This window comes from Macrosteles quadrilineatus, unplaced genomic scaffold, assembly GCF_028750875.1.
Source record: "Macrosteles quadrilineatus isolate MER2022 unplaced genomic scaffold, UCM_ALF_1.0 Scaffold_8__2_contigs__length_117827958, whole genome shotgun sequence".
NCBI lineage: Eukaryota > Metazoa > Arthropoda > Insecta > Hemiptera > Cicadellidae > Macrosteles > Macrosteles quadrilineatus.
Window position 1 is genome coordinate 6,848,384 of NW_026542601.1, and position 60,948 is coordinate 6,909,331.

Consider the following 60,948-nt stretch of genomic DNA (forward strand, 5'->3'; position numbering starts at 1 on the left):
TCAATGGATTTGTTTTTTCACATTACGTAATCTGATTGGCTATGTTATTTGTGGAAACCTTTTTATCTGTCGACAAATAATTTAATCATTGTTGTTGTTATTTGATCTAATTATGTGTTTGATTGCGAGATAAAACAATTAAAGCAAGCCAAACCGCTTTAAATCCTAAAAGTTGGATAAATTATCAATAGTGATCATTAGTATTATACAATTTTTTTTACAACAGTACAAGCTAGTTCATTATTAAAAAACTTGCATCACGCGCATTTTGCTCTAAATAAGTCACAAAAATGGTTTTAATCTCATGACATCTTTTTAGAGGGTTTTTGGTTTAGCAGGTCCTACTAAGTACGGTAACAAAGATTTCATCAGTGGCACAAACCGCTTTAAAAGGTAGTATTGTCCCAAAACGGACTCTTCCCTCTCCATGAAAGCTTGTTATCCCAAAACTTCCCTCCTCGTTTCTATATGTTACATCATTGCTCACTAATATATTATGTGATATATTATATTAGCAATGTTAACTTTATCAACATTTTTTAAAGCACATAATGAAGGTGAAGTCAACTTTTTCATTGTGGCATTTGTTTAGACATAAGCATTTTATAATGCATTTAATGATGGTTAATCTATTTGCTACTTGATTGAAAAGATTTCACATGATCGTGTTTTCAAAAGGTAAAAAAAAAAAAAAAAAAAACAGGAAAAAACAAGTTCTTTGATTGTCTCATATTTATTTATTTGCCTGTTGGGCATTAAGCTTTAAACTAATTGTGAGTAGAGAGAAATGAGTGCCTTTAAGTTGCCAAGGAGATGTAAACAAAAAAAAATACTGAATGGGTATAAAGTATTAATGGCTTAACACCTTAGCTCTACATTATTTTTAAACAATAAGTTATTGTTAGTTCTGAAACAAAGGACCTTGTTATGCTTGATTATTATAATAATCTTTCTTACATTAATATTTGAATGAACGTTAAAAATTGCGGCCTTAAAAAAGCGTAGAGTCATTTATTATTCGGGTTTTGTTTCTTAAACTGAAACTCCGCCGGGTAGCTGATGAAATGCTCGGACCTCACCCCGTACTTAGGGATGTGGTCCCGAACGTCGCGCCTACACTGCTCAAAGTTAGTTAAAACAGGTGTTAAATCTTAACTTTATTTTAGACTATACAAAATTCCACTCTAGTTACATGATTTTGAAAGTGATTTTTTAAATTTTTATTTATCGGTCTAAAATGTAGTGTTAAATCAGTGTCATTAGTTCAAATGATCTATAGTGCTTGGATATATAGTTGAATTATTTCATTTAGAAGTAACCCTAACTCTAGTGGATTTCATATGAAATACTAAAAATCTTATAAATGTGTGTGCAGAATTCAATTTGCTATCAATTTGTGGTTTATTTGATAGAATCTTTGCTAAAAATAATATTCCTTGGTTAAAAAAACCTTATTTATGGCGTAACTAAAAATTTTATGTCTAATTTTGTCCATTTCCACTTACACAAACTCAAATTTTAAATCTTGTAATGTGTGATTTAAAAAAATTCCCAAATATGATACAAAAACATGTCCGTACAAAACAAAAAGTTTGACCTCATTCAATGTGACAATTTTGCAGTACTTGTGTTTCAAATATTTATGACTCTGTCACACTCAAAGAACATACAGTTCTACGACTGTTAAACTAAAATGTAAACACATTGCAATACACTGAATTTATCCCTTCACAATCTTCGAGCACAAATACAAGTATAGCATTTTAGACAAGTAAGGCAAATTATCGTAGGGAAAAACATTTTAAACTATTTAAAAAAGTAATTGTTAATAATTTATCTATACTAATGCTAAAGAAAGCACAAAATGTTTTCATAATTGTTCTAAACCAGCTGTTTTTCATGTGAAGTGCAACCTGAGGCGAAAAGTTTCTAATGGCTATTGTGATTATTGTTAATTTTATTTATATGTTATTAAATATTTTGATGTTAGTAGATGTCAATAGTGTAAGATTTATTTAGACATGTTTTATAACTATCTCTTGAACACGACTTAAACATATCATTAGAAACTAATTGACACTTTTCTGATAGACACCTTATACCTGCTTCTTAGAAGATTCTTATCAGTATCACTGAAATGCAGCAGCTGTTTTGGTCTTTTTAATGTACAGTAGACTCCCTCTTATTTGGACTCCTCGAGACCGAGGCCAGTTCGGATGACAGGTTTTCCGGTTAAATCGAAGTCCCCAAAAACTTGTTAAAACGGACCGTTTAAATGAATACTGTCACAGTATTTGACTTAAATTTAGGAGAGCTATGTATTTAGACATGTGATCACTGGTCTCAAATCACAGTCGTTTCAGTACCGCCCACTTCCTGCCGATCTAGTCTGGTTAAACCGATGTGCTGATAAAAATTGTTCGGTTAAAGAGATGTTTCTCCAAGTTTAGTCCGGTGAAACCAATGTCCGGGATCCTTGGTTGGATGATTTAATAACAAGAGATTGATTATAGTTGTTCTGTTTGATAGATAGAGTATAAACCCCTGGTGAACCAAAACGGTTCCACAAATTAATGCAGGGCTAAAATATCAGTAAATAAAACGTAATGTAAAATGCTCTAGCAACTTCAGTTGTTTAGATTAAAGTATTTTACCTCATTGTAACTATTAACTGTAACTATAACTATTGTAACTGTAGTTGAAATAAAATATTTAGCATTTGGTGGGTTAACCAAAAAATTGGTTATCCGAAACGGCTCTCCCCCCTTTATTTTGGTTAACCGGGGTTATACTGTAATTCAAGTCATGATGAATATAAAGACAATAGCAATGGTATAAGAGTTTGTTTTCCTATATACTGTGAAACCACTGGCCTTTACTTCTGTAAAATAATGTGAATTTTAAAATTATTTCATGTATGAAATGCCTGTATTGGTTTTGAGAATATACATTTTATATCCACTACTCTAAGATAAACTGAGTGATGTAACTGAATGCAATATTTAATAATTCCATCTCTATTTACTTCTGCTTCAATGTAGTCTTTACACTGTCTTTTTTCAGTAACTTGAAATGCTGTGGCAAATTATCAGCACCATTGCATTTATTAGTTATTCTATCAATTTTAATGCTACTTTGTATAAAAGATTTTATCTACTATTGAAGTTCCAAAATATAATAATAAGCAATTTCATTCCAGTAGTTCCTTTTCTGTTTTCTTCAAGACCACTTTTTATTTCTGAACAACAAAAAACTGTTCTGCTATAACTATTTCTGCCCTAGGGGCTAAACATGCTTTTTACTCCCTAAAGAGTAAATATGCTATTTTAGACCCACAATGCATGCATTAAAACGGCATTTTTTGCTTCAGCATTATGAAAAAAGTAAATATTACCTTGGCATACTCTTAGCTAGTCTCAAGTTATTTACAAAATTTAATGACAAATTCCTGTGATTTTGATTAAAACGCCCACAATTCCACTTCTGTATAAGTGTACCTTATATTTTTGAATACAAACAAGCTGTGTTAAGCTTTCTGTCAACTTTGTTCTCAAAACATTTTGTTCTTTAGTTTAAAATGTTTTTGTTCTTTATGAGGACATAAGTAAGTATTAAATTAGTTACTCATTAAATTGTATTTTAACTAACATCTTTAAGTGGAACTAGTCTTCTTGTTGTGTGGTTATGTAAACTGCATTTAGTTAGTCTAAGTCCGGAGCCCAACTCCTTAAACTAAACCAATATTGTTATGGTTAAGCTAATGTTTTTAAGTTCTTTTAACCATATCGATTTTTTATGTTACGTTTAAATTTTTAAGTACACCTTTTCTCCAATTTGAAAACCAATGCATTTTCCAACACTTCCTACTTTAAAAATAGATGGCTTCTGTTAAATAATTAGGCTACTTTTATATCAGATTAAGTTGTTGCACAATATGCTTTAAGCTGATATTTTTATAAATATTTTTCTAACCAAACGAACTCCGCTTTCAGTATGGAAGATTAATCAACTCTAAGAAATTTAGCTGCCATATTGTTTTTCTCTTTCTCAGTTTTACTATTGATAGAACAAATTTCGAGAACTGGTGGTATTGCAGAAGCAAAGTCTTCCAAACTTTTGCAACTTCTGACTCGTTGGGATTTTTATTTTCTATTCTAGTTATAAACATAATTCAGTCTATAGTTATTTCTTGTTTAAAATATCAACAAATCAAATATTTGACTACATTGGCGTAACCATTATTAATTTATTAAGTTAACTATCTACATATACTGTGATTTATTAAATGAAGTATTTTTGATGTAGCATAGATATGTACAGACTGTTCACAAATAAAATTATTATTCTTTAACCACTGTTTCCTTTTTCCTTTACTTATTGAAACAATACCATACACTCTACACTATTTCTGCAGTATTTGCGATCAGCCTACCTAGAAAAAGCCTACCAAATTGAAATTAAATTGCAAACATTTTGCTGATATCGTTAAAAAGCGACTTCTTTGTAAACCCAACTAACAGCTTAGAGAGAAATCTTGTTCAGCAAATTCTCTATGATCACACAATCTGGTGTCATTGTTCTTCCTTTTGGGGATTAAGAAGATTCTGTTATTATATAGAGATATACCGATTTACCACATAATTATGGGGTATCTACTAGCAGAAATTAGAGTTTAGAAACAGGACTGATTTTGGCTGTTTTAATTCAAGGGATACTTATTCATGTTTGGCAGGTGTTTTTTTTGTACAGGTATCTAAAAAAATTATTGGTGTTGGATTAACTCAATAGTCTAGTAATGTGACTCAGTATTATTGCCTTCCCTACATGCCATTCTCTAATTGACACTATACTTGCTTACTTGGAAGATTCATGGACAATACTTTTTTTTCTTCTTTCATTTCAAGTTTTAGTACAAGTTTAATGTTATCCAATTATAAAACTAAAGACCCTCTTACTCATTAAAAACAACCTTAACACGTTCGCTACCACAATTATATGGAATTTACGTTCGCATAGACCAGCGACGCAATTGTGCGTCGACTCGTTTCTCACAGTAGACCACCGACGCATATTTGCGTCAGCTGGTCACATTCAAATAGACTAACGACGCACATTTGCGTCGGTGTTCTAATGTTATTAAACAGCGTATTTCTTAGCAACGGTCTATTTTAAAGCCCGGATTTTATCGTATCGGTCTAGAGGGATATCTGCTGCAAATGTGCGTCGCTTGGTCTGTGGATATGACGATTGGTTACGTCACACAACAGTTGGCAACATTGTTGTTTACGTTGTGTATTCCGCGACATCACAGAACAGATGTAAACGTTATAACCTTTGCAGTTTTGGCTAGTGTTTAGTGGAGTTTCTTTATTTGTTTGTGTAAAAGCTTGAAACAACCAAATTCACAACGACGCTTACGTGCGTCGCCTGGTCTATTGAAACGAAAATGTAATCTTTTTAACTGGATTTCATTAAATAGACTGACCGACGCATATATGCGGCGTTTTAAAATTTGCTCATAACGAAGAATAAAAACAATATTTATTGCTTACTAATTCACTTAAGGTTATTATGAAGTCAATTAGTCCATTTAAACGATATTTCTCTTTTGGTCTGTCGGCAATGTTATTCCTATATCACTTGGTCTGTAAGGAACGTCATGATCATTCCTTTTAGTCTGTAGGAGTGACCGGACCGACGCAAATGTGCGTCACTCGGTAGCGAACGTGTTAATTACATTTATTTTTGGCCCCGGCTTCTAAAACATAATGTGTGTATTCTCATTGTCAAAGAAGTTCATAGCACTTGAGTATTGGAAAAGATAAATATACACTAGACACTATTTAACACAAAAAAGCAAAAGAGTAGTTTGGTGGCTGTAGTGAAAGAGTGATGACTAGGGTAATAATAACGGTTAAATATTAACTTTATTTACAGGGCTTAGCACATTTAGTTTGACTTCAACTACTACTAACTGTGAGGTTGTGATCGGCAAACATAGTAACCACTGTCCTTCAAGCGTCTGTAGAGCGCAATGTACTTGCAGGCGGTGGTGGTGCGCGGTGAGACAAACGCTTCACAAAACGTCACCTACAAATTGTAATATATAAAAGCATATAAAAATTTCAAAAAATGAATAACTGGTTTTTATAAGACTAAGTCCATGCTCGAGGAAAGAGGCTCTATCTGAAGATTTTGTAATGGTTATTTTTGTTAATTGTATTAATAGTCAAAGATTATATCTCTTTCAATACTTGAAAACACTCAAGCAAACAGCAAACCTAAAATACCATATACAAATTAAACACCAGAGTCACTGAGTTGATGCCCCTTAAGATGTGCCTATGCCTGTATTTTAATTTGGTTAATGGCCTTATCCGTTTACCAAAATTTGATCATATCATTAACAATGGATTAGCTGTTGTGGTGTGCATTGATTATATTGTTTACCTTACTGGCTGCAGCCTCACTTAGCGTACCATCTCTCAAGCAACGCAGGAAAGACATCACAAATGTGTAGCAGTTAAAGGTCTCTTCATGGTACCTAAAAATTCAAACAAAAATCTGTCAGATGAGGACAAGAAAATTGTTTTGAAAAATAATTTTCCTACCACTGCATGGAAATGATCAAATTACCACGGCTGTTAACAGTACACAAAATAGCTCATTACGCTCTAGAGCGGGAATATGGATCATTCCCTTTCCCTGTCAGCAGATTTCACTGTTGGCATTTCTACACCACAGCCACGGGGCAGGTGCGTTAACAACCGGTTAGCAAAGCAAATATTATAACCTTAAAAAGCAAACATAACCAAAATGACATTTAATATACAACTAAAAAGTTAATTTGTGTGCTATGTTAAGTTAATTAAGGTGGCAGGAAAAATCTTCTGTGTATTACGAGCACAAACAGTCATTGCCGCTCTTGAAATGTATGTTTGCCTCAATAAAAACTGTCTAAATTGCAGGAATTGAACTAGTTTGTGTCTATTAGATGACAGGGTTGATATCTCATCTTTGGAACAGCTGTCTTTTTCAACGAGAATATAGTTGAATGAGATTCACAGGGTGTGATACAGGATAAAAATCAATCTCTTCCCTTAGTTTCTGTGGCTGTGACAGTGACAACGGTGCTATAGTTCACAATACCTCCTTTCTTTTTGGTTTGGATTGAAAGTTTGGTGTACACGAGGAACTAGGTTCCAAACAATATTATAAAAACTTATTTTCAAATTTGACCTAGATGAAGTCCAGCAGTCTTGACTGGCGACTGAGTCGAGTGTCTGGTCCCAGTTGTGTGTCCACTCCTCCGAACACAGCTGACTGACCACAAGACACTGCTGCCAACTGTGGCGCTGGTCACGACGTAGCCCGTGTTGGTCATACTCTACCACCCGGCCCCGGGAGTCCGTCACACCTATGTGTAGGTCCATACTGATCTTGTAGTCACTGCAACAGATACACAGTGATGAAGAAATAAAAAAAAGTATTGTAACAATTATTTTGAAATTTTTTTAAATATCTGTCTGGTGAGGGAATAGAGTTTTTGTGTCCCACCTTCACATCCTAGGATGTTAGGAAGGCTCTAGTCCAGGACCATTTTACTCATTACATTTTAAACATAGAGATGTTTACCTCATAAGATAGTAATTTGTATCTATAATAAGAACAAGTGATTTAAAGGTATGCTCCACCTGTCTGGCACATGCAAATGCAAGGGTTTTAGTTCTTACTGTTTGTCACCCCGATGGTTTAAAAGATCTGGGGTCATTTTTTTGTAAAACAACATCGTAGGTCCTGCGCGTTTTAAATTTTTTTTATTTTTAAAGAATGTTAGGCTAAAAGGTTGGTAAAAATGTTCAAATATGTGTGTTCTATCAAAAATTTTAATGCATTTAAGAATTTTTAGAGAGAAAATAAAAACTTGGGACGTGCAATAGATTTTTAGAAACAAGAATCTGCAATTAGTTTACTGAAAGGTTTAAGGGTAACGATGTAATCACGCACATTCAAAAGGCTTGCTAGCGCTCTTCATGGCGCTGTTCACTGTTTAGTGCAATGCAGGGTTGCCACCAGTCCTGATTCTGCCGGGACAGTCCCGATTTTGGTTCCTAATTCGGGGGAAGGGGGGCAATGTCCTGATTTTTCCCTATCATAAGGTGGCAACCCTGATGCATAGTAACATTGGTGTTAAGCAACATCGTACTAAGAAATCCGAGCTGAGGTAGAGCGCACCCTTAAGACACATTAAATAGTAACAAAACCATGGTCTGAACCCTAAAAAATTAAAAATAACAACACTGGCATAGAGGGAGAGAGGGAAACTTATTTATTCAAACTTACTATTAAGAAGCACAGAAAACTTCAGTGACAGTATTTAGTAAAATAAATAGTCAAATTTATCTTTGTGAATAAAATAAAATTAAAAATAATACAAATTTAATTAGTAGGTAACTTAATACTTACTTGAGGAAATCTCCATTTGTTGGTCTAATGATGACAGCACATGGCTGCTGCTGAGCTCTAACAAATGGGTAGGGGACCCTGAAATGGGTAACCATCATTAGTAAACTATGCTTCATTCTAAAGTGTTTATTTTTTCAACTCAAGTGCATTTAAAATTTAAATGTACAATAGTTCCTCAAAAAAACATATGGTTTTACTCCATAATAGATAAGTGAACGGATTAATGAATCATGTATTGTATATCGGAGTTTAAGATTAATTGTCCGTTTTTAGGATCACAAGAACTCAATGTCTCTTGCACTAATAGCGTTTGAATTTTGCACAAATAATTATGACACCATAGACTATTCCGCTCCTGAGCCTGCTCAGTAGTAATTATAAAATCATAAAAAAAATTTTTATAATTTGTCCCATAAGAATAACATTAGAAGCTATGGTCATCTTCTTTTAGCAAATTTCTCATATAGGGAATAACCAATTACCGTAGTACTCATGGTAAGACCTGGACCCAGGACCGATTTACTTTTTTGTTTTGAGGCCCCTTGAGGCCAAAAACACCATCTGTTCAAATTCATATGTGAATACTGTATATATATATATTAAACTAGCTGTGTGCCCGTTCTACGCACGGGGATCTTATAGTAGTCAGTTGAAACCTTCTTATATTAAGATTAAGAGCAGCAATTAGTTTGCATATTTGCAGATATGCTGGCAAAACTATTATACACAAACCTTCGCAAATACAGTATCTGACAGTTCAAGCCAAAATAAATGCTTCGCAATTAAATGTCGCCCGGATCGTGTTGGTCCATATGTCCAATGATTAAACTTAAAAATGTTTTATAGATCCATGAAGCGTAGCCCTAAAGTAGGCCTATAATTGAAAGTTACTTTCCACATCGGTTAACTTAAACGTATTTAAAGTACTACCTCAACCTCACCATTTAACACTTTATTCCGGTTGACATTTTCAGTATCAAAGGTGCTCTTGTCCATTCCGTGAAACACTGAGAAATAAGGACATTAATGCGTTACCAACATATAACAAAACAACACAATACAACAATCCAACAAAGGCCACGAACTATTGATACATAAACAATATAAAGGCGTAAACAATTCATGATGGTTTGCCCAACAAATGTTTTACTCAAATAGGTTATAATTTTCTTAGCATACCGGGTAAGCTAAGATTTGGAATCCAGGCAGAAAAAGCAAAACTTATACAGAGTTAAGACATCACTTAAATTGAATACGGACGGCTCTAATAAATAAGGTGCAACACCAACGATATCTAATTTGTAAACTACCGGTTCTAAGGAAAAGAACCAGTACCTACGTAAGAACCTACCTAAGAATTACAGTAAATCGGACCAATTAAATACATTAATATCTAGCTTCGAGGTTATTGATCTCTTGCTTTTGGATTTTCTCGTAAAAAGTTATAGCGTAAACTTATCGGTGTCAGTTTGAAAAAAAAGCAACCTTACCCAAACAACTTTTTGTTATTTAATAGATTACGCATTCTCTAAACAATGATTAGTATATCTATTAACATTAGAAGGAAATGTGACGAAAATCACACAATGTTGGGGTTTTGGTCATTTGTAATTTTATTTTTTAAGTAGGTAGGCCATGTATTCTATGGAAAAGTACCGGTATCAAGGATCGTCGTCAAAAAGGTTGTTATGAATAAATATGTAGGCTTACGTACCCAAGATATGAGCTATGGGCCTATTGGCTGTATGGTCCAGTGATTGCATCACACGGTGAGTAGAAACAGAAAGTGACACATTGGAAAAGCGAGTTTAGCACTTCCTCTGTTAAACCTCTGTTACAATCACCCACTGCAGTTGTGATTTTTTACTTTACACTTTACACAATCAACATTGAAGCGCCGTCAATGAGTGGAAACCTTTTTTGTAAGCTATTGGCGACGATCATTTCAGTGTCACAGCCCTATACAACACTGATTCAAGGTCTTCTTCTTTCTGGTTGTCAAAACTCAAGAAACATTTTATACTCAAAGAATTTCTGGTTCCGATTTGGACGATGTCTAGTTATTTAATTTCATTTACGGTTACACTATTAGACTATATTATTGCACTTGCGATTAATTAAATCCGTTATGTAAGAAAAACGTTTTTAATCTCACTTGGTATTGATTTGCTTTCAAAACGTGATTCAAAATAGTTGCGGTATTTGTAAACAGCATTTGTAAACATGTCATTGACAGCTAGAAAAAATAATCTTGATCCGAACAGCTATTCGTAATTTCATAGACGATTCTGTGATAAAAATTGAACGAAAATTTGACAAAAATCGCACAAAACTGCATTTTTGAACGTCCATAATTTTATTTACAAAGTAGTGAGGCTATATTTAAATCACTAAAGACACTCTCGCCAATCCAGTGAATACATTAAAATGGCTTGGATCTTGATATGTACTCTGGTTTTCACGGAGAAGATTGTGTAAAATGCCATCTTGAGTGTTACAGACAAAGGGACAGACAGACAGACAGAAATTGAGATAAGACTCGTTTCTGCTTCTTTAATGTATAAAACGTAAAAATAACCTAAAAGTATATAATTCTGAGCAATGTACAGACAAAACTCTAATTTTATTTATATAGATTGAACGGATGTGTTTTTGTCCTCAAAACAAAAAAGTAAATCGGTCCCGGGTCCAGGTCTTCCTTTGAGTACTACTGTTATAAATCGTACGGTAGTAAACAAGTATTTTTTACAATTTCATCTGTGGAACACCATCAACTCTTTAATGGAAAGGTTCAACCATAAGTTTGTGCTAGAGCAAAATTTTACAAGAAAAATTCTGAAAAATCTTACAGTTTTTTGAACCACAAGGAAAGATATTTTAGGTTACCTGAAGGGGGTCAGCGGAGGATGATGATTCGCCAAGCTTGTGCGACAAACCGGACAGTGTTCTGGAATCTGGAACATTATACAGGGTTAGTAAAAAGTGTTAATTTTTTAACAGCCCATACTAGAAAAACAAAACTCGACACACCTTTATGGCATTTTATGAAGTACTTTTTGGGCATAACCGCCACTTGGTGTACATCCCCAAAATGGGGGATTTTGGGGGAAACTTAAAGATTTTAAATGTTAAGACCCATCGAGTGACCCCTCATTTTGAAGGTCCTGGTAAAAGAAAACCAACAACACAAACTATAGGTCTCTATATCAATCCAGTAAAAAATGGCAGCCAATTGAAATTTTCTCAATACCTATAATCATTCAAAATGGTTTTCAAGATACAAAATTTAAAAAATTAAATTCCTTAACTAACTCCCATCCACGTTTCCATGCAATTTTTAAAAAAACGTCCAAGGCCCCGCCAATCCTTCCCATTCAAATATCCCCTCTAAATAGCCCTCTAGATATAAATCAAAGGGTAGGGGGGGGCGAAGCCATAAAAGAAGCTACCTATTTAATTACCATAAGAAAGGTTGTACAAGTAAGGTATATATCACTGCAATGGTAGACTCCATGTTATCCGGACTCCTTGGGACCAAAGGATAATAGATTTTCCGGGTAAACCGACGTTCCCTTTAACTTGTTCCCAGTAATCACTAAGAAACTAATCCAAATATTTTACTAACAATTTGGGAGAGCATTGTATTTTGACACCTGATCACTGGTCTCAAATCTTTCCCACCAGAAAAGTCGTTTCCGTACATGCTGATCCAGTTTAGTTAAACGGATGTACTGTTAAAAATTGTCCGGTTAAAGATATGTCACTTCTGCAGAGTCCGGTTAAACCGATGTCCAGTTATAAGGTGTATAAGAGGGAGTCTACTGTATGTACTAACTACTATGTAGTTACTTAGGCTTATAACGGGTGGTCCATAAGTGACATGAGCTTGACTTAAGTATTTTTACTGGGCGTGGCAAGATTCCAAAACTCAAAAAATATAATTCAAACCAATGATAAAAAAAAATTATAGCATTTTTATTTACCACAAGAGGTCACTGAAAAGTCACATATTTTCATTCAAGGGCCCTTGAAAAAAGAAAGGTTAAAAGAGTAAAAACTCACCTGAAAACAGAAAACCCTCGGGCCACAGTGTTGCACACAGAGAATACCTGGATCACTATCCATCTATGAACAAAAAAGTTAATTCAATATATAATCTTGGAATGGGTTAATCTTACCTAATAGCATCATAGCCTTCAATTTCAATGACGTAAATTCCTAACCTTTAAGTAGAATTGTAACTTTTCCCAAATTTGTTGCCTACTCAATTCATACCTAAATTGTTTAAATGCACATAGTCAAGTAATAGTACAGAATAAAGAACTAATTAAGATTTTATAAAAGTGTATTCAAATAAACATTAACTAGTGTACCTGTTGCTCGAATTGCGTTGTATTACAGGCGTTATTTTAAAACAAATAACAACTTTCTCGCATTTATCCATTGTAACATTCTACGCCAACCCATATTTAAATAGTAAATATTTCATTTCAACCAAGTCAGTAAATGTTTGTAGCACACGTTTCCCTAAATTGCAACTAAAGGCCCGTTCACAAGCTAGCCAGCGTGTAAGAAGCCGGCGAGTGCGCTTGTAGTCGTTCACACGATGCTTTTTCCACTCGCTCAGTAGCTGGCTTGAACCAAATCCTCCAACATCTTTGAGTGACAAGCGCACAAGCACAAGCAACTGTGTTCACACTGGGCTACTTTACACGCCTACTCGCTCAAAAGCTGGCGAGTTGGCGTGTAAAGTAGCGGCAGCGTCAACTTTTTCCAGAGTTTTTGTACAAGCAGCTTTTGAGCGAGTACGTCGTTCACACTGAGCTATTTTACTAGCTGCGTGTAAAAAAGCCGGCGTGTAGCTTGTAAACTCGCCCCGTGTGAACGGGGCTTAAGCTATTAACAGCAATTAAATTATCCAGCTGATCACAATGTGTTCTTCATGGGATAACATGGGAACTTTAAAAGCCACTGGGGCAGAGACCAAAGGACTTTTTCAAAAATGTAAGGTCAGTTTGCAAATCTACACACCTAGACAAACATTTTGGTATATAATATGTGAGGTTAAATCTTAAAACAAAAAGCCTTATTGTTTACAAAGTTTCATATAGCGTATTAATAATTATTATTTTAAAATTAAATGGGTTTGGGATTGAAATTAATGGTCTAAGGTACCACACAATAATTTAAATTTCAAAGAGCTGGTGGGAATCGTCCTATTCAAATTGATTCTTGATTTCTTCATGATGAAATAAAATGAAATGTTTATTGTCCCACAGAATTTAGATAACAGGTACGATAACATCACCAGTAAACATAATATGACACAACAGGTATTTTACAACAAAATACCCACATTATATTATTATTGTAATTAATATTTCTTTCCTAAAAGCAACTGTTTTGGAAATATTAGCTGTAGAAATTATTTTTTTTATAGGATCGTTTTAAGTGAAATTATCACAATTGTGGGTTGATTGGACTCATTAAACCTGACAAAACAGTCCCGAAAACATGATAGTAAATTTATGCCTAAGCTGTCAAGAGAGGGGGAGTCAGTTGTTTACATGCGTTGCCATGACAACGCGATGGCAACTAAAACAAAACTTTGAAACAGTACGTGCCAGACCACCCATGACAACCAGATGTGTTTAGGTAGGTCCAAAGTAGCAATTTACGAAGGTTGACTTTTAATTTAATTTTGCTTTCCTAGATCTATCGAGGGTAACTTGTTACGGAATTTTAATTTGTCCAATGATTGTCATAGTAATTTTAGCGTCCTATCAGTAATTGACGTTGGCCGTCTAAATATTGATTTTAAAACGGCATTAAAATGTAATGTCATAGATAAAACGTACTCCATTAGTAGATTTCTCATCCTTATGGATCAGTTGAAGCAAATTTTATTGTTTCTGTCTGGTGTACTGTATAGGCCATGTTTTGTTTACAATTTATTTCTTGTTATTTCAGTAATTTAAAACTTTGTTTTAACCAAATAAAACGATATAATCATAAACAATAACACTCTTAGTAGTCACATAACCAAACAGTAAAGCACAAGTCATGAAATTAACTCTAAAATAGGCCTAATATAAACCAAATTTCGTTGACACTAGCCACTAGTGTCACCGGACAGAACTAGACACGAAAATCGAGCTTCAAAATTTACAATGGAATGAAAAGTCTATTTGAGAGGCTAGTCTATGGTAATATTATTGAAAATCTTTCGTGTTTGAGGTATAAAAACGACGATGTCAGTAACAGGTTTTTAATACATTTTATCTGACAGTTGACAGTTCCCTTAGTATTTGCTTTAAATGGGCACCTAATGTTTGTTACAAAACAGCCATCGTGAAACGTTGACCAACAATGTTGTAACATAAAAAACGAAATAACCAGCATAACAACCCATAAGTCCATGTTATTTATTTTTATTTTAAATTAATTTGTTGTGCTTTTTGAGCCTATTTTAATTTATGAGGGAATTCTGCACATCTACAGGAAAATATCTTTCCAACAGTATGCGTAGATTTTCCCTGCGATGCACACGAGCTGAGAAAAAAGGTTTTAAAGAAACATGCTTGCCTATTAATATAGTTTAAAGATTGATAGATACGTTACTAGCCCGTTAAGTGGTGTTTTACCGTGCGACCTGCTACTGTACCGGGCTAGTAACGTACGATACTTTTTCATCATAGGACTTACTACACAAAAAATTAGTACATTTTAAACTCATAGGCTAACACATTTTACTTAGGAAATAACATAAATTATAATATTTTTATATTTCGGAAAATAAAATAGGCCGTTGCAATTAGCTGTTTATTTCATCAGCTGACTAAGTCCACGCCGTTCACGGTAATTGACAGTTACAGTTCAGTGCACGGTAATAGTTATTTGTGTAACTAGTGGTGAAAGTGGCACTTTGCTGCACACGAGAGCAATGTTTACGCACGAGCCGCAGGCGAGTGTGGAATGATCTCGAGTGCAGCAAAGGCCTTTTTCACTCGTGTTACACATTATATTTTTCCTACAGTCACTATAAAACATATAAATAATTAGTCTTTCAAACACTATGCAACACGTTTTTAGGTTCAGCTGGCAACACAAATGGTGCCCTAGAGAAAGTAGTACCCGCGGTCCATATCACTCCGCTATTTTTAAGCGGAAGCCAACTATAAACACGAAATGACAGGTTAAATCGTAGTTATAATCGTCAATCAGCTGCTCATAGTATAATTATCTTTAAGTGTTGCCAACCTATTTCCAAGCGGACACGGATTACGTGCATAATGGAACCACGCTGTTTTGTGTTGTTTCGTTGGAATCCTGTGCGGCAAATTATAAACCGTACGGCAAAGTATTTAAACCGTACGGCAAAGTATAAATATGCAGAAATTAGCAGCTTTCTGTACTATAAACAGTACAAGGAAGCCAACTTTGTCGGGTGACTGTAGGAAAAAGTACATTTCGTTACTTTTCCGTGTGTAGGCACGGCAAGGGCCTATCAATAAGGGTGGAAAAGTACATGTTTCTGTGTAGTATTATGTAAATCATTTCAACACATTATTCAGTGATGCGCTGACTCCACAGGGGGTCGGCCCGCTAGGAGTCGGAAGAAAATCTTAAATGTAAGCTTAGGTCAACATAGGATGACATACACATAAAATTAAAGGTCTTTGTAAAATACAATGCCGCAAATTCGAACTCAAAACGGACAACTAAGTCAAAAATGGCAGCCGTTCAAATATATCTTGAATCAGCCATTTTTTAATCTTTGAACGGCTGCAATTTTTTACTCAGTTGTTCTTCTGAGCTCAAATTTGCGGCATTGTATTCTACTAATCAAGACCTTTAATTTGATGTGCATATCTACCAATGCATACGTTTATGATTGTACTGTATTAGTATTCCGACTTCTAGCGGGCGCCCCCTGAGTAGGTACAATAGCTTATTACAGTAGCAGTAAATGCAAACGTCCCTATGTACAAGGGGGACAGTGTTTAGACTAAAACCTTTAACGCGTGTAAAGAACACTAACAATATGTTCAACAACCGGTGGGTAGAAACAACACTGTCGTTTAATCTAAGGAAGTATGTTTTATCTATGGTTTAATGTAGGCCCACAAGTGTGCAGTACCTACTTTTGATTGCAAATTAGGTGGTTCTGAACAGCTGTTGTGGAAATGTGCTGGACCATGCATCATACCGTTAGTGCAGAATAAATAACGCCATCACGGAAGGAGGAAGTGATTGTATTGAACAACAAGAGTGGGTCAACTACTGTCATGATGAAATATTTAACTTGATTTACAGTTGGCAAAAGAGAAATGTATATGGTCATTGATTAAAACCCGTACAATACATAAAAATCACTAGGGTCAAAAATGTAATTTTGCTTCGTATGATGAAATGTATATTTAGCAATGCTGTAATCTTCATTATGTTAATTCACAAGCCGAATGTATTATCATGGTTTTATTGTTCACTTTAATTTTATAGGTTAGCTCCCAAAATGGCTTTTATAGACATTGTTAATTGTTAACGTCTAAAAATTAATTCTCGATTCATTTGACTTTTCAAATTTAATAGGAAGTTTACGGGAGGTAAAAATGCACAGCTGATGACTCGACCCATACTGAATGTTTAACCAAAGATATAAACAAAATTATTTAACCCACAACGTGTAATAAAACAGATGGAGGATTGCAAAACGCATTGCTTCAATATAGAATCAATAAAGAAAGTGGTACCAGCTGTTTTTTCTTGGTATAACCATAAATTTATAACTTAAGGAAAACTTAAAAACTCCGCCCTTTTGGATAGGGTCAACCTTTTGAGATCAACTTTGAGTAACACGAGATAAAAAATGAGTTTAACGGCAGACAAATGTATATAGTTTTATATTTAATCTTTGGGACTTTTCCAACACACTGTACAAATAAACAGCTATTACTGATATAATGAGTTTGTTTCGAGCGTTTTAGGGAAGTGACATGCATCATACTTTACTCCGCACTCCGCCAAAGCAATAACAATAATAATTACAATTGAATATTTAAGTTCAGTAATTGAAATATCTTAACATTTCAATAATCAGTTTAAATATCGGTAAAGCTGTATTTACTGTACTAATTACAATATATCGCAACGATGAACACCAATTCATTCGAGTAACGATACGATAATAGTATTTTTTAAGTTGGAACAATTTGTTTTATCAAAATCCGTTAAAAAAGGAAAGTATGGCTGATTCTTTTTCAATCTGGACTTAAAAGAACAACTTTGAACCCCGACTGCATGTACAAAAAACAGTTTTTACTATGGTATGACGAATTATAATTTAAACACTTAATGTATGTTCATAAGGTGTAACAAATGTATATGATGAACAAAATGTCTTTCATTAGTTACAATAAACACAGTAAGACGTTTCCAAAGCTCAAGGGGTAGCTCATGGCTTTCTTCGACACAGATTTAATACGAAGTTTACAAAAACCTGACAAAACCGTCACGATTCTTGAGGGGAGATGGTGGGGGTCCCTTGGTGGCGTGCTATCGACCCTTGCTGTCCCATCTTGCTGCTTAAATATACATTCAGACATGTACACATTTCACGTGGCTATGTACTCTGTGTCAATCGTCTGCATCACGGCACTGCGTTCTTTCTTTTGTCCATTCAAGGTGTGGGACGCGTTGCAGAAAGTCAACAGTCCCGGAAGGTCAAATAATTTATACCTGTGCCGCTAGGTCAAAAACTACAATGTTTGCAGTGTCTGTAGATCAAAAATCCCAGTAAGTCAAATAGTACAGTCCGAGCTAAAAACGTGGTCTATGTTAAAGCAATTGACTTATTGGGAATTTGACCTAATGCAACAGCAGTTTTAATATAACGAAATAAGATAAAATATAAGTTCAGTTTCGCTGAGTCAACAGTGCCGGAAGGTCAAAAGTATAATCTGTTAAAAACAGCGATAGTCCTCTCGACGCATGACTTCAATAATTTCGTGTTTTGGTGTACCTAAAGTTGTGCTAAAATTTTGAAAATTGGCACAGAGCTTCTTGGTTAGTCCTACTCGATGACTGTTTTGTTGGAACTTTAAACTATTTACCTATCTAATTAATACAAATTGATATGTATGGTGAAATAGTTTTAAATCGTGATTTCTAGCATGAAAAAGTTAGCATGCGAGATTTTTGTTTGTTTTTGGGTTAAGGAGGTTTTGTCTGTGGCAAAGTTGTAGCCAAAAGTGTGATGCGTAAAATATATTTTTTTGATTTTTTTACAATCAGTGGTTCAATAGATAACTTGGGTTGAAGAGGACGGCAAATTTAACATTTCGCAACGCATGGAAAGAACTACATCGTACGATGCGACTGCTGAGTGGACTTTTAATTTACAGTTCTAAGAACAAGAAAAAGATGAATATACAGATCACCAGTACATTCATATTATTTATAAAACATCTTTCTGTATTACCAGCTTACATTTTTCACTTATAAGAATACATCATAAACAGGGTGTTAAAAATAAGCGGGGAGATACTTTACCTAGTAATTCCTTGGGTCAAAATAAACAGAAAAATGAAGGATTATACGGTGTATACGGTAAAATACAAGTTCAGTTTCGCTGAGTCAACAGTGCCGGAAGATCAAAAGCAATAAAAGTGAACGTCGATTCAGTGTAAAGTAGACCTCCTGCAACGCATACTACACCAACAAAACTCGCTTTTAGTTACTTCGTGTTTTGTCATAATTAGAATAGAGCTAAAATTATCATATTTGGTACATAGCTTATCTATTAATGCTTCTTGCCAACTGTTTGGTCAACACTGTAAATAGGTATAGTTTATGTAATGAAAAACCTTTCGTCAAAATTTGTGGCATGAAATACACGCAAGGACGATCTGAAAATTTATGGTTATTATATACGTTTGTAAAAGGAGACCCATTTAATTTTAGAACTATTTTATGAGATATAATGTAGTCTACACATCAACTGCGTAAATGTATTACGCCTCGGAAGGGTTGAAACCTGTCCAAACTATCATATATATTATTAAAACGTAAATGGGGGTTTTTCACATTCTGAATCAACCAGTCGACGGATTTTCATTATTTTTGTGTTGAAAGAAAGATAATTTTGAGAACTAGGGAATGTAAAAGCCATAATTATAATTAAGGGTACCAGTTTTTTTAGAAATTAAGTTTTAATTTTTAAAAAGTCTAGCAGCCGACGCTAACCTTCTTAAGCTAGCTTTTAGTACAATATAATTTGCTTAACATAACAGCTGTAAACATTCAGCATTTGTGACACAAATTCAGCATTTGGAAACAAATTTAAAGACATATTTAGAGTTGACCTATTTATACTATGTGTAATGCTGACCATTGATACATTCAATTCTTAGGTATGAGGATGGCAGATTAATTAAATATGCATAGTAAAGTAGTAGGATGTTCAAATGATTTTTTAAAGGAATCTTTGTTCTCATTGATTTGTTTTAGTCCCATATAATTTTTTTAACTAACAGCTGGTTGAATGTAATATTGTTCTATATAACTATTAGGTTTTTGGCTAATTTCCCATATAGGGAATAAGCTATTACCGTAGTACTTATGGTAACACCTGGACCCGGGACCGATTAAATTTTTCGTTTTGAGGTCCCTAGAGGCCAAAAACACCATCCGTTCAAATTCATATATACAGGGTGATCAACTCAAGGAGGCCACCATTGGGAAATCGGAAACGGTAAGAATTAAAGAAAACTTTAAATGGGGGACATTCCTTTATTTTTTGTGGCAGTTAAAAATATGATTTTAGTTTTTTTATCATGTTTTTGGATAGAATATGCAATTTAAAAACTTTTTTAGCCTTGACATTTTTTCGATAAACCCACTCGTTTAGGAGTACAGCCTATGGAAAAATGACTTCCGGTGTACATTTTACATCATGTAGCTCCTAAACGAGTAAGTTTAGAGCAAAATTGCAAAAAGTAAATTAGTCTTAGAATTGCATCTACATTCCTTAAAGACTAAAAAACAACAAGTTTTCCACTTTTCAAGTTTGCCGCCATTTTTTTAATAATATAATTCATATTTTTAATGAATTTTATGGTCTTTTTGGAATGTGGATGCAATTGTAAGACTTTTTTACTCTTCGCATTTTTGCTATAAACTTACTTGTTTAGGAGCTACATGATGTAAAATGTACACCGGAAGTCATTTTTCCATATGCTGTATCTCCTAAACGAGTGGGTTTATCGAAAAAATGTCAAGGATAAAAAAGTGTTTAAATTGCCTATTCTATCCGAAAACATTATAAAATATATGGTGTTAAAATCATATTTTTAACTACCACAAAAATAAAGGAATGTCCCCCATTTTAAGTTTTCTCTAATTCTTAACGTTTCCGATATCCCAATGGTGGCCTCCTTGAGTTGATCACCCTTTAACTTATAGCCTATATTTATTTATTTATATATTTTTCCCGGGGGAAACCCCAGGACCCCCTCCTTTTTGGGGGGTATTCCATACCCCCAGGCCCCCGGTGACCCCCCCCCTCCCCAAATATATGTCTAGGACCGTCCTTGTCTTCTTAACCTATAAAACACATGGGATACAGCCTTTCTTCACTGATCACGTAATGCGTGATTTTCTATAAAGTCTTGGGAAAATAAAAGGTAAAATAGATAGAATACAGGTGTACTGTATGTGGTTTACAGTTTACACACAAATATTCATCAAACTGTGTGATATTTTGTTATTGCAAAGAACAATTTGGGAGTATCGTATTGTTTAAGTCGATGGAAAATCTCTGTTGATCCTGTTTTACAAGCAAACCAAAAAGATACAGTAGTCTCTATGTGACATATTCTAACCAGAAAATTGTAATCGTATGATTCTATAAGCATTGGTAGGATTGCAAAGTACTACACAAACATTATTTCAAGGGTAATAACAGTCACAATTTCAGCTGACTTTAAAAGAGTCAACTAAAATATTATACTAATGGACACACAACTAAATGGAACAACTAATGGAAATACACACGATGTACATATAACAGTTCGATATAAGCATTGAGTATACACGTCAGTAGATACGTGTATACCCAATGATATAAGCAACGGTTCTTGCAATTTATTTTTTATTGTTTTTTAGAGTTGTTTCGGACTTACTCACACTCGTACTGTATAAGGTTGTCCACGTTTGTCAATGATAATGTAGACATGTTACACCCGTTGTCACGAATATGTTTACAAGTTTTCCGTCTGTTTTTGAATAGCGATACATTTTTTCACATACTTAAGAACCACCTGATTTCGTGCATTACATGTTCGTCTCAATTTTATTTGCTTTAGTAGGCATTCTTTTGGTTGATGAGGACTTCAATAGGTCCTTTACTCATGAAATATATTACTTAATTAATTTTTATTGTTTGGTAAAATGGATTAAATTATCCAGCAACCCCAAATAGAAATAGTAAATATAGTATTTCAAAAAAATCAGTAACATGTTAATAATGTAGCCTACATTATTTCCTTGAATTGCATAACAGCAATTAATTGAGCTGATCCTTATATAAATAAATCAATATGTTCTTCATAGGCATAACATGGGTTCTTTAAGAGTCACTGGGGCTGAGCCCAAGGGATTTTAAAACGTAAGGTTGGTTTGCAAATGTACGTGACACGCTCTTTCTAATGGGACATGAATGGTCAAAATCGCCTAAGAAATGCGGAAGAGTTCAACGGAAAAATTTCGTGTTGGCGTTACAGTATGGTTGAAAAGTCCTAGATTGGCTATATTTTTTTAACAATATAGATAAAGTAGTGAGACTTGGTATATCAATAATAGCCATAAATATCTACTGTCTTAAGCTATTATCACTTTTTTATCCTTTAAGGGGGGTGGACCACAAAGACTAAGACAAAATTCTTATATAATTTTAATACTATTTTACCTGTTTTTGAAATGGCGACCATACAAATGTGTGCATTTTAAGCCAAGTATGAATGGAGATGAGTGTGTGATGAGTGGGCTGTAGGCGGGAAAATACGAACAAACTAAACTATTTATTAACAAAACTTTTTTTGTGTTGAAATTTAAAGACAATGGTCTCAAACTCTACACCGAATAATGCTAATTCATAATGGTTATTATATCTATGATCGATAATGTAGCCATGTTGCTTTGAAATGGCGACCATACAAATGTATGCATTTTAAGCCAAGTATGAATGGAGATGAGTGTGGGATGAGTGGAGCGATCTTGTTGTCCTGTTTGTGACTAAGGCCGACATAATCCTTAGACACAGCTGTTAATTAATAGTGCATACAGTCAATTAATAGCAGCAGAGGTCAAGTTTGGTATCAAATTAAAGGTTTTATTCATAAAAATACATTGCCGCAAACCCAAACTCAAACGATGATGATGATAAGTCGCTAAAACGTATCGTTTGAAATTTAACCGCTGAAAAGAAGTGAAATAAAAAAGGTTTTGGTTAAATCCATCAAATTGTAATTGGACACTAGTAAATACTAGTGAACTTGTTACTACCTCCCCCCTTCGGTTTCATGTATTCCTCTCAATCAGTTCAAACCTAGGAGGATTAAACATTAATGTTAATTAATGTTAAATCCTCCTAGATTCAAACCTGAAACACCCAGATCGAAACTCGCCTGTCGTTATTTTACCATCGCCTTTTTTTAAATATATTTTTCAAAAAAGAAATATTATATTGATTTACTTTGGATTTTGAAAATGTTAACGTTTTATTTTGTTAAAGATTTATGTTGATACGTAAATATTGTGGTGTAGTAAAGTATATTATAATGTAGTTAAGTGTTAAATTTTGAAATTTTAGGGTGAATCGAGATGAATCTTTTTTTATAACATGCGTCTCTCCTACCTTAACATACATACCAAGTTTCATAAACATCGGTTGGAAAAGTGCAAAGATAAATATTTGTATGTAAAAAATACAAAATGGTGGATATCTGGTTAACGAAATGATTTTGGAAAAAAAATGTTAGCCTTGATTTTCTGTTTATTTTGACCCAAGGAATTACTAGGTAAAGTATCTCCACGCTTATTTTAACACCCTGTTTATGATGTATTCTTATAAGTGAAAAATGTAAGCTGGTAATAAAGAAAGATGTTTTATAAATAATATGAATGTACTGGTGATCTGTATATTCATGTTTTTCTTGTCCTTAGAACTATAATTTAAAAGTCCACTCAGCAGTCGCATCGTACGATGTAGTTCTTTCCATGCGTTGCGAAATGTTAAATTTGCCGTCCTCTTCAACCCAAGTTATCTATTGGTCCACTGATTGTAAAAAATTAAAAAAAATATATTTTACGCATCACACTTTTGGCTACAACTTTGCCACAGACAAAACCTCTCTAACCCAAAAACAAAAACAAATCTCGCATGCTAACTTTTTCTTGTTAGAAATCACGATTTAAAACTATTTCACCATACAAATCAATTTTTATTAATTAGATCGGTAAATAGTTTAAAGTTCCAACAAAATAGTCATCGAGTAGGACTAACCAAAAAGCTCTGTGCCAAATTTCAAAATTTTAGCACAACTTTAAGTACACCAAAACACGAAATTATTGAAGTCATGCGTCGAGAGGACTATCGTTGTTTTTAACAGATTATACTTTTGACCTTCCGGCACTGTTGACTCAGCGAAACTGAATTTATATTTTATCTTATTTCGTTATTTTAAAACTGCTGTTGCATTAGGTCAAATTCCCAATAAGTCAATTGCTTTAACATAGACTACGTTTTTAGCCCGGACTGTACTATTTGACTTACTGGGATTTTTGATCTACAGACACTGCAAACATTGTAGTTTTTGACCTAGCGGCACAGGTATAAATTATTTGACCTTCCGGGACTGTTGACTTTCTGCAACGCGTCCATTAAAACTGCTGTTGCATTAGGTCAAATTCCCAATAAGTCAATTGCTTTAACATAGACCACGTTTTTAGCTCGGACTGTACTATTTGACTTACTGGGACTTTTGATCTACAGACACTGCAAACATTGTAGTTTTTGACCTAGCGGCACAGGTATAACTTATTTGATCTTCCGGGACTGTTGACTTTCAGCAACATTCCCAAGGTGTGCAACCAAATGGATCGATTTTAAAATTATCGTTTGCGTTGACAACGACCATCAGCAGCTTTTATAGATCGTTTACTAATTCAAAATTAAAACTATCTGTGAGGTTTTCAAAAGTCAATTCAATGTTGTCAAGTACGAATGCTGCCGGGAAGTTGCGAACATTATAATTTTATTTTATATTTGTCATTTTATTAAATTTCTTCTAAAGCCAATTGTGTTTCGTATCTGATAATTTGTATAACCATGGCGCCAGTAATCTCTTTTCGATATGGAAGTAGACAACTTTTAGAATTTACAGAAGATTAAAATAAAACGTGCTACAAGTCATCAAAATAGTCGACTAGGGGATAATCAAAGTAGACTGTGTTAAAATAATGTATTAGTAATTTGACACATCGTTTCTCCCATTGGCTTGTCAGAAACCAACAACCTTTATCTGGGGTAAGCGGTGGTGGTGGTTACTACTGTAACACCACCACACCACCATAAAACAACGATGTTTTATGGGGAAAATCACATAAATTACAAACACTTTTAAACCATACGTTTTCAGCATTGAAGGATGTACGGCTTTGTTTAGAGTTAATAGGCTCGTCATTTTAATTTAAGTCGTTTTTTTTTCGAAAACATCACCATTAAAAACGACGTTTCCAAACATAAAATAACATCCGGAGATACCACGTATTAGAACCCACCAAATTTCAACAAAATCGGACCACAGGTATGTCTGTAGCTCTGCACACATCCACACACTGAGACATTACTTCTAACCCCACTTTTTGGTGTTCAAGGGGCCAAAAACAGATATTTCTGCCCAAAACTTAAACTCGAAAATTTTTACGAAAACAATACCGTACTTCCTTCATATACTATGTATATGCGGAGAAAGTAACAATATTCCAACTGAAGTTGGTTATGAAAGCAATTTGGCTTAGAAATATTTTGGAGTGCTTTTTCTTATGTGAGTAATTATAGTTCTTTTAGCTGTTACCGAAGGTTCCATGGTAAGACCTATTTACTTGGTATTTGGTAGGGCCCAGGACCGACTTTTTTGTTTTGATTCAAATAGTTTCCAAATAAAACGCAAAGCGCAATTTCTTTGACCAATTTAATAATAGGATCGATCTGCGTAGATATGTGGTTACAGTTTCGCCTAGTATAAGGGTGTCTCTGACCACCCGGCCGGCTTGTATAGCTCCAATATGAAAGCAAATGGAAACCTAATTGCAACTGGAACCCCCTATTTTGACCCCAAGGAATTCAGTTAAATTATTTTCAACCCCAAAAAAGCATCCCAAAGGATTTTGGGGGGTGGGGGTAGTTTTTGGGAAATTTTCAAATGTAAAGGGGGGTCGTGTTATACCTCATTTTAAAGGTCCTTTAGTCCTGAGTGTTTTAGTGGAAAAAGATTTAAATTATCTTCATCCCTATTTACAGGGTGTTCAAAAACGTACAAAAAATAGACCTTTGAACTACTTTTCACTGTAAAGAGGTGGAATTTCGTGGGGAGTTCAAATTTTGATAACACTTTAGTTGCTAAATGAGCTTTCAAAAAACTCTGGTTTCAACCCTTTTGCTATCTTTTTACATATGTTACGCATTTTCTAAATTTTTTGAAGTTTAAAAAGCTGTTATCTCAAAAATGTCAAATGGCAACATGGGTTTCATTACAAACCACATTGTAGTCCTTAAAATTAGCTACAAATTTTGTATTTAATGTTTTTTGGTATCTTCATTGGTTAAAGAGATATAGCAAAATTAGTGTATTTTAATGTTTTATTAAATGGTATTCAAAGTGTTTGCTGTTGTAGTTGTACACGTCTAGGTCTCAATTAAAACTTAAAAAATTAAAATACTACCCAGATTGTTAAACTTGGAGGATAAATAAAGGAAAGAACACAACTGCAAATATTCTTAGTTATTTTACAATTACAGAGTTCTAATAGTGCTTTGAATGAATACTGTCTATAAATGCTACTGGTAAATAAAAAAATCATCATGAAATCAATGAGCGTGTGCGTGAAACTGGTCACGTTTGATCAGTTAAAACAAATTATAAGGAACTTACTGGACCTGTACGAGAGGTGAATGCACCTGCGGTAGTAAAATAGCAATACAGTACCATAATAGTGGAGAAGAAGTACTTAGTGCCTATAAACAGAGTTGGGGTTTGCATGGAACAAAATGGAAGGCAATTTAAGCATTTGTAGAAGTCCAGCGGTATGTAGGCTATTAATGCTGATTTAAACAAATTATTCATTCAAAGCACTATTAGAGCCATGGAATTGAAAAATAACTATGAATATTTGCAGTTGTGTGATCTTTCCTTTATCAATCTTCCAAGATCAACAATCTGAGTACTATTTTATTTTTTTAGACAAAATTAGTTTTAATTTAGACCTAGAGGTGTACATTTACAACAGCAAACACTTTGAATACCATTTAATAAAACATTAAAATACACTAATTTCACTATATCTCTTTAACCAATGAAGATACCAAAAAACATTAAATACAAAATTTGTAGCTAATTTTAAGGGCTACAATGTGGTTTGTAATGAAACCCATGTTGCCATTTGAAATTTTTGAGATAACAGCTTTTTAAACTTCAAAAAGTTTGAAAATGCGTAACATAAGTAAAAAGATAGCAAAAGTGTTGAAACCAGAGTTTTTTGAAAGCTCATTTAGCAATTAAAGTGTTATCAAAATTTGAATCCCCCACGAAATTCCACATCTTTACAGTGAAAAGTAGTTCAAAGGTCTATTTTTTGTACGTTTTTGAACACCCTGTAAATAGGAATGAAGATAATTTCAATTTTTTTCCACTAAAATACTCAGGACTAAAAGACCTTTAAAATGAGATATAACACGACCCCCCTTTACATTTGAAAATTTCCCAAAAACCACCCCCACCCCCCGAATCCGCCCTTTGGGGTGATTTTTTGGGGTTGAAAATAATTTAGCTGAATTCCTTGGGTCAAAATAGGGGGTTCCAGTTGCAATTAGGCTTCCATTTGCTTTCATATTGGAGCTATACAAGCCGGCCGGGTGGTCTGAGACACCCTGTATAGAGAGCCGCAAGTCAGTAGCGTTTTGATGGATCGGATCGGGACGCAGATGTCCTCGATCACCGGGCTTTCAATAAATGGTCCTGGCCAAAGAAACTCTATGGGAAACAGTTATTATAACAATGAGTCAGTAAAACCCACGTTTACATTAGAGGTTACAGCACAATGTTAAAGCATTTATTTGTACAAAAGTTGCTGTCTAAAATAATCAAACTCCAATAGTTTACTCATTCTTCAAAATACTTATTGATTGGTAAACAAATTAGTTACCGTAGTAAAGAAAATCCCCTTTTAATTAATTGTCCAAATCTACTCGCCTGAGACTACAGTAGTACCAATGATCAGAACGTTTAGTAACTGTAAACTTTGATCGAATCCAAATGAAGACACGATTGCAAACTAGAATCCTAGCGAAAACTGGCGCCATTATCAGCAGCTGTGGAAATGGCGGGAAGTCACGCTACGGGAGTGCTAAACACACGTGCAAGCCCCAGGATCACACCGTCTTGATCACGCAAACTCTTGCGAATAGTTGCGGCTTGATTAATTATTACGGACGGCTTTGAGGGGTTCATTTCACACCATACCATCTTACCACAGTTAATTTTTAATTTCCTCTCGATGCTATTGATAGGTAGGTTGTGTATCACATAAAATATACGGGTGGAAAAGTACCAGTTACCCTATTCTTCCTAAGGTGTGAAAATACTTGAAAATCTTACCCAACCCAACCAAAGGTATAGGCTACAATTAAGTTAGTGGGATCGATTTAATAGAAAAGTTATGTTTGGGTGCTCGGTGCTCTACAAACTAATCGATTCCTTTAAAACAGGAATAAAATTACAGAATATTCCCATATACTGAGGAAAAAGTATTAAACCCATACCAACGTTATAGGAGAAACAAAACAACCTACTCCTACTATCAAGTTGTGCCATATAAAACACTCCTCTTATGTACAATTGGTAATTCGCATTAGTTTAATTCAAGTAGCTGTGTGGTATGATACAATTAAAATCCAATTCCATTACATACATTTAGCTATAGCATTTACATTAATTTCCATCAAGACTAATCTATATTATTTACTTCCAAAAGCTTCACCTCAAACTGTGTAAGTCTACGGAGGGTAGCCCGAGGACACTTTAGGGACAAGAATACACCTATAAGTTTCCAATGTTAATTATCTACCGTTGTGTCAAATTTCAGCCCAGTCGGATCGGCAGTGAACGAACGCACACACAGACCGATATACATACAATGTCTTCTTCAAATAGCGAAAACACAAACCAACAATAAGAGTAATTGTTTTTCTTGCCGCGCTGTTCACGTATTTCATAGCGTTATCGGTTATATTGACTATTGACAGTCGTCAGATGTAAAGTTTAGAGTCGGGCGTGTTGTGACGTGCACGACCGTGTTCATCGCCGCCATTGATTGTGCGGACCTGCTCTTGGCACGGCTCATTGCGTAAACGCAACCAAACTCGGATTCTTTGATTTCCCCTAAAACCTCCACGTTGAAACAAATCGCTGCTCATTGACTGAAGAATTCATAGCATTGCTGCTAAACGTGAATCTAACTCCTATTTTTTTGTTGAAACCAGTATCTCCACAATTAGGTGGTCAGCATTATTGCTAATTTACTCAATGTTGAGCATTTCAACCTGAAATTACAGTAGTGCAGGATGAGTGTAGATTGGATGAGATTCAGATATAAACTTAAAAACAGTTACCTAGACTAGGCCCCTTCAAGGGTTTACTGAATCACCAACATTCACTGGCTACAATTTTTTTCTTTCTGTTGTTTGTAATGTTCACAAACTCATACCCTTCTCCACCCAACTCATATAACGGTGTACCATCTTACCAACCAACGTGTTGACTATATTGAACAATATGGAGTCAGAGTAAAACTTTTTATGGAGTTTTAGGGTTTGGGTATAAATGCAACTTACTGAAAATACCTACATTAAGTATATTGTAAGAAATAAATATTGATTCTGTACATTATAAGACTAGTTGATGGTCGTAAGACATTATGAAATATTCCCCTATGTTCGAGTTCAATCAATATGAAGCCTGTAGTAATATTTCAAATGAACTTCTAATACAAATTTCCAACAATTCTATCGATCCAATTAAACTCATGTACACAATCCTAGTTTAACATTAACTATCGAAATGCAAAAAAGAGGTTAAGGTAAACGGTTCTATAACCACAAATCGCCCTGTATCGACGAGCTGTCAGGCGTATTGATAGAGTTGTCAGTATTCGCGTTTCCCATAATTCAGCATTCAGCGGCACTTTGTCATTGTTATTGTTGGCGATAGGTGTAGGATAACTGACAAAAGAAATATTTTTGTGTAAGAAAGAACGTATTCTCCACCATACTCAAATAACCTCTTCAATTCTACTTACTTTATAAACGTCAGAGACAAAAGCATATTCATTAAAAATAAATTTAAAATCAAAACTTTTTTTAAATTTTTTACCAGGTGCAAAACCCGGCGACAATAATGGCAATAAAATTTGTTTTTTGATTAATACAATATCTTGAACTCAACATATGATTCAAAACATCAATATCTCAAATGAAAGCCTTTATCTCTATGAGTATTTTAATACCAAGACTCAAGATATGTAAAATAACTAAAATAAAATCATTCATTATGTAGTGGCACAAGCAGAATGCCACTACACTAGTATAGTAGGTTAGGATAACAATTAATAGATAAGGTATTTGGATTGACATACAGGCATCGTGAAAATGTTATTTAAATTAGACACATGCCGTATGGATACGTTCTTCAAGGCCGTGAAGGACATACGGTAACCTAGGCCTACACACACACATGCATTGATAAGACAGATTTACCGTTTCCGCGGTTAATTACATCTTATACATAAGCGATACAAATACATATTCTTACATTTAACTGCGAAACGAACCACTTGGCTTCAACTACGACGATTGCACTGACTTTGACAATCGCTGCTACAATGGGGACTGCGGGCGGTTCAGCGATCCGCCAATTGGGGAAACGCCTCCCATTGAAGAAGTAATGAACAACAAGATTGGTTTACACATCTGTCATCTTTACAACCTTAATCGATCTAGCTTGTCATAAAAGTTAATCATTAACAGTGACAACGATATAGTGCACGGTTGGTTTGTAGAGTGGTTGGATTTTAGTAGGGAGAGAAACGTACTATGAACTATGAGATGTAGGCTACCTAAAAAATAGTAAAAATCGTCATACTGTATTCATCTCATGTAGTAATCTTTTTCACAAATAATCTTAGATATGCAACAGCTAACTGTAGTCTATGTGTACTTTCCTTGTAGATATATTCTCGATTAATGAAACTACATTCTTTCTCGCTCTTTAATTATTTCTTTTAACGACACAGAGATTATTTTTATCGGTCCTTTAACAATGAAAAATGTTTCTGTGGTCTCATGGTCTGTTAGTGGAGACTGTCAAACAGATTTGTCTTGTCTTTTGTATTTGTGATTTGCCTTAAACAAATTATTACTCCTAAATGTACTGCAAGATATATTGAGCCCCCGCTTCTTTCCAGATTCATTACACTCCCAAGAATTAGGAACAAACACTACACACACAATTTTCTAACAGAATACAATTGATTTCTCTCTGCTCCTGGCAGAAGCTGTATCCTCCTTCTTCTGCAAGGCCCATTTTCCTAGAGACCAGTTAGAGGTCTCATCACGATCCTGAGTTTACTCTTGTTGAGCTTGACTAAAGCCTCACTTCTCTCTCAGTTTCAAGTTAACCTGCCAACATCCTCAAATCTCTGTTCAAATCATTTTTCTCAGGTTGAACGCCTGGAAACAGTAGTGTGGAGGTGATGCCTGGTGGTTCGATGGTCTGTTGGCCTCCTAGTGGCCGTATGGTTACTGTTGGACACTACAACAGCAGGATTCTCATGTTCTCAGGTTGAACGTGTGGAGATAGTAGTGTGGAGGTGATGCCTGATGGTTCGATGGTCTGTTGGCCTCCTAGTGGCTGTATGATTACTGTTGGACACTACAACAGCAGGATTCTCTTGTTCTCAGGTTGAACGTGTGGAGCCAGTAGTGTGGAGGTGATGCCTGATGGTTCGATGGTCTGTTGGCCTCCTAGTGGCCGTATGGTTACTGTTGGACACTACAACAGCAGGATTCTCTTGTCTCAGCAACCCTTGCTTGTATGGAATCTGCATGGATGACCTTAATAGGTAAGTTTCTTTATCGTTTTACTGCAGTAGGCTATCTATTTGATTAGCACTTTGAAAGTCTTTAGAAAAGAAATTGCCTACAGTAACAACTTCTTAAAAGAACATTTCTTTAAGAATGAAAATTAAAGGTCAACACATATTAAGGATTTTGAGTGAAGGGCTTAGTTTTCGTTGATAGTAGAGATGGAAATATGCAAGATTTGTGATATACAATATCAGATGTTAACAAAGTTTGATATGAGCTGCTTCCACAGCTGAAGCCAAAGAAAAGGTGAGATCAAAAATTTATTGTAAGAATAACTAGTATATGATATTAAGAGTCCTCGGAGGCTAGCGGCCATCTTGGATAGTTTCAAACAACTGCTGAAAAGTCTGCCATGTCCCAAAGAAACAAGAAGGAACTGAGACACAAGATAAGTTGTCGTACATATTGAATAGCCTGAGATCTCACCAATTCTAAGAATGGTCCTATTTTGGCTGATCCCTCTTCTGGCTGAATTAATTAACAACACAATTATCTATCTCCACAGCTCGTTCACCTGTTACTGCATAGACGGCTACACGGGGGCTCACTGTCAGACCAACTGGGACGAGTGTTGGTCTTCTCCCTGTCTCAACGGGGGAGTGTGTCACGATGGAGTCGCTACCTACAACTGCACCTGTCCTGAGGGCTTTGTGGGTATGTAACGCTCTTGATATGATTTCAATTAAATGTTATAACACGAACAAGTATCCTTGCATACATTTTGAAGTACATGTTTTTAGATCCTACAGTGCATTGTTATGTTTGCAGGGGAAATGTGTGAGGAGAACTTGGACGAGTGTAGTTCCAACCCCTGCTACAACAATGCCACCTGCCTGGACGCTGCTAATGGCTACTCCTGCCAGTGTGCCCCTGGATACTCTGGTAAATAATATTTCAATATTTGTCTTGGGATTTAACTCAAAACTACAATCAGTTTTTGGAGAAAAGAAAACATAAGATTATCCCTTCACAAAGCTAAATCCAATGTGATGATTTAATCCCATTAGGAGCCATGAACCCACATGGAAGAGATATCAAAGAGCAATTATTAGCTTAATTGATCATAGTCTGTAAAACTGCAGCACAGCTACAAAATTGTCAACCATTCACTACTTCAACCCCTGGAAACCCACCTCAGTGCAAAAGTAGTTGATAAGTTCTTTTTTCTGACAAAGAAGGTTTATTCCATCAACTCCTGATAAGGTGTCTTCGAGTGGATGAGGAAGCTGTTTAAACTCTTCACAAAATTTCAGGAGAAAGAATTATCACCTTGAAAAATAAAATATCCCTAAACATGGAGCTTTTGCTGTATCCCTGGCCTGCTTTTGCTGTCATATTAAAAATGCTTCCAAAACGTCTTACGTAAAGATAAAATAATACACATATAAAATGATAAGCGATTAGTTTAACTTAAACAATGTATTTTTAAGTCCATGCAAGATAGTTATATTTAGAATAGGCAGAAGGTTTGGGTACGGTTTTCTTCTTTTCTTGCCACCCTTGTAAAATATCATCAATGACAAATGTTTGGTTTTGTTCCAAGGCACACATTGCGAGGTGGACATAGCAGTGTGTAACAGTACAGAAGATGTTCGGTGTCATAACGGGGGTGTTTGTGTCGAAGGACCCGGAATTTCCTTCTCTTGCTTCTGTACTCCTGGTAAGTAATAATAGCTTGTGACCAACTTGCAGCTTGCAGTATAAGATAATAGACAAACAATTACTAAAATGTTTATAATTTTCACGGTTGAATTAAAGTTAATTTACTCTTACAATCTTTTATAAATCATTACTGATAGAATATGTGCTTGAAGTAAAAATATAAATAAAATATAAAATGTACCAAGCTGAACAAAGACCAGGCTGGTTTTGACAACATTGTCAAGTTTTTGAGATTAGTAATACATATTTGGTAGGACAAGACAAGCATGAAATGTAAGAAAATCAATTTATCGTTCAGTCATTGGCTTTAACCACTGACTTTGAATAGTGCAAGTAGGCTTTTCTTTGTAAAATCTAGAGTATTCTTCTAGAAGTGTATTCTTCTCAGTAGTTAGCGAAGACTTCATCAAGGCTTTGGAGATGATTTGGAGGAACGAGAAAGAGCAAGATGTCGTAAAAGATGACTTAACGCTGGAAGGAAAACATCTACAGCAAAATGAAGAAGAGGGGTTTTTTTTTAGAGAGTATGAAAAAAACATAGCTATCATCAGCTATCATAGGATTATCAGCACACTAGCAGATGGGCTGCAATCAATGATGATGATGTAAACTAACTTAGAGCGAATAAAATAATCATGTTTTTGTCAGGTTGGACCGGAAGACTCTGCGAGGTGGCAATAGACGAGTGTTCGTCAAGTCCGTGTCAAAACGGCGCCGTCTGCATAGATCTGCACGCGTCTTACTCTTGTGCCTGCTTGTTTGGTAAGCTCTTTTCATACATTGTTAATTTTATCAATTACATCAAATGATCACCGGATGATAAATCAGTCATGGAACTAAAATTAATTGTACAAGTAAAAATACTAAAAATGTTTTTATCCCCCCAACAAAAAAATCATCCATATTAATATCTTAAATGGATGAGGGTAGTCTATTATAGACGTTTGTCCTATTTACTGTGTGGGAAAAAAATAAATATGAGGGAGGTTTTTTTAAGAAAGGGCCGGTTTTGCATATAAATCCGTAGTTCTATTGTACATCGTAAAGAGGCTCATTGCCATCTACTGGCATCATTTCTGAATAAAATGACACAAATTTCACCTATGTAGCAGTCAAGTAAGCTTTGATGTGTGTTTAAAAAATAATGTTTAAGTAATCAAATCTTCTGCCGCGTCCGAGGTAAGGTCAGTGATACGTGTTTTGATTACAAGAGACGATCCAATGACGATATTCATTGCCAGATGACTGGAGATTATGATCCTGATGCAAAGATAGCGTGAAAAGTGCAGAAATGCAAACTAAAATAATTCAGTCGCTCAATAGTTACACAGTACAATGCCATCGATATTTGGACCACTTGCAGACATTTAGACAATGCCCCGCGTATCTCACAACCAGAAAGCTAGAAAAACAGCACCATAACTATGAGATTTTAAAAGTGATATATCTCCTTTTAAAGTTAAACTTAGTATCTAATAACAGAAATATTATATAGATATATTCTTTGTTCTACAATGATCCTTTGGTTTGGATAAACAGGTGGCGTCCCCATCTCAATTGTTAATTATAGTAATGGTTATAAGAAATAAAAAGAAAATGTTCTATATTGTGGCTTAGTTTGGAAATTTTAGACACATTTCTCAAATGCGGCACCTTTTGGTCCTCATCAAGTCAAGTTTGTGAGTCTCTACCATAATTATCTATAATAATCATAATAATTATAATAATTATAATTAGTTAAATGGTTTAACTGTATTTCAAAGTACAATATTAGATGCTAAATGTTATGTATAGGTTTCACTGGAAAGGACTGTGACCTTGTATTGTCCATGTGTCCGGCCAACCCTTGTGAGAATGAAGCCCTGTGTCTGGTAGAAGACGACACCAGTGTCTGCTACTGTGTTCCAGATTACCACGGGGACCGTTGTCAGTATCAGTATGACGAGTGCCTTCTAGGACCTGGGTAATTGTACATTGTGACCAACTACAGTTGAATTCTTCAAGCCTATTCAGCTCTAGGCTAAACTCTTGTCTACAATAACATAAGAGACTTTTCTCTCTCACAAATTATATATTTACACTAAAAATCCATCTTATGCAAGTTCTTAAATAATTTGCCTAAATCCACAAAAAAGAAAACAAAGAGTTTGCAGTGTCAAGCAAAAACTGAAATAACATGTAATAAGTGGACCAGGTTACTCATTAAAAGAATTTAATTTGTTTACTTGCTTTTATCTCTAGAATACTGCAGTCCAATATTATTGAATTCTACTTTTTCAAATTGTCCATACTGTTTTATGTTCAAAGTACAACTCTACTCTGTTGCAGGTGCAAAAATGGTGGAACTTGTATCGACGGAGTTGACAGTTTTTCATGCTCTTGCCCCCCTGATTTGACCGGTCAGTTTTGCGAATGTCTGATGTTGAACGACTCAACCCTGGATTGCTCGTACGTCCGACCCTCGACAACAGCGCTTCCAACCACCACTCCGTCTTCAACATCGACCTCTCTTGTGCCAACCACCCAAGTATTTATCACTACTACTGAGTTTTTCACCACTTTTTTAGAAACAGAATCACAAACTTCAACAACGGATGAAACGACAGAACAATCAACAGTGGCACCAGAAGAAAGTACATCTACTTCAACAGTGAGCGAAACAGAGACAGAAACACCTTCGACAATCACTGATGAGGTAGTGACTGAAACAACAATCACAAGTGGGATTTTAGAGATTTCCTCAGGAGCTTCTACCACTGAAGATAGTGAAACAACGATTTTCAGTGCAGATACTACAGTGTCTACTGTTGAGGACACGTCGGAACCATTTCTGGTTGATACGGTTACACCAAGAACAACGATAATTGTAACAACAGAGGATGTAATCGACACAGTGTCATCGACTGAAGCTTCGTCCGAGTTGCCCAACAGCACGGTCTACCTCACTACTGAGCCTTCAGAACCTGCAGACACCACGGTAGCCTACGACTGCAGCAGAATCCCTTGCCTCAATGGAGGAACTTGCTTCTACTCCCCAAGTGGACCAAGGGTGAGCTCATCGACTTTAGTTCATTGAGTTTAGTTCATTGCAATCCAATAGGTGCAAAGACCTTCTTGGCAGAAAGGAGAATGGTATTTGTCAAACGTGGTGATGATAAAAATTTCCTAACTAATTAAAGAAATTTGTCCAATTAGTAGACAGAGTATGACACTTACTTTCCTATTTTGAACCACTGAACCATAATATAACTAAATGTTTCATCATGTAGAAAACATGTAAATGTTCTTAGTAGTAACAGGTAGACACTTTATGTCATGTGATTAAAATAATGGGTCCAGATTGGCCAATTGTATATCAAGGTTTGAATTTATCACCAGTCTTAGTTTCTGATGTATATAAACGGTTAGTTTCTGCGTTTAACTGAGCATACCTTGCAATGTAGCTGTAAATGGTGTAAACATATGTTTGTAACTTATTTTATAAAAACGTCACTTGTCAGGTTTATCATCAGTTATGTAATGTGATGCATCACAACAGTGCAGATGCAGGCAAGGCTGGGCAGGAACTAGGTGTGATGTTCAGGAGGACATTGACGATGCAGCCTTCACGGGACACTCCTACCTGGCCCACAGATTGGCCAACACAAGCGGTTCTACTGTCAACGTAGTGCTTCGCACCCTGGCTCCTACTGGGCTACTTATTTACGCCAGGTCAGTTGGTGGAAATGTTTTACAAAAATGTAAGGAAGATGCACTAAGTGATACTTCATCTATTCAGTAATCTGTTAAATCTTGAATGTATTCCGTCGATTCAGACACAAGAGTAAAATGGTTTATTGTCAAATATAAGATTTAAATGGTTGGAAGCCTATGAAGTGTATCTCATGAGTTCACCTATGTTTGGTGAAAGAAGCTCGCCTAAAATAAACGTTGGACAGCTTGGGTGAAGTTGACAGAATGGGTGAATTCTCTGTGGATTTGCACCTCAAATCAGACATTTTACTATTTTTTTGTTTTTTATTGTATTTTTTTTGTCCTAGGACGCTAGGCACGAGCCCGGGATTATTTTTCACATTACTTCAGGCTAGACCTAAGGGTTGAGAAAATTTAACTTAGATAGAATCAATTGGTTATTTGGTGGGATTTGTACCCGGCATCTCAGGGACTGAAGTCCCACGCTCAAACCTTTAGACCAGCTTGCTCTCCCCCTACTTTCTGCTTACTGATATACATTCTGCTTACATGTATTGTGTGTGTTAACCAAACACTTCATTTAAAAGTAATTTGATTTTTTGTGCTTATAAGATGAGGAAATTTAAAATAAAATCTGGCATATTAAATCAATAAATGAATTATGGAGTTTGACGATTTAACGCAAATTAAACTGTTGAATGTTATAATTCCTGACAATCAGTTTTGTTTCCAGAACTACTCCATATATCTACATGGCTGTCTACCTACACAATGGACTGCTTAAGTTTGTGTTCACTTGCGGCATCCAGACAATGTTGTTCAGTGAGCTCCACGAGTACGTTAACACTGGGTTCAAACTCAGCATTAGTGCAATGTAAGTTACAACATAAAAATAGTATTCTTTGTTTGAAAATGTTTAGTGGTATAGGTGTGTTATAATTATAAGAGGTAGTGTAATAATTGGATGAGAAATTTGTTAAGAAATTTCAATCATAATCTAGACACTGAGCTGCAATTGTGTTACCGGTATTTATTTTATTTTTTATACACTGTAAGATTAAATATTTGTACATGCTATTAACACACAGTAAACCCTGAATAATCCAGATCTCTTTACTGCAGACTACTAAATCCGGACAGCAGTTTGTATTATAGGGCTTACGGCTTAGTTATGAATACAAGGGGTACTCAAATAGTTTTAAAATAATGATAACTTTCTTTCTTTAAATTTATTTAATTCTATCTGTGTACTTTCATTAACCCGATTTACATCCCCGTTGATCTGGATATTTATGAGGGTTACTACTTTTCCAATTCAATTAAAAAATATATTGCTTATCGTCACCTGGAAGAATTATTAATTTATTAGCAGTACGATTGTTTTGGACACATAAAACATTGGATGTACAAAGTACCTACTCTATGCCAATACTCATTTCGATAAATGAAATGCATCAAAATAAATCTCACAAAAACGGTAGGTACATTACAAAAATAAACTTATAGAATAATGCACAGCTTACAACAACCTAACGACCAGCATTTCAATCCATAGCCTGTTACTACTGATCAGCTGGTTTAGCCAGAATAATTTGGTTTAGTCTTCTGTAGTTGTCTGGATTCTCTAATAGCAACCAACAACCTGTTTGTACCTTTTGTACAAAATGAATACTTTAACCTCTGGGTTAACAGTTGATTTTAACAATTAAATGAAATGAGATTTATTTTCCTTTAAGCACTGTACAAAATGCAATGGGCATCGTCAAAAAATACAATTGTCAATATATACAATCATTATACAAAACTTAACCTAAGAAAAACCAAGCAAACACAGCACGCAAAATAGGCTTATACTCACATTTGCTCGAATGTTAAGTAGCTCAAGAATCTGACTCTTTGAAAAAGAAAATGTACAGAAAATATACAGTTTGCATCTTAACAAATCACACCATGCAGCTAACTACAAACCCAAATAAATAAAAAGCAAACTGCAAAACATCACTCAAGTCTTAAAAAAGCTACTTATAATATTACTTGGGATTTTATAAAACTCCTGGATTGAGAACAATGGGTGTGCCAGCAACAGGTTTCTCACACTTGTGGTATAGTAAGTCATTCTTAAATCATTATTCTTTGATAACTAAAAAGGTATCAAAGAATAATGATTTAAAATAGTAACGATAATAAGCTTACCACTGATGGTTTCATTTCAGAAGCACTTTGTCAAAAGGAAATCCATTCTCTCTGAAAAAGAATAAAAGTTTAGATACAAATATTACATAACATGGTTTATTTCAAAACTGAAAAGGAACAAAACTGACATATTGATTGTTCTGTATACAATTATTATCCATAGAAATTTTGTATTTATTTTGACGTTGTCTATTGTACTTTTGTTTGTATTTAATGACAATAAAGATATTCTTATTCTTATACTGTTTTTCTCCTTGTTGAAAACATCTTGCAACACACCATACTGTCTTTCAATATCAATTTATTGGCAATTCACTACTATATTTATTCAAATGTAAGAAATTGTCCAATGCCTAGGCTGGAAGTAGAAGGAGCGATCGGGGATCAGCATTGCTCTGCTTCATTGGCAGTCAACGATAGTTTGGTAATGAGCGGCGAACAGCGAGCGTTGAGTGGCCGAGCGGTCAACTGGAGCGTTCACCAACCTACGCTCTACCTTGGAGGAGTTCCTCCACACACTACATCCCTTGATATACCTGTTACACAAGGCATCACTGGCTGTATGACAGCACTACAGGTATGGCAATACAATAACCAGGTGAGGGAGCAGATAAATTAATACGATTACTTCATCTATACTGGTATGTAGGCCGCTAAAGCAATCGGAAAGTACAGTCAGGTGGAGGTGCCTAAAACCTGGCACGTATATTTAGAGTACATATAGGGGTTATCACAACATAGTACCAATCATGCCTCACAAAAATGCATTCGATTTAGGATTGGATGTGGGATAAGTTAGATAGATCTATCGAGTAAGAGTACCAGAATTGAGAAAGTTATTTAGATCTTAAATATTTAGATTTTTTACCATCAGCTGTATCACAGGTGGATTGAGATGCAAAACAAACCCTATTAAAATTCCTAATATAATGCAGGTAGATGGAGAGAGTCGCAAGATATACTCTGATGCAGTCGACATGTTGGAGGTTTCCAAATGTTCGTCACTCGCCTGTCTCTCCAATCCTTGCCGCAGCTCCTCTACTTGTATTGAGATGGGCGACTCTTGGACATGTTTATGTCCCTCAGGGTAAATATCTGGGTTACAATACAGTAGAACCTCACTAACTTGACAATTTGTTGACCTAGAGATTGTGAAGTTATACAGGGTGTCCATAAAAAACGTTTCAGGACTTTGGGAAATGAATCCCCATACTAAAAGGAAGAAAAAAGTTTATGGGAAGGTATGTCCGAAAATGCATATTAACCCAGATATCCGCCATTTTGTTTTTTATACAAAAATATTTTTATCTGTGAAGTTTTTTATTCGACGATTATGAAATTTGGTATACATGCTAATATACACAAGACCTATAATAGAAAAAATAATAAAGTTGTTCCGATTGTAAATTTCAAAATGGCGGCCGTTTGAATTTTTCTAACTTAAATAACTCAAAAACGGCTAATTCTATGAAAAAATGTCAAGAATACTTTTTTTTAGCATTTTTAATTTCCTATCAAACAATACCAAGATCAAAAAGATCGGACAAAAGATAACTGAAATATAACGTTTTTTGTGTAAAAATAAGGCAAAAATTAAGGGTTCCTCTACTAACTTTGCCTTATTTTTACACAAAAAACGTTATATTTCAGTTATCTTTTGTCCGATCTTTTTGATCTTGGTATTGTTTGATAGGAAATTAAAAATGCTAAAAAAAAGTATGACATTTTTTCATAGAATTAGCCGTTTTTGAGTTAATTTAAGTTAGAAAAATTCAAACGGCCGCCATTTTGAAATTTATAATCGGAACAACTTTATTATTTTTTCTATTATAGGTCTTGTGTATATTAACATGTATACCAAATTTCATAATCGTCGAATAAAAAACTTCACAGATAAAAATATTTTTGTATAAAAAACAAAATGGCGGATATCTGGGTTAATATGCATTTTCGGACATACCTTCCCATAAACTTTTTTCTTCCTTTTAGTATGGGGATTCATTTCCCAAAGTCCTGAAACGTTTTTTATGGACACCCTGTATACAACATTGACATTTTTAATGGGTTTTAATAAATGATACATGACATACTAATTTTTACAAATAGATTTATTACTTACATGAGTACTTTTACATATTAAGTAAAGAATCTACAAAGAAATGTTGAATATTCAACAATTAAAATTTGAAAAGTCAAACACAATTGTAAGACAGATCCAGCTAGACTTGCACCATGTCAGCTGTTGACTTTTGAGTCACAGTGTGTCGAGTTAAGTGAAGTTTTTCTGTACTCTCATCACTACAAATCTTTAGAGTAAGCAAACTTATGATGTGCAAACTATATTTTTGTGTAAACATGATTTTCATCAAACCAGACAAAAATTGTTACGAACTTGACAATACAAACCGTGAAAACAACATAGGATCTTACTAGTAAATCCACTCACCTCTGCACTAACCCAGTAAAACAGATATCATTTTTCCTTGGTAAAACTTTAAAACTGCAGGATATTTAATATTCTATCTAATTAAGCTCACCCCTTAATGTGAGTATCCACCAAAGACTTGTTTTAAAAGAGTTTGGGTTTTTGTGTCTATTAGATAAGCATAAACAAATAAGTTCATTAAAATCCACACAGCTGGTGCATTAAAAAATTTTCATCCTCAAAATTTTCAAAATCAACCAATGTATATTGTGTCTTGTATACTAATTTCAAGCTTTTGTTTTGTAGATACTTGGGGCCTAGGTGTGAGCAATCAGTATGTTTGACAAATCCCTGTCGCTATGGCGGCACCTGCGCTCCTTACCCTGGCAGCGGGTTCATCTGTCTCTGTCCATTTGGCAAACACGGACTGTTTTGTCAAAAAGGTATTGTACGTTTCTCTATTGCTTGTGAATATAAAAATACAGGTGATTACTAAACTTACATAACAAAGCTGTAAGTTACATCCCTAAGGAAGGTTTAAATTGGGACAGAAAAACTCAAATCTTCCTGACGTGAAAATGCTCTAAGTGATATCATAGACAAAAAGAATTAAATATAGACTGTCAGCCGTGCTGCGGTTACCATAGGTTCTGGCGCACACCGCTGGGAGTGCTGTGTAGTTATTTAGTGCATACGCCATAACTACATGGCGCTCCCAGCGGTGTGCGCCAGAACCTATGGTAACCCCAGCACGACTGAAGGTCTATATTTGATTATTTTTGTCTATGGTGATATTTAAACAATTAACAGTTAAGCTTTCTTGTGCTAGGGTGAGCCATTTTGCTTTGAGGTAAGTCTACTATCCAAACAAAAACGCCATATAATTGATAATGTAGCAGCTAGTATTTTTGAGATAACCACCTCGTATGCTAAATTTTAAGAGTGAACTCAGCCAACCTTTTAAAATATTAACAACAATACACTGAGCACCTATTCACACGAGGAATAACCGAAAGTTTACATGCCCATGATGTGTTTCTTTTTATTGGCAGATTTGGAGATTGGCCATCCATTGTATACATCCTCAGTGAGAGGTTTGGCGTCATTCTCCGCATATCCAGTCCCAGGAGCAATGCAACACAACTTTGAGTTTAGGTATGACAGAGACTTGACTCATTTACAAGGCAACAAATTGAGGACAGGTTGTAAAATACAACTATAATGGTTGTTTTGTAGAAGTAGTAATATAAACTTTTTCATGTATTTTTTTACCTCAACTGCCTTCAAGGGAGTAAGGGAGTAAGCCAGTAAAGGGATAAGATCTTCCAACTATTTGGTTTCTTTAGGAAATGCCAATGGAATTGAAAGAAAAAACTACATTTTCATACAGTTTTAAGTTCTTCAAATCCTAATGCTATTTCAAAATTAATTAATAGTGTGAAATTGATGAATATTGAATGGAGGCAGGTTTCGTTTCGTAACCCAGTCTATGGATCAAGTGGCTCTGCTGTTGTTTGTCGGCCAAGAACACGACCATGACTCCTCATCAGACCATCTAGCTGTCAGTTACATCAAGGGATACATCGTCCTGACGTGGAATCTAGGCTCAGGTAAGCTATCCTTCCATTGGGCTTCAAGATAAGTCATAAGTATTTCATTGCATAAAACATTCTTCATTACAAAGGCAATGGTGAACAGATGCATGGTCAATCAATAAGTTATGGTTGTGACTAAAAGCACTTGCTCTGTTTTAGTATGCCAAAAATCTGTTTTACACATACCATGTTAAACTTTCAATATTTATGTCACATTTGAATTAAAATTAGTAATTCAGTCTACCTACAATTATCGACAGCCCATCAGTACATTTGATTACTCCTAAGTCAGGGGTGTTCTTATGTTTTGCAATACAGTAGTTGTAAAATGTCTACTTTGTCTAAAAGGGGAAACATTTTGACAGGTCCGAGACGTATCTTCACTCCCAGAGCTGTAGTCAACAAGGCCGGAGCCGTCCACATGGTCAAGCTAGGCCGTAGCGGACGACAGGCCTGGCTACAGGTAGACAACCTCGACAACGTCACTGGCACATCGCCCGGTCACATGACTGAGCTCAACACAAGATCTGTTGTATACATTGGTAATGTTGATCTACATTTCAATCGTAGTTATTACCAGTACTCTTTTTTAAATTCATTTTTGGCAATGGTAAGTCTTTTATGTTGTTTCAAACGTTATTGCTAGTATTTTCCATCAGCATTCGGTTAATAGAAATACACATTGTTACAAATTGCACATTTAACCATTAAACAACATAAGTTGAGCTAGGGGTAGATGCAGCAACTGTGTTAGTAGGTGAGTGGCTTTAGTCAGAATGACACTGTTTTGATCTTGAGAAAATGTAGAAACTTTTCATAGTTCAAGAACGTACTAACTGTCCTCATCATTGACCTTTCAATAAATAGTCGTAACTCATCAACCAACAGATTTTACGCAGTAACAAGGCTACCATTTCATTCAACACTCATCCTCCATTCGTCTTCGCCTTATAATATGTACCAGTACCTGGTGTTTCAGTGTCATATTTAGCAATTCTATTATAACTCACCATCATCAGCAATGAACTTTAAATAAATAACTACAAACACCATTACAAAATATTTCTGAAGGGTTCCCAACCAAGCCAGAGTTACTTAAGTTTCGATTTACAGGAGGTCACAAGTTTGTTAACTTCACTGGCCTGCCGCACGACCTTCCACTGCACACAGGGTTCACGGGTTGTATTTACGGGGTGGAGTTCCGTGCGGGACGAGTCAGCGTGAGTGTGGGACAAGTGCGGTCCCAAGCCATTGTGGGACGGAACGTGGGACAGTGTGGGACCTCCCATTGTCACAATACTACTTGTCTTAACGGAGGAGCCTGCCTAGACCAGGGTGCAACGTTCACGTAAGTATTGAAAATATATTTTTTTACAGACTTATTTAATATTAAATTCAGTAAAAAGGTTTAAGTTTTAAAAAATATACTTTAAAACCGATTGTCTTAGGAGTTTGAACTCAAACAGCATTTAGGTTTATGGAAACAAGTAGGCCTAAACGAATGAAAGAAGTTGGAAGATTTATTTGACTATATTCATAATTTCAGATGCCTGTGTAAGGACGGGTGGTTTGGTCCGGTGTGTGCTCTGCGCTACAATCCTTGCGATGTCAGCAAACACAACTGCTCTAACGGAGCTACCTGTGTTCCTCTAGAAACAAGTTACCAGTGTGACTGCCCCTTCGGCCACACTGGCCAGTTTTGTGAGAAAGGTAATATGGTACAGAAGTAGCGCTTTATAGTTGAATAATAGACCCTCGTATTCTATGAACTATTATCGTATTTTATACTATTTCCGAGAAACATTCATTCTTTTATAACATAGGTACTAGGTAATTTTTCTCATTATTACCAAATATGAAGGGATGCAACTGGGAAATGGGCATATTTTAACCAAATATGAAAGAAGCGTGAGCGTTTAAAGGGGTGAAATGCCTTGTGTGACTTTACTAACTAAGATGAGCTCTCTCCTCTGCCAGGACTGTTTATTAAATGCTCAATAATCAAAGACAGCTTGGTCCACGTAATGCTTTGATGTTTCCAAAGTCATATTGTTAAACTGTGAGATGTACATGTAAAACTTAATTGTCTAACTTAAACAGCTTAAACATAATAAATTCAAACAGAATCCAAACAAAGTTGGAAAATGATAGAAGATGTGGAAACAAAATACGTTGAAGCAAGAATACAGCATCATGCAACTACAAAATGTTTAAGAAGGTATCAAAATACCATCATAACATAATTTTCTATAAAATACAGAGTGCTGTGGAAACGTTTTTTTTTAGAATAATGATTATTTTATAAAAACAGATAGACTGTTTAGGAAGCATTTCAAAATTAATCGAAGTGGGGCTTTCCGAGTCGGTTTACAATAGGGAACTGGATATTATTACTGTATTTAGAAGAACGGCGTCAACCCAAAAAAAGATTGGTGGAAGCCATAAAAATGTTCACACACCAGCCAATGTGGGGAGAGTACGAGCCGCAGGCACTCAAAGTACAAAGGGGTCCGCCAAGAAGCAGTCCTTGGCACTTTAAATTTTTATGAGATCTTTTGGCAAAGAGGTTAAATAAATTCCTCAAGAAATGCTTTAAAGAATATTTTACGGGTTTTCCAAGCTACAAAATAATGGCTTATCCAGGGCAAAATGGTACCTTTGTTTTGATGTGTTTTTTACAGGCCTATCTGTAGTGTAAAAAGATTATAGGTTTTGTGTTATTTATAAATTGTATAGTGATTGCCCCACCTCATACGACTACATAATTTGCAACTCAATTGTAGAAGAAACGCCCACGGATATCAGCTTCACGGGACGTCGTTCGTATCTATCCATCCCACCAGCTGATTTACATCAGTATCAGATGTGTATAGAGTTTGAACTACGCCCGTCCCAGGACCGAGGACTCGTGCTCTTTACAGGACATCCCCACAGCACAACGTTCCTATCTATAGCCATGCATGGTGGCATACTGGAGCTGCGTCTCAAAACTATTGGTAAGTTCATCAAAATTGGAAGCCCAACATTAGTTTTGTAAACTGGTTCATATTGAAACTAGACAATAAATATTTACTTTCCATGTACCTACATCACTTTGTAGACAAATCTTTACCACATGGAAGAGTCTTGTGAATATCACAATAGGTATAGGTATAAATACAGTTGGGGAATGGCTACCTCAACATCTTGGCATGTTGTAGCAACCCTTCACTCAGTCCATCCACCTTAGGTTCTCGGTGATTCCCAACAGCTGTTGGACCTTATTTCATTTTTCTCAAAATCGACTTTCCTAATAATTTCAACCTTCTCTGGGTCTGCTTAATACAATCAAAATGTCTACTCAGTAAACAAGGTTTTATCCCTTAAAATATTTGTCTTCAAGAGTGGATTGTACCTGTCATTAAGAATATACACAAAAAAGTATACAAATTGTGTTAAATCCTTGAATAATGGTATACAAAATGCTCTCACAATAATTCATCAAGATGGTGATAAATTTCTCAAATGATGAAAAGAGTGTTTGCAGGGCCATTCTCCCAAACAAATTTTGATTTTATTCTTAAAGATTTTTGTCAGATTATTTGACGATAAAACTAACATTTGTAAGTCCTTTTTCAATTCCTTAGAGTCTGGGCTCAAGCCTGGAAGCATATCACGAATTACTTCAGGCTAGGCCTAGTGAGTTGTTGCATTAAGACATTGTACATTAGTGATTATTTTGTGACCTGCACTACACAACTAGACCAGCTTTCTCCCAGTCAACAATAGTCTTTAACTACGAGTCCCTTTGGAGAAGACAAATATATTTGTATTGGAAATCTCCTACAAGGAATGTCAATTTTTAACTGAATGTCACAGGAGGCCAAAGGAAGGATGGAGAGGTACTGGTGGTGCGCAGTGGACGAGTGTTATCTCTTGCAACGTGGCACTTAGTGCGCGCAGGTCGCTATGGTAACCGGGTGTTCCTCTACGTGGATGGAGCAGTCACTACTGCATCTCTTCAGCAAGGGGAAGCTTTGCTGACTACTGACCATCCAATTTTTCTTGGTGAGAATCAAATTTCATTCTACGTACACACAATTTTTTTTACTTTGCTTTGCAAAGATTTCAACGATCAGTTTAACAGTACACAGTTTAACTGAATGCAGTTATCTGAACTGGTGGTGTAAAGGCTACTTCTTGTTTGTCTCTCAGTCTTGTTCTCAATCACTGAGATTTTTGCCTGTTTTCCATACAGGAGGAGTGCCAGACTTATCGCAGCTACCGTCAGGTGCCGTGGTTGGGTTGCCAGTGCCGCTGACTGGCTGTGTCCGCCGTGTGGTACTGAACTGGCGACCTGTAGCACTCGTAGAGTCAACTGTGTTGTCGGCCCGAAATGTAGATGACTGTGACGGAACGGCGTGTGGAGGGGATGTGTGTCTGCACGGTGGTACTTGTTGGCTTGACACATCACTCAAGCCTCACTGTACTTGCACTCAGGTACTTGAAAATCTTTGATAATGTAGTAAAAGGAAATTGCCTACCTATGAACAGTTGATCAGTCAAAATGATGGCTCATCATGCACAGTACAACATGCTTAATCAATCTTCTCTATCTGAAAAACTTTTAATTTTTAAAATGTATCTTTCTAGGAGTATGCTGGGGAAAGGTGTGAGTCCCTAGTCTCCTGCCTTGACCTTCCCTGTGAAAATGGAGGACTATGCATCAAGAACCCAGGCAGCAAACCTAACTGCCAGTGTCCTATTGGTTGGGAGGGACCATTCTGTTCTCAAGGTAAAATCAGAAATAGTACTAAAGAGTACTAGGCTAACTCAAACTCAAAAGAGCTTGATAGGTAGTAAACATAGATAATAGTTAAGGTGTCAATGATTTATATAGCGCCCAGTGGTGTAGTCGTAAATTTTCGAGGGCAGGAATGCTCCCAATCGTCAGGGGTTGCCTAGCAATATAGGTATTTTGGAGAAAACCCTTGTGGGAATGCCGTTCCCGCCTACTAAACTACTGGTGAAGCCTGATGCACAACATGAATACACCCTGGAAAACACTGGCATATGTTATTTCCTTTGTGTATAGTATTTACAGCTTGAATGTTATAGCCACCTTTAATCTAGTCAATTGAAAAATGTCTACACCATGTACCTGATATGTAATGTTTTTTATATCCTAACTTAATAATCTGACGTGGCCTATTACTGGCTATTCTGATGGTCTGATATTACTATTCATGTTCAATGACCAAATAAATAACTTAATCTTGTAATACCCCCGTCGCAGCAAACCTGCATACTAAGCGAATTTCCATTTACCCGGCTTGATTTCTACTAAAATATTCCCTATAAATTTTCAGATTTATTTCCTATTTAAATAACATTAATTTTAGTGAGTAGTTAGGTTTGCTGCTACGAGGAAGATGTTGAGGTGTGTTTTTTCAATTGAAATATTGATAGCATAGTATGAAATAAACCAAATTGCCAAATTTGATTAAAATATATCCATAAACAAGCAAACTAGAACGGTTTATTTATTCTCCATAAGAATAACATGGGAATTTTAAATTTACAATTTTTTTAATTTTCTCCGTAGTCAATGAACATTCAAAAACACTTCAATATACAAAATTATTTCTTTTTTTAAGCTCTTCAAAATGGTCTAGAGAGAAATTTAGAAATTTAAAGTTTTTAGGGTAAAAAATGAGAAAACCCCATTTTTACCCCATAAAACCCCCCATAAACCCCTGATCCCATGGTCCGATTATGCTGGTTCGCGAACTCGATCGAATAAATGTAGGTTTACACGTTTGTACCAAATTTCATCAAAATCGGATCAATTTTGCTCGAGTTATCACGCTAACGGACACATATATAAATATATACAGGGTGTTTGTGAACTCTCTCGAAAAAAATCACAGGATTATTCCTTGGGTTAATACATGAATATTTTACATTATAAACATGGGTCGCCGGAGCCTCGTTTTCCGTCTGTCTGTCTGTATGTGTTTTTTATAAATAACCTTATAACTCGAGTTTGAATCAAGGTACAAACTTTAAATTTGACACACTTGTGTACTTTAACGTGGTACACAAACATGGAAAATTTCATTTTGTTGACTATAGCCGTTTCAAAATGGCGGCCATCTAAAATCTTTGACCTCAAATTACATGAAAACCACTAGAGCTACAAAAAAAACACAAGAATAACAAAATGTGGAAAATTTTATGCCAAATCAAATGACACATAGATCTTAAAGATCGGACAACAAACAGCTGAGTTATTAATTTTTTAAATAATTAATAATTTCTTTACTGGTTTCTAATTGTTATTGTTTATTCATCAAAATCATCTGATACAGAGTACATTACGTAACCTTAAACAGATCTCAATAGTTAAGGTAAAAATAGGACACTTAATACATTTACCATCTAGTAAAAAAACTAAATGTTGTTGTTAGGGCAAACCAGCTGTCTTACATTGTTGTAACAATTTAGAAAGGATCAGATTATTTAAAGAATAAACAATAACAATTAAAAGCCAGGAAAGAAATTATTAGTTATTTAAAAAACTAATAACTCCAAAAACCATCTGATCATCATCTCAAAATCATCTGTCCAACCAGCTGTCTTACATTGTTGTAACAATTTAGAAAGGATCAGATGATTTTAAAGAATAAACAACAATTAAAAGCCAGTAAAGAAATTATTAATTATTTAAAAAATTAATAACTCAGCTGTTTGTTGTCCGATCTTTAAGATCTATGTGTCATTTGATTTGGCATAAAATTTTCCACATTTTGTTATTCTTGTGTTTTTTTTGTAGCTCTAGTGGTTTTCATGTAATTTGAGGTCAAAGATTTTAGATGGCCGCCATTTTGAAACGGCTATAGTCAACAAAATGAAATTTTCCATGTTTGTGTACCACGTTAAAGTACACAAGTGTGTCAAATTTAAAGTTTGTACCTTGATTCAAACTCGAGTTATAAGGTTATTTATAAAAAACACATACAGACAGACAGACGGAAAACGAGGCTCCGGCGACCCATGTTTATAATGTAAAATATTCATGTATTAACCCAAGGAATAATCCTGTGATTTTTTTCGAGAGAGTTCACAAACACCCTGTATATAAATATATATATATGAATTTGAACGGATGGTGTTTTTGGCCTCTGGGGACCTCAAAACGAAAAAGTAAATCGGTCCCGGGTCTAGGTCTTACCATGAGAGCTACGGTAATAGTTTATTCCCTATATGGGAAATTCGCTAAAAATGTTGGCAGATCAGCTAGTTTGACTACCCTACCAATTAATTATTGAGGAAATAGTTTCCAGTACTTTGTCAACCTTTTAAATATACCTCAACCAATTCAGCTTAACAGAATAAGAAAATCTAGAAATGACCAGAATTATAACTTTCAAACACTCCCTTATAAGGATATCAACCATTCAATCAACAACTATAAATACAAAGCGACTTTTGTTGCAGCTCTGCCCAAGGGCTCCCCTCACTTTAGTGGAGACAGCTACCTAATGCTGGCCCCAACTAGCAGCCCCATCAAGCGAGGCCAGGACAGCCGAGGCCAACGACAGAAGGACATTGACTTCTTGTTTATAAACTTTTCTACTGCCCATCCTGACGGGGTCATGCTGTGGACTGCCCAGGTAATGTACAAGAATAGTGGTCGAAATAGTTCAAAGACAAAAAACTCAAAATAACGCCATGATTCGTGACTGTATCAATCGCAAACCTGCTGGATAAGAAAATTACTAGTTACTGTCATAAGTTTCTACACTTAGAGGTGTAGAACTACATCTGTTAACAACGTCTTAAATACTAGTTCTTAAGACTAGTCAATAAATTTCAATGCGTAACACATTAAAAAATCAATACTTAATAAATTTTACAGCAAAAAGAGTTTTTGGGAGTGGGGTTGGAAGATGGACGCCTGAAAGTGACTTGGTCATGGGAAGACATGGAGGCTAGCGTAGCAACAATAGCAACTCCTGTGGTGTCTGACGGTAACTGGCATGACATCACGATCAGCATGACTCATGACAATGTAACCATCTGGTGTGACAGAGGCGACCCTCTCACCTACCCTAACACAGGACATCGTCCTGTAACTACTGACGGAGTCATGCACTTGGGTAAGTAACTGACATACTGACATTAAATTTTTTTTGTTTTGTTTTTTTTGTCCTAGGACGCTAGGCACGAGCCCGGGATTGTTTTCACATTACTTCAGGCTAGACCTAGGGGTTGCGGCATTATCACTTAGATAAAATCCATTGGTGATTGGTGGGATTCGAACCCGGGACCTCAGGGACTGGAGTCCCGCGCTCTAACCATTAGACCAGCTCGCTCCCCACTGACATTAAATTACAGCATGGAGCTAATATAATTCAGTATTAGCAATAACTTTTGGTTGATACTTTTTTCTTTTAGCGAATTTCCCATATAGGGAATAAGCTATTACCGTAGGTCTCATGGTAAGACCTAGACCCGGGACCGATTTACTTTTTCGTTTTGAGGTCCCCAGAGGCCAAAAACACTATCCGTTCAAATTCATATATATATATATATATATATATATATTTATATATGTGTCCGTTAGCGCGATAACTCGAGCAAAATTGATCCGATTTTGATGAAATTTGGTACAAACGTGTAAACCTACATTTATTCGAACGAGTTCGCGAACCAGCATAATGGGACCATGGGATCAGGGGTTTATGGGGGGGTTTTACGGGGTAAAAATGGGTTTTTCTCATTTTTGACCCTAAAAACTTTAACTTTCTAAATTTCTCTCTAGACCATTTTGAAGAGCTTAAAAAAACAAATAATTTAGTATATTGAAGTGTTTTTGAATGTTCATTGACTACGGAGAAAAATTAAAAAATTGTAAATTTAATACTCCCATGTTATTCTTATGGAGAATAAATAAACTGTTCTAGTTTGCTTGTTTATGGATATATTTTAATCAAATTTGGCAATTTGGTTTATTTCACACTAAGCTATCAATATTTCAATTGATAAAACACACCTCAACATCTTCCCCGTAACAGCAAACCTAACTACAGTACTCACTAAAATTAATGTTATTTAAATAGGAAACAAATCTGAAAATTTATAGGGAATATTTTAGTAGAAATCAAGCCGGGTAAATGGAAATTCGCTTAGTATGCAGGTTTGCTGCGACGGGGGTATATAAGTATTAAGCCAATTTTAACATTTTAGGTTTCAAAAAGGCTCTCCTAATATTTAATTTGTACATAGATGTTCAAAATTATTAATATATTTTATAGCATGAGCCTTTCTCATCCTTTCATCCGAGCAAATTAGTTTATTATCAATGAACCCCTCCCATGTAGCTCTGCCAAAGACTGCCTACAGAACTCATGATTAGTTGTATACCAGTCCTGACGAAGAAGGTATTCGAACCGTTGATATATGTTGCTGTCTATTATAGAAAATAGTTTAATTAATAACGCAATCACTACATAAACTAGTGTTAACTAGTAAAAGTAGTTTTTTATGTCCAAGAAATGTCTAATTAGTCTAATAAGGATTCCATAGTAACATATCTAGGTAGACCACTATTGATATTTGCCTTCATGTTGCAGGTGGATTTCCCAATAAGAGATCAACACTTGAGGAAACCTTCGGTGCATTCAAAGAAATGTTTCAAGGTTGCATCAGAGAAGTATCCTGGAGTCACCAGTCCAGCATTACTGACTTTACCAAGTATAAAGGGGAAAATATTGATAGTTGTCCAATTATATAAACTCAAACAAGCTTGGCCTACATGGTAATTACCTACCATGGATTTAACATGTTTTTTTTTCAAACAGTAAACAAAATTTGAAAGGTAGTAAAGTATAAAAAAAAACCTATAGGAAAATGTAAGGGGTTGTGAATTGTTCACAGAACACAACGTGCTCTTGAAAGACACAACTTTTGGGGTTTATTGAAATTCTACCCCTGAAATATTTACACCTTATTTGGTACACACAAAGTCAATGTTCTTTAAATTCATTTCCAGACCTCGGCCTAAGAGTCTTGCTTATTATTCATGTTCTTTTTGTTACAATATCATGCACCAAAGTTCCGAGACGCTATCCAAATATTTTGTATTGACGTGCATTGTGCACTATGTAAGCCCGATTTTAATCTTTTGAGGCCACTTGTCTAGTTTCAATGGTCTTCCTCCAACTCAAAGATCGTTTTTCGGAATTCACTATCAAACAAGAATTCAATAGAAGAATAGTAGTCAGTGGTAACCTACTAAACCTAACCTGAATCAAGAGTAGAAATTAAGAAATCACAACAACTGAAGAGCAAATAATATCCAGATTACACAGCCCTCTCAAATGATATATATCACTTTCTCCCCTAAACAAAGTACTAGTACCTATATGAAGAAAGTACAGATGTGTGTGTTGTGTCCAGAGCTACAGACTACACCTGTGGTCCGATTATGATGAAATTTGGTATGTGCGTATTTAATCTATGGTATCATCAGGTGTTTTTATTTTTTCTGAAATTTGTATAATTTGTTAATGGAGATTTTCCCATAAAAACCTAACATAACAGAAAAGTTGGATTTTTACAGCAACGGCCTGAACAGTTTTGGTTAAAATTTAGTATGTCATGGTCCTTTTAACTCTAATCAAAATGGTACAACCCAAAATAATGTAAATATTATGTTCCAAAAGTTATTGTAACTTTAGTGATTTAAAAAAAAAAAAAACCATAGGTAGGCTAACTACTTCTACCGCTTGCCCATGATATGAGTCATTGACAAGCTAATGGGAGAAAGTATGTGTCAGATTGCTGATACCATTTATTTTAACATTTATTCCTACTTCTTTAAGTACCGGTACCGGTGCATCTTATATGTTTCTTCTTTGAGATTATAAATTAACCTACTGTGTGATTTTAGTGTCATAATGAATATAAAGTTATAAATAGAAAAAAAATATGAAACATTAATCAAAGTGCAATATGGTAGCTGCCCAGAATTAAAGGTGTTTAGTAGGCCTAAGTTGATGTATTGTTAACAGTATTGAATTTTGTAAACTATTTGTTATACATACACAAATTATTAACTATAAAATGCATTGATATATTTTATTCTACTCCTCAAATTAATCATAAACTTATTTAATAATTTTACAATTCATAAGTTAAAAGTAGTTGGGCTTAAGCACGCTTAATCTAACATCCTCCACATTCTAACAAACTATACGTAAACAAACATGGAATGCATCCTCACCATACAAAAGAAGACCATAAGGACAATCTTTCAACTGCAATCGCATGAACACTGCAAGCTTATTTCCAGGGACCACAAAATCCTTACAGTCATTTCCCTGTACCTGTTGGAATCCATCACACTCGCAAAAAATCAATACCTACCCTAAGATCAGAACAACATTCATACAACCTCCGCAACACATAACATAGACTTGCCACAACATCGATTGCAGGAATTCAACAATAGCCCTCACTATTCTGGCTCCTACTTCTTCAATTTATTACCACCACAACTCAAAACAATCAAAAAACATGTCACCTTCAAAGCAAACTGAGGCAATACTTAACAGATAGGCCATAATACACAGTCACCGACTTCGTCAAAGAGCACACCTTCCAACACATGAGACATGAATAGGCCCCCGATCCCTGGATTGTGGAGAAGACACCGGATGGTAAATGGTAAAAATGGCAAATAGTTCAAAAGGTAAATCTTCAATTTCATGATGGGTAGCCTCTGGACCATACAGCAACAATAATAATGGTTTCATTTACCTCTGCCAATATGGTCCTTGCGTAGTTTGTCACTACTGCAGTTTCGTGCCAATCGATGAAACGTTAGATATATTGAAAGAAAATTTTAAATTAACATTCTACATTGTCTAACGAGGCTAAAAACAAACTTATAAACTTCGATCGAGCAGGTTTTTACATCCCTAGGGCCGCAAAATCAGCTGCCCGCTTACTTTCAACACATGAATGCATATTAAGTTAAGGTAAATAAACAATCGTTATCCAACAATCGTTGCAATAGAATTGTTTTATTGTCACCGCTGCCCAGCAACTATTTATTATTATTTTTGCTGATAATTCCTCAAATTAATTCTTCACATAACCTTAAAGTCGTAGTTGTGTTGACTATCAAAGTGTATTATTATTGTGGTGAATAGTGATAGGCCTCATAAGTTTAGGGTATAGTGTGGTGAAAAATAGTGTTCGTGCAACGGACCGAAATGGTTTTGCAACGCTCTATCGTTTTAAGTTTTCGACTTTGTCTCGAACTTATAAACTATCTCGAGCCGGCAAAACCTCATTTTCAACCCTAGGTACAAAATATACTGTAAATGACGACTGAAGAGAAAGATTTTAAAATGGGGATAGCCTCAAAAATTTGGCCTGTAGTCATCTACGACAAATATAGGCTAGGATTGATTGATAACCGGGTAAGTAGTAACCTCATTTTAGGCTACTTCAATTAATGAATCCTGAAGGCAAATTATGTAGTATTTATAATGGAGAATAGAATCAATAATTTTATGTTCGATAATGCGAAATTGAGTGTGATACCTAACATAACTTAGCCCAAGTTTATCAGACTTTTGCTGATTTAATTTTCTCGGTTCATCTTAACGAGAGGGAATGGACGAAAAACTTACCTTCACTATGAAATAGAAAGGCCTGAGAATGTTCCTGATATCCTTATAGGCTATACGAATTGGTGTTAGGCTATTTTTAATTTCAACATAACATCACATAGGCTAACTGCGGCATAAGTGTAAACCATCTCACTATTCTCACTGAACAATCACTATCACTATCATATGCATTAGGAAATAAGTTAGAGCGCGGTAAAATTGGGCTAATCACAATAGAATAATTTGGTAAAAAAATGACCCCAAGATGGCAATTGTTAAGGCGAAAATAAAATAAAGTAATAAACTGTAAACACTAAATATAAAACACAACACAAACAATACTATACTTTCGCAATTTACATTTAAATGAAAAGGGAAAGTAAACAAGTTTTTTTCCTCATGTTTGCTAAGCAGGCAGTGGTTTCATTTGCCAGGCAGCGTTGATGTACTACTGATGTGTACAGTCATGTCACAGACAATGGAAACATTAAAGTATTATATTGTCTGTGGTCATGTTTTATCTATGGTACAGTGTACACTAATTCATTATGGCTGCTTCCTACTAGATATAAAAGTTATAAATTTAATATGGCATCAATAATAGATTTTTTAGGTGGTAATTTCAGTGTTGTGTTTTTACAATTAATTTTGTACAAGAGAAAGGTTTTATAAAGGATTATTGAATTCTTTAGTCTAAGTGACTCAAAATTTACAATATAAAAGGGGTCACATAACCTATTACGTACCACTTTTTTTCTATAAACACTTTCCTCCTCGACCTCCTCCCCACTTACCCCTGTGACGCTGTATAACGCAAGCATAAACCCATTCTCACCCCTGTAAAATATTGCTGTCAGATATTTTCTTATCTAAGTATGTTTTATCATAGACTAGCATAAATCATAAATCATTTTATTTTGCCATTAAATACATATTGTACAACAGGCTAAGTCATATCAAGCATTACAATTTAAAAGCAGCTATACCCATGCCTTGCAACGGGTCAGTATGCAAAAGAGGACAATGTTGGTTCTTTGCGGATGACGCACTGTTAAGTTACAGTAATGTTTATGTTTTTAATTTCATGAATAATTTGTGATATTTTGGGAATCTTTAATAATTTATTTTTCTCTAATTGTTTGGCTGAAGGGGTAGAACATTATGGCTATGGTAGATGGTATTACTATAGCCATAGATTATTTACGGTATACTATAGTATACCATAAATACCCCCGCCGCAGCAAACCTGCCGACTAAGCGAATTTCCATTTGTCTGAATTGATTTTCAGTTAAATATATTTTAATAACATTAGGTTTAACGAGTACCTAGGTTTGCTGCTACAAGGAAACTAATTAAGTGTGTTTTTGAGTAAAATATTGATAGCTTAGTACAAAATAAATAAATTTGCCAAGTTTGATCAAAATGTATCCATAAACAAGCAAACTACAACATTTGACAATATTCTCCATAAGAATAACATGGGAATTTTAAATTTAGAATTTTTTAAATTTTCTCCGTTACTAATAATCGAACAAAAATACTTTTACATACTAAATTATTTGTTTTTTTAAGCTCTTTAAAAAGGTCTAAAGAGAAATCGGGAAATTTTGTGTCTTGAGGGTCAAAAGTGAGAAAAACCAATTTTTACCCCATAAAACCCCCCGTAAAGCCCCGTTCCCATGGTCCGATCGTGCTGGTTCGCGAACTCATTCAAGTTTATCCCGCTTTACACCTTTAAACCAAATTTCATCAAAATCGGACAAAAATTACTCAAGTTATCGCGTTCACGGACGTATATATATATGAGTCTATATGTTTAAATTCTCATAAGTTTCCAAACCCAAAATGGGGGATTTTGGGGGAAACTCAAAAATTTTAATTGATAAGCCCCACTATCTTCACCACTATCTGGTTTATTAGCCAACATTTACATGCAGCATATAGAAAACGAAAAAATCATTAACAATGTCAACCCAATGCTGAAGGATATCATATATTGGTACAGGTATGTTGATGACATCATATGCTTATTTAACATTGACAACCATACACCAAATCAACTATTGGAATACTTGAACACGATTTCAAAATCAATTAAATTCACATTAGAAGTTCAAAATTCATCTATCAATTTCTTAGATTTGACTATAACCAAAGAAAACAATTTACATAAATTTAAAATTTTTAGAAAGCCTACTGAAAACAATCTCATCATCCCAGCAAATTCAAATCATCCCTGGCAACACAAAATGGCAACATTCCATTCGTATATTGATAGACTTATCAACATTCCCATGAGTAACGAAGACTTTATTGAAGAAAAGGAACATATCACAAAATTAGCAAAGAGTCATGGATACAGCAGCAAAACCGTAGAAAAAATGATAAAGAAAAAAGCAGGCATGAAAAACCAACATGTCAAGAAAGAAGAAAGAAAACATGAATTTTTATGCCTACCTTACTCAACTACATTTAACAAAGCATATAGGAAACGAGTAGGTTTAACGAGTACCTAGGTTTGCTGCTACAAGGAAACTAATAAATTGTGTTTTTAGTAAAATATTGATAGCTTACTACAAAATAAATAAATTTGCCAAGTTTGATCAAAATATATCCATAAACAAGCAAACTACAACATTTTACAATATTCTCCATAAGAATAACATGGGAATTTTAAATTTACCATTTTTTTAGTTTTCTCCGTAACCAATAACCGTACAAAAACACTTTGATATACTGAATTGTTTGTTTTTTTAAGCTCTTTAAGAAGGTTTAGAGAAAAATTGGGAAATGTTGTGTTTTGAGGGTCAAAAGTGATAAAAACCAATTTTTACCCCATAAAACCCCCCATAAAACCCTGTTCCCATGGTCCGATCATGCTGGATCGCGAACTCATTCAAGTTTATCCCGCCTTACACCTTCAAACCAAATTTCATCAAAATCGGATAAAAATTACTCAAGTTATCGTGTTCACGGACACATATATATATATATAAATCTATATATATATATATATACCTATATATATATATATATATATATATACATATATAAAAATTTGAACGAATTGTGTTTTTGGCCTCTGGGGACATCAAAATGAAAAAGTAAATCAGTCCCGGGCCTAAGTCTTACCATGAGACCTACGGTAATAGCTACTTCCCTATAGGGAAATTCGCTAAAAGAAAGAAATTTTATCAAACTGTGTCCTCCCCCATTGTAAACGCAAAGCTTGAGTATAAATGCAATAAGCAGTTTATACTTATTTGCCAATCCCGTACGAAGGACGGACTCTGCTAGTAGCACATAAAAACATATTTAGGAAAAAAATAGAAACAAAAATATTTTTGCCCCAAACAAGTTTTGAACCGGGTACCTTTGACTTATGGAACTCTTTCCTTACCTCCTGAGCTATTTGTGATTGTTGATATTGCTAGTTTTCAAGCGGTTAAAGAGGAGTCGACAGCTGAAATGGTCGCAATACTTAAATATTTTTGATACTATGATTCGGTTTAGGCATCAAGTTGTTAAATTGTTTTTCTGGGAGTTGTAGAGGATACTGTAATAAGAATGTAGATTATAATTGTTATATGTATAATTAATATTTCCCCATAAATTTTCAACCAATACATTTTCTCAAATAAGTTAGAATTTAAATTAAAAAGAAAATATTTGCATTATCCATCCATCTATATTAATAGGCAAGCATGTTTCTTTAAAACCTTTTTTCTCGTGCATCGTAGGGAAAATCTACGCATACAGTTAGAAAGCTATTTTCCTGTAGGTGTGCAGAATTCCTTTACAAATTAAAATAGGCTCAAAAACAAGCACAGAAAATGAATTTACAATTTTGAAAAAATTAACATGGATCTTATGGGTTGCCATGCTGGTGACGAAATAACAACGAAATATAAACAGAAAATAAAAAACAAATTGAAGAAACTCCAATCACATGTTTTATTCACAGTGTGGTGTGAAAATAGAGAAGTCCGCACATTGCACATTTTTGGTCGAGTTTCGACCACTGGACGACCTCTAGTTACCATTATTGTAAGCAGGTGTATTATTATTATTATTATTATTATTATTATAATAAAATGGTAAAAAATTAGAGTTTGATAGTTTTTATGCCCCACGGGGATATCCTATGGATCTCCAAAGGATGTCCTATGGATATGATCGGAAAACATGATTAATTTGTATTAATCATTAGTAACGTTATTAGTTATTTTAATTATAAATAGTATTGAAATCCTTTTAAATAACGTTTCTCAAGCACTTGTCACTTGAAAAAATACATCCAATACTATAAAATATGTTTTAATATAGGTAGCCTACCGAGAATATCCATAGGAAGTCCCCAGGATATCCTCATTAGTGGATTTTACAAATAAATTATGAAAAAAGGATATCGTGGATATTCTAGGGATATGCCAAAGATACTCCTGTCCCTCGATCAAAACCCCCAAAAAAATTAAATTAATTGTTGTAACGGGAATATGCCAGGAAAGTCCCAGGAAAGATGCATGTGGATGGATATATATAAGGTGGATGGATGCATGGTGACTTAGACCAGGCGCAGGATGCCAGACAGGACAGTCAACCTTGCTATTGAGGATCTTAGTGTTGCCAGAAAATCTACGGCCCACAAGTGACCGGATTCGGCCCAGATCCCAAGAAATGTCTTTAATTGGGACCCCGACCATTCTCATTAATCTTCTTTGAATGCTCTCCAGTTCTTTAACAAGATATTTTTGATGAGGGTTCCAATA

The 60,948-nt window shown here is 35.1% G+C and overlaps 3 protein-coding genes across 4 annotated transcripts in view; 2 read left to right on the forward strand and 1 right to left on the reverse strand.

The window, feature by feature from the left end:
- The window catches only part of LOC129000183 (mitochondrial uncoupling protein Bmcp), a 21,770-nt gene extending 17,419 nt beyond the window's left edge, over positions 1 to 4,351 (forward strand). For both annotated transcript variants that reach the window (XM_054427128.1, XM_054427127.1), the window contains exon 8: positions 1 to 4,351. This exon is cut by the window's left edge and continues 268 nt beyond it. The gene's annotated coding sequence lies outside the window, so the exon portion shown is untranslated.
- A 1,563-nt stretch (positions 4,352 to 5,914) lies between these two features.
- LOC129001574 (MKRN2 opposite strand protein) lies at positions 5,915 to 8,564 on the reverse strand. The gene is made up of 4 exons (XM_054428916.1): positions 8,467 to 8,564; positions 7,240 to 7,449; positions 6,451 to 6,544; positions 5,915 to 6,090 (listed from the first exon to the last, which is right to left on the reverse strand). The coding sequence occupies exons 1-4, from the start codon at positions 8,562 to 8,564 to the stop codon at positions 5,971 to 5,973; spliced, it is 522 nt and encodes a 173-aa protein (XP_054284891.1). The 3' UTR covers positions 5,915 to 5,970.
- A 23,192-nt stretch (positions 8,565 to 31,756) lies between these two features.
- LOC128999531 (protein eyes shut) lies at positions 31,757 to 53,313 on the forward strand. The gene is made up of 24 exons (XM_054426099.1): positions 31,757 to 31,920; positions 32,451 to 32,599; positions 32,714 to 32,827; positions 33,489 to 33,605; positions 34,256 to 34,369; positions 35,402 to 35,570; positions 35,936 to 36,656; positions 37,146 to 37,318; positions 38,034 to 38,174; positions 39,851 to 40,070; positions 40,429 to 40,580; positions 42,225 to 42,361; positions 42,971 to 43,073; positions 43,386 to 43,528; positions 43,879 to 44,055; positions 44,627 to 44,861; positions 45,060 to 45,223; positions 46,297 to 46,509; positions 47,372 to 47,560; positions 47,751 to 47,992; positions 48,146 to 48,287; positions 50,993 to 51,168; positions 51,414 to 51,654; positions 53,131 to 53,313. The coding sequence occupies exons 1-24, from the start codon at positions 31,799 to 31,801 to the stop codon at positions 53,289 to 53,291; spliced, it is 4,515 nt and encodes a 1,504-aa protein (XP_054282074.1). The 5' UTR covers positions 31,757 to 31,798; the 3' UTR covers positions 53,292 to 53,313.
- Positions 53,314 to 60,948: the final 7,635 nt, after the last annotated feature.

Bases quoted from the DNA above. Each gene is read 5' to 3' on its own strand.
- LOC129001574 (XM_054428916.1), bottom strand. From the start codon at position 8,564: ATGATGGTTACCCATTTCAGGGTCCCCTACCCATTTGTTAGAGCTCAG. The intron at 7,450-8,466 runs GTAAGTATTAAG...TATCTGTTGCAG, and splicing joins ACAAATGGAGATTTCCTCAA to TGACTACAAGATCAGTATGG. The intron at 6,545-7,239 runs GTCAAATTTGAA...TTGAATTTTTAG, and splicing joins GACTGCTGGACTTCATCTAG to GTACCATGAAGAGACCTTTA.
- LOC128999531 (XM_054426099.1), top strand. From the start codon at position 31,799: ATGGTTCGATGGTCTGTTGGCCTCCTAGTGGCCGTATGGTTACTGTTG. The intron at 34,370-35,401 runs GTAAGCTCTTTT...TGTTATGTATAG, and splicing joins CTCTTGTGCCTGCTTGTTTG to GTTTCACTGGAAAGGACTGT. The intron at 40,071-40,428 runs GTATGGCAATAC...AATATAATGCAG, and splicing joins GCTGTATGACAGCACTACAG to GTAGATGGAGAGAGTCGCAA.